At 35.9% G+C, this 72,089-nt stretch overlaps 3 protein-coding genes across 3 annotated transcripts; 2 read left to right on the forward strand and 1 right to left on the reverse strand.

The window, feature by feature from the left end:
* The first annotated feature begins 18,957 nt into the window (after positions 1-18,957).
* Positions 18,958-43,265, forward strand: LOC133285033 (probable LRR receptor-like serine/threonine-protein kinase At1g53420). The gene is made up of 24 exons (XM_061482184.1): positions 18,958-19,057; positions 19,149-19,314; positions 29,180-29,251; positions 29,356-29,424; positions 29,573-29,644; positions 29,734-29,805; positions 29,927-29,998; positions 30,107-30,178; positions 30,287-30,358; positions 30,443-30,514; positions 30,659-30,730; positions 31,054-31,125; positions 38,269-38,334; positions 39,152-39,217; positions 39,309-39,341; positions 39,481-39,524; positions 39,754-40,133; positions 40,581-40,807; positions 40,892-41,010; positions 41,326-41,444; positions 41,550-41,760; positions 41,883-42,120; positions 42,262-42,412; positions 42,742-43,265. Exons 1-24 carry the CDS (start codon positions 18,958-18,960, stop codon positions 43,147-43,149), a joined length of 3,045 nt encoding a protein of 1,014 aa, XP_061338168.1. The 3' UTR covers positions 43,150-43,265.
* An 8,129-nt stretch (positions 43,266-51,394) lies between these two features.
* LOC133285041 (serine/threonine/tyrosine-protein kinase HT1-like) lies at positions 51,395-52,498 on the reverse strand. Its single transcript, XM_061482198.1, has one exon. The coding sequence runs from the start codon at positions 52,496-52,498 to the stop codon at positions 51,395-51,397; it is 1,104 nt and encodes a 367-aa protein (XP_061338182.1).
* Positions 52,499-68,546: 16,048 nt separating this feature from the next.
* LOC133285049 (uncharacterized) lies at positions 68,547-69,128 on the forward strand. The gene has a single exon (XM_061482208.1). It carries the CDS (start codon positions 68,547-68,549, stop codon positions 69,126-69,128), a length of 582 nt encoding a protein of 193 aa, XP_061338192.1.
* Positions 69,129-72,089: the final 2,961 nt, after the last annotated feature.

The following is a 72,089-nucleotide window of genomic DNA, read 5'->3' on the forward strand; positions in this document are numbered from 1 at the left end:
ATAAATTATGTCATTTTAGGAGAGAGATAGACACAGAAAAACAGAAATCATGGGAGAGAGAAAGTGAGTGATTTTTTTTAATTTAAAATTTAAATAAAAAAAATTTTATGTGTCTGTCTCTCTCTTAAAATGACATAACCTTATGTCATTTAAAATGACAAACACTTTTCTCATATATATATATATATATATATATATATATATATATATATATATATATTCCAAAAAATATAGGGGAATATTATATTTATAAATTTTTTGTTTACAAACTACACTATGTCTTACCGGTCATACACTAATTAAAAATGTATGACCGATCATACTTAGTGTAATTTGTAAAAAAAATTTGTAAATGGATCATTCTCAAAAAAATATATAGTGCAATGCTCTCCTAATTATGATAAGTAGACCATGGACACCCATAACTCAATTAACCATGATAGTAACGGTCCAGATATGTATATCATAATCTAGTGAACGGTTGAGATGACTTAGGAATGATAGGACAGATGTGAACACATTTTTATGTATGTGTAAAAGATAAAATGATCTCCTATAACATAAGAAATATTAATTTAGTACACTAAATATATAAACGCACAAATAGGAATGTTAGTAATACATTCTTTTGACATATTCGTAACACACTACTATTTGGTGAGTCTGAGCTTACTTAGTAGAAATCATATAAAATTTGTTTAATAATAATAAATTTTTTTATTAAAAATAGGTGTCAAAGAGTGTGTTGCTACTTGCTAGCATTTTTCTTTTTTTGGTACACTCATAGTTGAAGAAGTTAATTAAGCAACAAACTGCTTTAGGTGTTAAATTTTACAGGAACTGTCTCGTTCCATGAGTTTGCTGAGTCAGTCATGTTATGCTACTATTGAATTAATTTTCTAGAAGTGCATATCGAATTTTAGGAACATGAAATTTTCATTCATTGAAGAAATTCCAACGAGACCTACTAACTCTTCATTAAAACTCTCAAGTAGAATAAATCTTTGCAATTCTTGCTGAACTAGTCTCAAGTACGTATCAAAACTTATAATCATTCCTAATAATGACTCTTTCTCATTGAAAGAATTAATAAAAGCAGCTATGTACTTGTGAGGTTATTTACTTAAATAAGAAGCAAAGTTATCACTTAAATAAGTAGTTATCTATATATATATATATATGGGGAAAAATGTTTCTGCAGTTAATGCAGATAACTTACACTACAAAAAAACTGGTTTTTTCACGTCGGTTTAATAATGGTGGTTCAATAAACCGCCTCGGATTGTTTAATTTTCCTTCCTCGCTCCGATTACAGCTTCGTCTTGTTTTCTACTATCTCTGATCGTTACATTGTCTAACTTCTCATCTTTCCATTTCCATTAAAAGGATTAATGTGAGGATATGTTTTCCTCACATTTCTGCCATTGTCTTCTTTCATCGTTCAATGAAGATCTCCTTTCTCTGTTGCCATTGCCTCTGAGCAATCCATCAAACTTACGCACGCAACACTCTTTATTTGCCCCCTAAAAAAAGCGTCGCCAACGCAAGGTAAATTGATTCATATTTTCTCCCCTTTAGATTAGGTTTTCATTTTTGCTGAGAAATTTTTCTATATCTGTTCGAATTTGAATCTTTCTCCTCTCCCATTGTCAATTTTCCTCACCTATCATACATTGTGTTGGGTACTTTTTTTGTATTCATAACCTATGCAGATAAGCAAGGAGTAGAATACTGAGTTTTATAAATCTAATCAAATTAATACTGAGTTTTATTATTGAAAGAAAGAAATCACATCAATTGGATTTAAGGGTGTTGTCTTTGACAAGGATAATACTATTACAGCACCTTACTCTTTCACACCCTGGCCTCCACTGGAGTCTTCATTGGAATGTTGTAAATTGGAGTTTGGTCCTGATCTTGCTATGTTTAGTAACTCTGCTGGTAATTCTAGCTTGAAGCATTTTGAGATTGTTCTAAATTTTATGGTAGTACTTATTTTTCACACAGTCACACAATGCGTTTTGTGTTGTTTTATTGGTGTTTGTGAATCAGGACTTTATGAGTATGACCATGATGGTTTAAAAGCTAGGATGCTTGAGGGTGCAATTGGAATTAAAGTCATCAGACACAGGGAGTGTTGCCTTTTCTCGTAGAGCTTTAATTCCGTAATGTATATTTTGTCTTGAAAATGCAAGTTATCTTCTGCTCTGTTAAAATGCTGTGAAATATTCTTTAGGGAGAAATGACACTAATATTGTTGTTAATACGTGTATGTATGCTGCAGGGGTGAAGAAGCCAGCTGGTACAGCTGAAGAAATTGAAAAGCATTTTGGTTGTGAATCTTCACAATTAATCATGGTACATGAAAATTTTGTAGTGTTCATTTTCTATTAGCTACTTGTTTTGTAAGTTTGATTCTGGTTTATGTTAAACCATATGCATTTTATGGCAGGTAGGTGATCGGCCCTTCACTGACATTGTTTATGGCAATCGCAATGGGTTTCTAACTACTTTGACAGAGCCATCGAGTCTTGCTGAGGAGCCATTTATTGTTCAGCAGGTTTGTTTTTCATTTTCATTTTCTCTTTTTGGTGAGCTTTGTAATCAGAACAACTTTCAAGTACCAACTTAAAATTTACATATTTGTGTATGTTATTATAACTATAAGATTATTATGCAGATTTAGATGATACTTTGTATCCCCTCAGATCTGGTCTTGCAAAAGCATGTCTCCAAAATATTAATGGTAAGAGATTGTACCATACTTGTGCCATAGTATTCTTAGTAATAATGTCTTTATAACTGCTGCATCTTTTGGTATTAACATGAGTGGTATCATTGATCTTAGACTACATGGTCGAGAAGCTTGGCATAAAACCAAGCAAAATTGATGACTTAGTGGATGACAAAAAAAAAATAAGTTTTTTTAGCATAGGTAGCCTTATCAAACAAAAATAACTAGCGAGGTTTTTTAGCAGCATGTTCTTGGCCTTTGCTATCTTCAACATACGTCACTAACTCTTCGTGCATAATTTGATTGCTTTTATATTGGCTTAGATAAGTTGACTTGACTTTTTATTGATTTTCTTAATTACCTCTTGTCATGATGTAAACTTTTCTTGTACTACTGTTTTCTGGTTTTAATAATATGCTTGTCTTTGATAACAATTTTATTGGGAGGTAAACCTTTTCTACTTAAGTTAAACAATATATTACTAAGATCATTTCCTTGTCGTTATTTTAATGATTACAGGGCACCTACACTGTGAAGATGACACTAAAGAATGAGAACAACGAACCATTAACTTGCATCACCTTTAAATTCAAAATCATTTTTGGATCTTCTGTGTCTGATATCTGAAGTAGTCATCACACTATTGGTATAGATAGGTTGCTACTTTAGCTTTGCATCGGTGGGAACTATCTCTCAGTAGAAGCAAACAAGGAATGGAATCGGTGGGAACTATCTCTCAGTAGAAGCAAACAAGGAATGGAAGAGGCACGTCCATTATTGTCTAATTATATGGATATCATTGGCCTATGACAGCAAATCTTTATTTTATTTATTTATTCTATTGTCCTATTTATTTCTTTCAGCAAGTCAGGTTCTTGCGAGGTTTTATTTATAACATTGGTAGCTTTGAATGAAAAATTAAAACTGTCTTTGATTTGTTTATGATGGTTACAGAGGTGTCAAAGACAGAAGGGAGGGTTGGCCAAACTACGAACATGGTTATTGGAGTTACTGTTACTGATGATTCTACCAATGAATGGCTCACTTTGGACCATAAGGTATTTCATTCATTATTCAACTCATTGATTCCTTTTAAGGGCTCTCTTTTTTTCTGTTTGCATTTCATGGCTTCTAGTTCTTGTGCTTAACATAATGTTATTCTTTTTATCACAATACTGGTATTGTGTGTTATAATGTGTTGCACAGGTGAACTCATACCCAACTGTGAGAGGGTTCACTGCAACCGGAACTGGAGGTGAGGACTTTGTGCAAGCCATGGTTGTTGTCGTGGAATCTGTAACACAACAGCCAATTCCTCAGGTATATATATATTGACACTCTAAAAATCGAAATTGGGCCTATTTATTGGAAAAAATTTGCTGATTGGTGCACTAATTAACTCACCATTTCGGGTAGGGTTGTCAAAATATGACCCGACCCGCGAATACGAAATATATTTATTTTTCTTTTAATGGCGCAGCACAACCAAGAGTCCAAGACTATTCTCTTCCCTTTCCTCCATCTTATCTTGCGATAAAAAAAAAGAACCCATCTTTTTTTGTGCAAAAAGATTCACTCTTTTTTTTTTCTTCTTATTGTTATGGTTCAGATGATAATCGAAGCAATCTATTATCTAAAGAAAGTGGGAGATGGGTCAACAAGCAAAGAAGCAATAATGGAGCGCTTAGAGCGATGGGTTCTCGCCGGAATCACAGCTATGGTGGCAATTAGATCAAAGTAGAGCTCTTCCAGCTTGTTCCAAATGAGATCCCATTTTCCAGCAAAGACCTTATAGAGTGTGAGAGAGAGATAGAGAGCAAGGAGCAGATGAGCTAGACGGCTCACCGGACGCGAGAAGCTCCGGTTGTTGCCTCCGCCGTGTTTTACTTTCCGGCAAACTCTTCATCACCCATTTCCATTTTCTGTGACTGTTAAGAAAACGCATTACCGATGAAGCAGGAACGAATATTCCAGCGTAATATTTTTTTTTTCTTGAAATAAAATCGGCGGCGGTTAAAACAGCCTTTAAATCACCGCCATAGATTCTGCGTCGGTTATTCCGGCGGTGACCCAGAACCGACCTGGAAAAATTTAGTGGCGCCAATTTCGCTGTCGGTTGAACAATTGACGTTGAAGATTGTACAGGCGGTTTAAACAGTCGTTGAGTGCCAAATTAACTGCCGTGGAAATCCAATTTTCCTGTAGTGATTGATGATTTCATGGAATACATATCAACGTAAAAGTGCATCACATGACATGGTTTATCATAAATCTAAGAGAAAATCTCATATAACTGTAACAAATCTGTGTAACGAGCTCATTTTCCCTGGTTCCGGACTTGGTGGTCTTTATCCAAAAATGAGAGGAAAAAAGGAGTGAGATGGAATTTGAAAAGAAGAAAGAGATTTAAATGAAAGATTATTTTTCTTTTTTTGGAAAAGAAGCACCCAAAAAATTATGCACGGGAGTATATTAAAAAAATTCCTGTCTAACTCATCTTCATAATTATTTGAAACAAAAAAATATTATGACTTAAAAACTCAAAAAGTATATAATATTTTTTATTTAAATAATTAAAAAAAATATTAGACTAGTTTAATATTTTTTTAAAATTTTGTTCTAAACTATATAAAATTTGACGATGTCAATGTTGGCAAATTCTAGATGTTAACATATTCATATTTCAACAATCACACGCTTTAACAAACAATGGTTATAATTTATTGGATCACCAAAATGACAATAAAATTTAAAAAATACAAATATAAAAAGATCCAGAAAATAAAAAAGCCATAGGACATAGAATCCAGCAATCCAATAATGCTAGCAGATGAATCCATAGATTAAAAAAACACAAACAGAACTAATCTTGAGCATGTTAGACGTAGAACCTACACCAATAAACCACGACCAGGTGTTAATGGGAAGAATCAAGGAGTAGAAAAACTTGGAGATTGGTGAAATACTTATTGATATGGTAACAACCATCAAAACCAAGATAGCAAAAGTAGCAATGAAAGTTCATGAACTAAATACTGGAAGTGAAACATTCAACACCCTCTTAGATAACACAAATAGAACAACGGATAACAATAAAAAACTTTCCAAGCTTAATGAAAATCCCACATGCCCTTTAAGTAAAAGATTATAATGGATTATTTTTCAGCATCAAAATTTTTCTTTCTCTACGTCAATCTATGGTACAAGTGAGAAAGGTTGCAACTTTGTAAAGTGTTAGAATTTTAAGTATAAAAATCTTCATCGGTTATGGATAAGAAGGGGTTTGGAAGAAAAAGAAAAGAAGGAAGATGAAAGGGTGATGCTTTATACAATTTTTAGTAGGGGTTATGAATTTTAAGTATAAAAATTTTTAGTAGTCTCACATTGGATAACTAACAAAAAGTAAGAGAGTATATAAGCTTCCACCTCACACTTCCAGTCATTATATATATATATATATATATATATATATATATATATATATATATAAGAGAAAAATATTTTTACAGCCACTTTATTTCCGCCACGTCCCCTTTTTAACTAAGTATGACCGGTCATACTTTAAAATTGTATTTTCTCTTTTCGTCACGTTGTATTTTAGTTTTATTGTTATAACTAAGTATGACCGTTGTATTTTAGTTTTATTGTTATAACTAAGTATGACCGGTCATACCGGTCATACTTAGTTAAAAAGGGTAGCCGTAGATAATCTTATCTAAAGTGGCTGTAGAAATACTTTTCTATATATATATATATATATATGCCGTATATCCATTAAATCTAAAAATTTGTTGCAGAAGCCGTTTCTTATGTGCAAGCCACAAACTCAATCAATCACATATAGATAATTCTGTTAAGATTTTCTTTTGATTTATAAAACCAGTCATGTTTCACACATAGTGGAATAAGACAGTTGTTTTGATCGTAGAAAAAAAAATTGAGGATTATGCTGGTTTCTAAAGTTAATGTGACTAATAAACTTTTTAATTTTATTATGTGGTAGCAATATGGCTTCGGAATATGAATGCATGGTTATTTGAGTGACAAGGCATAAGTCTATGGGTAATGTTTTCCTCTTTTTACATGACACAAGTAATTTTCCTACACAAACATAAAAGTGGGCCCATCAATTTTTTTACTTTTCTTTTATTTTAAAAATAGTGGACCCCACAATTGATTGTCTCTATGACATGACCTAAGAATTTTCCTACAACATAATATTAGTTTTCCCTAAGTCTATAGCTTTGGAATTGTTGTCTTGGAAGTCATAAATGGAAGGAACTATACCATTCACAGACAAAAAGAAGAAGCATTCTATCTTCTTGATTGAGTAAGTATTCTCATGCTGACTGCGTGCCAAGTGTCTTTGAGAATAAACCAAATCTCTCTATACAAAAATATAAGGGTGATGCTTTATACAATCAACCTCACTTCTACTCTCGCAAGTTAGGAGCCTTTTGCACCTGAATTTAACGGCGGATCTAAAATTTTTTATTTATGTCTGCACACTTAGAATAAAAGAATAAAGGAAAAAATAAATATATTATAATAGAAAAGAATATAAACAGAAAAAGAAAAGAAAACTTTAACTTAACATAAAAAAAGTAATCAAAAGTCAACGAAACTATTACAATAGAACATTTTGGGTCCTCAATAAAAATTATGAGCCCCGATTTAATCCCTTAGAAAAAAAATCGACTCGTGGTCCCTCAGAATTCGAAAATAGACCCAGATAATCAAAATCGTGGTCCCTCTGAAATTCAAAAAACCCACATTAGGCCCTCAAAATGACTAATATGGGTCTATTATGAAATTTAGAGGAATCACGAGATAACTTGTTTTAAGAGATTAAATTGGTCCCATAATTTTTATTGATGACCCAAAATATATTTTATTCTTTTTTTTTTTCCAAAAAATTTGTGTGTGCACTTGCACACACTTGCAAGTATACAGGTCTGTCGTTGCCTGGATTTACCCTTTTATTGTTTGATTTTGATGGGCCTATGGGCTGAAAGGGAAGGAATGAGTGAATTAGTTAGGAAAATATTTTAGAAGGTTCTTAGTTGATGGGATAATAAGGAGGGGAGTGTGTATGTTGAGGTACGCATATATTGAATGAATTTGGAGTGAGACTTGGGGAAGGATTTCTTGAGATCTGTAGGTATGTTGGTCTTGAAGAGTGAGTTGAGATCTTAGTTACTATCAATACATGTCATTATTATTCCTTTTGTATTTGCTTTATTTGTATTCATTGTTTGATTCAGTTGTAATTCCTTATCACAGTGTGATAAGTTGGAGTCAATAATTAAAAATTGATGGGCCTATGAGTATATAATGATGGACAGTAATGGAAATCACAATAAAGAGAGGACAACTATAATGAATTGAAAGACAATTTTATTATATTCTTAAAGAGTTTTATTAATCTCATGTTAAAGGAGATAAATTATCTCATGTCATAGAGACAAATTTGTGGGTTCCACCATCTGAAAAATAAAAAGAAAAGAAAAGAAAAAGGTGGCACATTTATCGAAGGGTGTATAAAAGAGGAAGTTATCACATGTAGAATAAGAGTAATTTTTCTCATTCTTCAATTAACTCAATGCACCAAATCAACTCACGGGTAATGTGAAATCAAACTTGGCGGATGGCAGTGGATAACACTTACCGTTACACCAATTTTATTTGTTAGCTATAATCCTTATAATTTTATATTTAAGGGTATGTTATATTTACAAATTTTTTATTTATAAATTCTTACAAACTGTATTATGTATTCTAGAAAATGCATTCCTAACCGAGTCTATTCCTGAAAATATATAATTAAATTTGTAAGAATTTATAAACAAATTTTTTATAAATATAACATTTTCCTTATAATTTATTATAAATATTTGATTCAAGGGGTTGAGTACATAATCAATCGATATATTGGGAGCTTAAATATATTTAAAGGAACCCACAATGGGCTAAGCCCAAATGGGTCGGGCCCATCAGAATTGAAATCCCTGCTGGAGCACCTGGGGTCAAAACTTTCAGGTAAGATATTATTTATTCATTTCACAAAGAAAATAAAATAGTTGAGCTAGTGCAGAACACATGGCATTCACCTTCATTTGACTGGGATTCAAACAAAAAAAACGTTGATCAAGGGATTGATGCTAGGATTCTGATGTGATCTTAAGACCTTAGTAATTAATGCATGTATTAAGAAAGGAATCACCAAGGGATTGTGGTTTCTGATTAATGTGTCTATCAGGGTAGTAAGGGATTACATCTTGAGATGATAAGAAAAATGTTGATCAACATCACATAGTAGATAATTCATAATGGAAATTGGTTCATCTATAAATTCATGTTTGAGGGAAAATGACATCTGACTACTTGTTTACATTATAATTTACATTTTATTTATTTATCAAGTTTTAATTCAATTCAGTGTAGTTTCTGGTGACAAGAAATCTATGCAATCTATGAACTTTTGTTTGATTCAACTCAAGTATATATGGTTAGTCAGTGCTTGACACAAATCCTCGTGGGAACGATCTTTACTCATCATTTTATTACTTGTACGACTAGTACACTTGCTAGATCCGCAACAAGTTTTTGGCGCCGTTGCCGGGGATTTGTTCTTCAACATTGACAGACACCATTAATATTTGAGATTGAATCTTTTATTTTTCAGTAATTTAAATTTATGTGTGAATTTTTGTTCTTTCTGGTCCATAGCGCTAAAACGTTCAGACGTGACCGTTTTAGCGCGATGCGACGCACATCAATGTGCACATGTCTCTGGAGACCAGCGCTAAAACGCTTGATTTCAACGTTTTAGCGCTGGTCCACTCATATGATTTACATGTTTCTGGGTAGTTTTCTCTTAGTTTTATTTTGCTGTTAGTTTAGTTTTGTAATTCAGTTTAGTACATTGAGATAATTACTGTTTTGACTGATTCACATTGCGATAGTACTGATGCTATTGGGTTATGTATAATGTGTTTCAGTGATCAATTGCTGTTTTAGATTCCAATTAGTTGCTGGGGACAACAACATTTAAATCTGGGAATTGTGTGTGATTGAATGGCATGCAAATTTCATGGAGATGTCACACAAATTGATGAGCCAAAACAGGGAAACATCTCAATCTCTTTTCTTTTCTAAGTTTTCTGTGTGATTTAGATTTTAGCTGTAATATTGAATTTGGATTTCAGTTGTGATATGGAATTCCATGAGGATTTGACTGATCAAAGTTTTATATGATTGATCAAATTAAGGATACAATCTTATACCTTGCATGTTGAGCTTAAATGAAATGATTGCATGACTCATTCAATGTGTAAGAGTAGAAATATTAGTTTTGATGCATATAGAGAAAGTCAAGCATGCACTCTGAACTGTGAGGAAATTGAGCCTATACAGAAAATTTTGTTCAGAGAGCACTTCACTGCATGAATAGCTCTAGAACTTGCCCTATTTCTTGCTTGAAATGGTTGATAATGTGTAGGGTAGAGGCATTTCCTTCTTGAACCAGAAAGTCAAATGGCCAACCTTTAAGTTCCAATTGCATGAGACACTTGAGCCTAGCCTGTTGTCTATCAAGCCAAGAACCACATTTATTCCAATCCTTCAGATTAAAAGTTTCAGATAAGTGATAAGGGATGGAGTGTCTGTGGGGAGGAAAGTGTTTTTGCAATAAGTGAATGTAAGGTGTTGGAAACATAAGAAAGAAAGAAGGAAAAGAAAGAAAAGGTTGTGAAACACAAAGTGTTTGGAAGAGACAGAGGGAAGTATTAAAGACACAAAGTGTCTGAAAGAAAAAGAAAGAAAAAGAAATTTTTTTGTTAAAGACACAAAGTGTCAGGAAGAAAAGGAGGAATAAAGGTTCAAAGAAAAGAACAAGGAATGAAAAGGAAGAAAGTTGAGGGAATTAGGAAGAAATTGATTAATTACTGTGAATTCCCTCTTATCTGAATCTGATTCATTTGATCTGAACTTACCCTTTCACAGAAATCCTTACCTCTAGTCAAGCCACACACCAAGCCTCATTGCTAATCATACCAAAACCTTTTTTATCTACCTTATGGATCATTGTTACTATGAATAGTGAGAAGATGGGCAAGCCTATGGTAGTTTGAGTGCAGTGAAGAGTGAGTGATAAGTACATCCTTAAACACTAGTGTGCAAGAGTGTTAAAATTCTCATAATTTTTGAGAAGTTCCTAGTGAGGGGGTGTTGTTGTTTGGAAGTCTCTGTATATCATCTTTACTGATCTGTTGAAAAGTCACAAATGATGTTGGGCAAATCATAGGAAATAAGAGATTGCATGGTTATAATTTTGTATCATGAAATGTTGATTTTTTGTTAATTGAAGTCCATCCTCATGAATTTCATCTGTAAAGAATCTCAAGTCCTTCTCTGTTTTAATTCATTGCTGAGGACAACAATGTTCAAATCTGGGAATTGTGATGAACCCTTAGTTCATCAGGTTTTTAAGCATGAATTAATATCAATTTGTGTGATTAAATGGATGGAAAAGAGGTTAATGTCCTGGAAATCTCTCAAATACAAGTTCTGAAGCTTATGTTGAAAATTTACATTGTTTTTGTAGGGAAATGAAGCTCAAGAAGCAAAAGAGAGAAGGAAGAAGATTCTGAAGAATGGGAAAATTCTAAGTGTTGGGCGCTAAAATGCCCAAAACTGAGCATTTTAGCGCCCTGTTGCACAAAAGATGCTGGTGCTGAACATTTAAACGCCCAAAACTGAGTGTTTTAGCGCCCAAGATAGTTAAAAGCAGTTGGGCATCCGTCAAGGTTGAGCGCTAAAACGTCCAGAAATGAGAGTTTTAGCGCCCATGTCAGTTTTCAGTTGTAATTTGTAAATTATAAAAGGACAAGGGGCCTTCACATTCTGACATATTCCAGATATCAGATCCAATCCATCATATCTCATTCTGACTTTTCTCATCACACTAGGAGAAGGGAGATCAGACCAGGTCTTTCATAGATCTGATCTGACTCCTCATTTTCTCTGAATTTCCAAATTCTTAGGATTAGTTCTTGTAATAGTTAGTATTTCCTATGTAATTGCACTTGGCGATTGAAGACTCAACTATCATGTCAATGGAGTTTGATCTTTCTTCTCTTGTTTGTATTTCAATTATGTCTTAGGAGAGTTCTTTGTAGTCTGATTCAATGGAACTCAAGTTTGAATTTATGAATGGTTAATTAGATGTTTTGTTTATCTATTATGTGATTGTATGAAGTTGTCTTGATTAATTCTTCATGTTGAGGAATAGTGTAGAGCATACATGTTTACATTGTTTCTCTATTTTTGACAACTTCATCATCAGTGTTTTAGTAGTCAAGGGATTGATGCTAGGATTCTGGTGTGATCTTAAGACCTTAGTATTTAATGCATGTATTAAGAAAGGAATCACCAAGGGATTGTGGTTTCTGATTAATGTGTCTATCAGGGTAGTAAGGGATTACATCTTGAGATGATAAGAAAAAGGTTGATCAACATCACATAGTAGATAATTCATAATGGAAATTGGTTCATCTATAAATTCATGTTTGAGGAAAAATGACATCTGACTACTTGTTTACATTATAATTTACATTTTATTTATTTATCAAGTTTTAATTCAATTCAGTGTAGTTTCTGGTGACACGAAATCTATGCAATCTATGAACTTTTGTTTGATTCAACTCAAGTATATATGGTTAGTCAGTGCTTGACACAAATCCTCGTGGGAACGATCTTTACTCATCATTTTATTACTTGTACGACTAGTACACTTGCTAGATCCGCAACAGCGAGTCACACGGAGTTTGGCGCAGGTCGCGCGACTTTCTTCTCCTGGCTTCTGTGGTGCGGGTCGCGCCATACTGGCGTGACACTCGCACAAGTTCTCTGGTTTCTTAGATTTCTGGCACTGTAACCGCGCCATGCTGGCGCAGTACTCGCGCGAATTCTTTGTATTTTTACAAACTTTGGCACTGCAATCGCGCGCGCCAGTCAAAATTTTTTTTTGGATAACATAAAACACTGAGCAAAACTCTGAATTGGGTTGCCTCCCAATGAGCGCTTGTTTAACGTCATGAGCCTGACGGTTACCTCTTTCAAGTATTGTTTTCTTTGAGAGATAGAGTCTTGGTGTCTCTTCTGACAGGTCCTCCTTGGTAGAGCTTGAGTCTAGCTCCATTGACTTTGAAGGGTCTATCATCATCCAAGGGAGATATCTCAACTACTCCGTAGGAGAATACTCTCTTTACCACAAACGGACCAGCCCACCTAGACTTGAGCTTGCCAGGAAACAATCTCAGGCGAAAATTGTACAGTAACACTTGTTGGCCTGGCTCAAATTCCTTTGGACTGATCGTTTTATCGTGCCACTTCTTGGTCTTTTCTTTATAAACTCGGGCACTCTCATATGCAGATAATCGAAACTTATCCCGCTCATTTAGTTGTAGCAATCTTTTCTGAAGAGCTTTTGTTGGTTCAAAATTCAAGAACTTGGTAGCCCATAAAGCCTTATGTTCCAACTCCACAGGTAAATGACAAGACTTCCCATACACCAATTGACAAGGAGACATACCTATTGGAGTCTTGAATGCAGTTCTATACGCCCAAAGCGCATCATCAAGCTTTCTTGCCCAATCCTTCAAGGAATTACCAACAGTCTTCTCAAGGATTCTCTTCAACTCTCTATTTGACACTTCAACATGCCCACTAGTCTGAGGGTGGTAAGGTGTAGCCACCCTATGATTCACTCCATACTTCGCAAGCAAACTGTGAAACTGCTTATTGCAAAAGTGTGTCCCCCCATCACTGATAATAGCTCTTGGGACACCAAACCGAGTGAAAATGTTCTTCCTCAGAAAGTTCACCACCACTTTAGCATCATTGGTGGGAAGAGCAACAGCCTCAACCCACTTAGATACATAATCTACAGCCACCAGAATATATTGGTTGGAATAAGATGATGGAAATGGGCCCATAAAATCTATTCCCCACACATCGAAAAGTTCTACCTCCAATATGCTATTCAGAGGCATCTCATCCTTGCGGGAAATATTTCCAGCTCTTTGACACTTGTCACACCTCTCAACATAATCCCTAGCATCTTTAAACAATGTAGGCCAATAATAACCACTCTGCAAAACTTTTTGAGCATTTATATTACCTCCAAAGTGACCTCCGTAATCTGATGCACGACAATGCCATAAGATCTTATGCACTTCAAACTCAGGCACACACTTCCGTATAATTCCATCAGCACATTGGAAATACAAGTAAAGGTCATCCCAATGAAATCTTCTTGCATCCCGCAGAAAATTTTTCTGTTGTTGCCTAGTAAGGTTAGGAGGCAACTCTTTTATCACCTTGTAATTGGCAATATCTGCAAACCAAGGAGGCACAAAAATAGCCATCACCCTCTCATCAGGGAAGATGTCATTTATTTCTTTTTCAGGACCATCTTGCAATTCCTTCTCTTGAATTCTTGACAAATGATCTGCCACTTTGTTTTCTACCCCAGACTTATCTCTGATCTCCAAGTCGAACTCTTGAAACAAGAGCATCCACCTTAGCAAACAAGACTTGGCATCCTGCTTAGTCATCAAATACTTGATAGCAGAATGGTCAGTAAAAACAATTACCTTGGACCCCAACCAATAAGACCTAAATCTGTCCAGTGCATACACCACTGCTAGCATTTCTTTTTCGGTTGTGGCATAATTTACTTGTGCCTCATTTAAAATTTTGCTAGCATAGTATATGACATGTAACAATTTATCCTTACGTTGGCCAAGGACCGCACCAATGGCATAAGTACTAGCATCACACATAAGCTTAAAAGGTAAACTCCAATCAGGAGCTACAAGAATAGGAGTTGTAGTGAGCTTTTCTTTCAACAAATTAAAAGCTTTCAGACATGCATCATCAAAGTTAAATTCAGAATCCTTTACTAAGAGTTGGCTTAATGGTTTGGCTATCTTAGAAAAGTCTTTGATAAATCTTCTATAAAATCCAGCATGTCCTAGAAAACTTCTAACACTAGTCACATTAACAGGATGAGGGAGTTTTTCAATCAACATGAGTTTTGCCTCATCAACCTCAATCCCATTCCCATATATTTTATGGCCTAACACAAGCCCCTCTTGTACCATGAAATGACATTTCTCCCAGTTAAGTACAAGATTAATTTCTTGGCATCTTTTTGAAACATTAGTTAGATTATGAAAGCATAAATCAAAACAAGAGCCAAAAAATGAAAAATCATCCATAAATACGTCAAGATTTTTCTCCACCATGTTAGAAAATATAGAGAGCATGCACATATGAAACGTAGTAGGTGCGTTGCATAGACCAAACGACATCTGTCGATATGCAAATACTCCAAAAGGGCAAGTTAAGGCTGTTTTCTCTTGGTCCTCCAGTGCCATTGAGATTTGATTGTACCCAGAATATCCATCCAGGAAACAGTAATAAGTATGCCCGGCAATCTCTTTAACATCTGATCCATAAAGGGAAGTGGAAAATGGTCATTCCTTGTGGCGGCATTCAACCTTCTGTAATCCACACACATCCTCCAACCAGTGATAGTTCTGGTCGGAATTAGTTCATTTTTTTCATTGTGGACCACAGTACGCCTCCCTTCTTCGGAACCGTTTGCACTGGACATACCCAAGCAGTATCTGAAATCGGGTAAATCATGTCAGCATCAAGAGACCTCCTTAATTGTGGGATTAAGCCTCCTTTGAGATTTCCTCACAGGTTTGATATCAACCTCTATGAGAATTTTGTGAGTACAAAAAGAAGGATTTATACCCTTCAAATCAGAAATGGACCACCCTATGGTAGTCTTGTGTTCCTTCAACACTTCTATCAATCTCATTTCCTGCTCAGAAGAACACCCCTTTATTAATGATAACAGGGTAAGTCTCCTCATCACCCAAGAAGATGTATTTAAGAGTTTCAGGCAGCTCCTTTAACTCTACTTTTGGGACATCATCTTCTTTGTCAGAATCTTTCTTCTCAAGAACCTCAAACACAACACATTTTTCTTCCTCAAAGGGAACAATATCATGCGCTTTAAGTTCTTCCTCAAGCTCTTGACTAGGAGATTTCTCTTCTTTCACCACTTCTTCTAAAACATCAAGTCTGAAACAATCACCTTTGTCAGAAGATTTTCTCATAGGATCAAAGACATTGATGGTAATGGTCTCGTCATTCATTCTTAACTCGAGCTTCCCTTGTTCAACATCAATCATAGCCCGAGCAGTAGCCAAGAAAGGTCTACACAACAAAAGAGACATTTCAGTTTCCTCTTCCATGTCCAACACCACAAAATCTGCTGGAAAAATGAACTTGTCCACTTTCACAAGTACATCTTCAATTATATCATTGGGTTTCCTCAAAGATCTGTCAGCAAGTTGCAAAGAAATCATAATAGGCTTAAGCTCAGAGATTCCCAAAGATTTACACACAGACAAGGGCATCAAATTTATACTCGTCCCAAGATCACACAAAGCTTTGCCAACATTAGTGTTACCAATAGCAATTGGAATATTGAAGCTCCCTGGATCACGAAGCTTAGGAGGAAACTTCTTATGTATTATTGCACTACACTCCTCAGTGAGTGTCGCAGTCTGGCATTAGTGCAACTTGTGTTTTCTTGATAAAAGGTCTTTCATAAACTTGGCATAATTAAGCATATTAGCCAGAGCCTCAGCAAAGGAAATATTAATGTGCAACTTTTTGAAAATATCAAGAAATACTTTTCCCTATATATATATATATATATATATATATATATATATATATATATATATATATATATATATGCCGTATATCCATTAAATCTAAAAATTTGTTGCAGAAGCCGTTTCTTATGTGCAAGCCACAAACTCAATCAATCACATATAGATAATTCTGTTAAGATTTTCTTTTGATTTATAAAACCAGTCATGTTTCACACATAGTGGAATAAGACAGTTGTTTTGATCGTAGAAATTTTTTTTTGAGGATTATGCTGGTTTCTAAAGTTAATGTGACTAATAAACTTTTTAATTTTATTATGTGGTAGCAATATGGCTTCGGAATATGAATGCATGGTTATTTGAGTGACAAGGCATAAGTCTATAGCTTTGGAATTGTTGTCTTGGAAGTCATAAATGGAAGGAACTATACCACTCACAGACAAAAAGAAGAAGCATTCTATCTTCTTGATTGAGTAAGTATTCTCATGCTGATTGCGTGTCAAGTGTCTTTGAGAATAAACCAAATGTCTCTATACAAAAATATAAGGGTGATGCTTTATACAATCAACCTCACTTCTACTCTCGCAAGTTAGGAGCCTTTTGCATCTGAATTTAACGGCGGACCTAGAAAATTTTATTTATGTCTGCACACTTAGAATAAAAGAATAAAGGAAAAAAATAAATATATTACAATAGAAAAGAATATAAACAGAAAAAGAAAAGAAAACTTTAACTTAACATAAAAAAAGTAATCAAAAGTCAACGAAACTATTACAATAGAACATTTTGGGTCCTCAATAAAAATTATGAGCCCCGATTTAATCCCTTAGAAAAAAATCGACTCGTGGTCCCTCAGAATACAAAAATAGACCCAGATAATCAAAATCGTGGTCCATCTGAAATTCAAAAAACCCACATTAGTCCCTCAAAATGACTAATATGGGTCTATTATGAAATTTAGAGGAATCACGAGATAACTTGTTTTAAGAGATTAAATTGGTCACATAATTTTTTATTGATGACCCAAAATATATTTTATTCTTCTTTTTTTCCCAAAAAATTTGTGTGTGCACTTGCACACACTTACAAGTATACAGGTCTGTCGTTGCCTGGATTTACCCTTTTATTGTTTGATTTTGATGGGCCTATGGGCTGAAAGGGAAGGAATGAGAGAATTAGTTAGTTAGTTAGGAAAATATTTTAGAAGGTTCTTAGTTGATGGGATAATAAGGAGGGGAGTGTGTATGCTGAGGTATGCATATATTGAATGAATTTGGAGTGAGACTTGGGGAAGGATTTCTTGAGATCTGTTTGGGGCTTAGGTATGTTGGTCTTGAAGAGTGAGTTGAGATCTTAGTTACTATCAATACATTGTCATTATTATTCCTTTTGTATTTGCTTTATTTGTATTCTTTGTTTAATTCAGTTGTAATTCCTTGTCACAGTGTGATAAGTTGGAGTCAATAATTAAAAATTGATGGGCCTATGAGTATATAATGATGGACAGTAATGGAAATCACAATAAAGAGAGGACAACTATAATGAATTGAAAGACAATTTTATTATATTCTTCAAGAGTTTTATTAATCTCATGTTAAAGGAGATAAATTATCTCATGTCATAGAGACAAATTTGTGGATTCCACCATCTGAAAAATAAAAAGAAAAGAAAAGAAAAAGGCGACACATTTATCGAAGGGTGTATAAGAGAGAAAGTTATCACATGTAGCATAAAAGTAATTTTTCTCATTCTTCAATTCACTCAATGCACCAAATCAACTCACGGGTAATGTGAAATCAAACTTGGCGGATGGCAGTGGATAACACTTACCGTTACACCAATTTTATTTGTTAGCTATAATCCTTATAATTTTATATTTAAGGGTATGTTATATTTACAAATTTTTTATTTATAAATTCTTACAAACTGTATTATGTATTCTAGAAAATGCATTCCTAACCGAGTCTATTTCTGAAAATATATAATTAAATTTGTAAGAGTTTGTAAACAAATTTTTTATAAATATAACATTTTCCATATAATTTATTATAAATATTTGATTCAAGTAGTTGAGTACATAATCAATCTGATATATTGGGAGCTTAAATATATTTAAAGGAACCTACAATGGGCTAAGCCCAAATGGGTCGGGCCCATCAGAATTGAAATCCCTTGCTGGAGCACCTGGGGTCAAAACTTTCAGGTAAGATATTATTAATTCATTTCACAAAGAAAATAAAATAGTTGAGCTGGTGCAGAACACATGGCATTCACCTTCATTTGACTGGGATTCAAACAAAAAAAACGACTTTACTGGTAAAGGGTGGCTTAATTAGTCTCTTATTCTTGGCCTGCTCAAGACTTTGAAGTCTTCCTTGAACCCTTCTTTACTCCTATTTCCTCCTTTAATGTCTCTCTAAATTACCTTGTTCTTCACTCTTCTCCATTCCAATGTCAATCACCATGAACATTATCATTTCCTCTCAGTTTTTCCTCCTTTCACTTCTTTCCATTTGCTTCACATTGCTTGCTTTTGGAGCCTCCAATTTGCCACAGGATGAAGGTATGATATGATACATATATATGATACATGAATAAAAATGTTGCATATGTGATCACATTTCTTATAGCTGTTTATTTTGTGTATATTTTAGTGCAAGCGTTGAAAGATATAGGTAAAACACTTGGTAAGAAGGATTGGGACTTCAACATAGATCCATGCAACTGGAGCATGACAGAAACCATGATATATGGGGAAGAAAATAAGGTCTCTTGCAATTGCTCTATGCTCAATGACAACTTCTGCCATGTTGTTAAAATGTATGTCTCTCTTTCCCTTGGGTGTCTTAAAAATTTTAAATTATGATTTCTTCATACTTGAATTATATCCAAAATGGAACACAACAGTCTAGGCTGTTTTACCTCTTTTTTGGAATTTTTAATGGGTCAATTTTCGTAATTGGTATCGGTAAAAATTTACTTTTTCAGTGGGGGATTTGAGTTCCATGCCCCAGCTTACGCGGAACACTTTTTATTTTATTTTTAAATAAGTGTCATATTGGAAAATAAAATTTTATTGATACCAATCATGAAAATTAACCTATTAAAAACTTCAAAGAGGTCAAATAGCCCCCAACAGTTTATTACGTAAGATTTGTTAGTTCTCGGATTCATATTTGCTACTTGAGTCAACCCTAGTCAATTTTATTCATTTCATATTGCACTTTTTTTTTATTCTCTTCAATTGATATCAAATATTTTTTGAGTTCGCTTTTTCTGCAGGTTACTGTAGATAACTTATCTGCAGTAAGTCCAATACGACGTCGTTTTGGGACGAAAATCATGTTGTTTTTGTAATTTTAATTTATTTCAGAGTTATAATAGTCTTTTTATTTATAATTTTTTAATATTTTAATACCAAAATGACGTCGTTTTGAGAATAAATGCAGATAACTTATTTGCAGTAACTGCAGAAACATTTTTCCCATATTTTTATTATAATATAATATCAAGCGGTTGGTTTGGTGGCGCACAAACATGCTATGTTAATTACTTTGGATTAGAAAATGAGAAATATCTTTATGTATTCTTTAATCTCGACATGGATTATTTGTCTTCAACAAAGTTGAAGAAGTGAAAAACTCTGCTCAATAAAACTAATTCAAAAAATGTGAAAAATAAAAAAAAATGAATTAGAAAAACTAAAAAAAAAACTTTGTTAACATGTTAAAGAATAGCATTTAATATTTTTTAATATTTCAAAATATTTTTTACTTAAATAATTAAAATGAATAATGAATTTTATTTTAATTCTTTAACATATACATAAGGACATACATTAATAAAAACAAAAAACAAAAAATAAGAATAAGAAAACATTATCGAAATCAAACAAATCTAAGTATTATCTGTAGCAACACGACCCAATAAGGCAAGCCCAGTTATAGAAGCAGTACCCAGCGGAACAGGCAGGAGATTTGGGCCCAAAAAGGCCAATAAGAAGCCCATACATATTCTGGATTATCGATTTTAATGGGATAAGAGATCAGTGCAAAAGAGTAGTGGTCCTATAGGAATTTCTACTAATTTCCAATTTCATTAATCTTTTGAATTTCAGTTGTAACGGTGTGTGTTGTAAATATTAGGTCTTTTATTATTATTAGTATTTGTTGTATTGAGCCAAGCCCATTAGGTCAAGAATTAAGTTTTTTAGTCTCTATAAATAGAGACATCTTTGTATCAGATTAATACACAATTCAATAATATTTCAAATACCCTTTTTCTTTCAAGTTGGTATCAGAGCTCTCGATCCTGAGGGCTCTGCTTCCGCACCTACGAAACTTTTTATTCTTTTTTTTTTCGTCTCTCGCTGCCATCAGTTGCCACCGGAAATTTTTTCCGAAGACCTCTTAGACCGAGCAGATCACAATTATCACTGTTCTTCCTCCTTATCTTTATCTCTCGTACAGCAACCAACGGACGTCAAAGGCCAGAACTTGTTCATCACATTTGGGCACTTTTTCGGTGGATTTTTCACTTCGACCAGCCACAGACTCAGCCGCGCTTGCCGGACGCCGCCGCCCTGAAAAACCCAGCACCATCGGAGGTCAAACGCGCCTCCACGCACCGCCAGCTTCACTGGCGCGTGACGGTGGTTCTCGGCCGCGGACCACCATGGTTCTGATCGTCTCTCCAAGCCGATTCTGGATCTGTTCTCTCCACTTTGATCGGACATCGTTTGGTATTTTTTCCGAATTTCTTGGCTTCTTGGAGTTTGTTCTTTCACCAATTTCTTGCCTCCGTCCAGATCTGACGTTGTTTGGTATTTGTTCCGGCCTCTGTGTTACTGTTTCGGCCGCTGTGTTACTGTTCCAGCCAGATATGACGTTGTTTGGTATTTGTTTGTGATTTTTTGGCTTCTTGGTGTTATCCTTTGACCATTTGTGTGCAGTATGGTCTCTTCTCAAAGGAGTTCCTTTACAAAGTTTTCTGATGGTGCATCTTCTAGACCTAAGAGAGATGATCGATGATGTTCTTATTGTAAAAGAACAGGTCATATCAAGGATCTATGCTTTCACCTCCATGGAAAGAAAACTGTCTTAGAAAAGATGGCTAGAATGCGTGGTCAAGCGCATTTTACTTCCTCTGAAATAACTCCTGCACCTAATGAGACCCAACCTGCATTTCGTCCAGATGAATTGAAACGGCTCTGAACCATCCTTGATTATCTGAGTAAGCCATCTGATACTAGTGCTTTGGCTATGACTGGTATGAGCTCCAAAACTCATTCTTTCCTTTCTTCATGTAATGATTTTAAACATTATTGGGTTGTTGATTCTGGTGCTACTGATCATATGGCTTGTTATGCTGACTCCTTTACTTCTTGTCATCCTATCATTGGAACTCATACAATAGCCATAGCTTATGGCTCACATACATCAATTGCGGGTTCTGGTGACATAAACTTACAACAGTCCTTACATCTTAAATATGCTCTTCATGTTCCTAAACTCTCCACGAATCTTCTTTCTATTCATAAAATTACAAAAGATTTGAATTGTACTGCAACCTTCTTCCCTACCCATTGTGTTTTTCAGGATCTCGCCACAGGGAAGACGATTGGTAGTGCTAAAGAGCAAGGTGAGCTATACTATCTGGTGTCACAATCTCCCGCAAATAAAGTAACAGATCACATCTTGATGTCTCATGGTCAATCAACTACTGATTCTTTGATTTGGCTTCATCATAAGTGCTTGGGTCATCCTCCATTTGGTTTACTCAAGTCTTTATTTTCGTCATTGTTTTTGTCTAAGCCTGTTGAGTCTTTTCATTGTGATGTTTGTGAGTTTGCTAAGCATCATCGTGTGTCTTTTCCTTCTAGTAGTACTAAGAGTATTGAGCCTTTTGATCTTATTCATTCTGATGTTTGGGGTCCTTCTAAAGTCCCTCATGCTTCTAGAAATAGATGGTTTGTCTCTTTTATTGATGATTGCACTCGTGTAACTTGGGTTTACTTAATGCGTGAAAAGTCTGAGGTACCACAACTGTTCTTTCAATTTTATAAAATGGTTTAGGCCCAATTTGGTAGAAAAATCAAGAGACTAAGAACAGATAATGGTACTGAATATGTTAATCACAGTTTTTCCCAATTTATACGAAATAATGGTATGATTCATGAACTTATTTGTGTTGACACCCCTCAATAGAATGGGGTTGCTGAAAGAAAAAATCGTCACCTTCTTGAAGTGGTTCGTGCATTAATGTTTCAGACACATGTACCCAAATACTATTGGGGAGATGCTATTCTTACTGCAGCATTCTTGATCAACCGTTTACCCACTCGGGTCCTTGACCATGTAAGTCCTATTCACTCTATAACTTCTTTTTTCCCTTATATTTCAACTATGAGTCTTCCTCCACGAGTGTTTGGGTGTGTCGCTTTTGTTCATGTTCATAAACATCATCGCAGTAAGTTGGACCCTAGGGCTATTAAATGTGTTTTTCTTGGTTATGTTCCTGATAAGAAGGGCTACAAGTGCTATCACCCTGGTAGTAGGAAATTTTTTGTTTCTATGGATGTTACATTTCAGGAATCTGAGTCCTTTTTCCAAGGTCCTCATCTTCAGGGGGAGAATCCTTCACCTCCATTCTTTGAGTCTTCAGTGTCTACTCCTTTAGCTATGTCAGTTGATCCTCCTGTGTCTGATCCTCCTGTGACTGATCCTACTGTGAGTGATCTTCCTGTGACTGACCGTCCTGTGACTGATATATCAAGTACACCAGAGATACGAAAGATTATGACACCTCAGTTGGTATATCAACGAAGGAAACAACCCACATTGCCTTAGCAGCAACCTCAATCGTCTGAACCACTGGTAAGTCCTGAATCTCATATTTCTGATCATGATACTTCTGATGACTTATCCATTACTACTGATTCTGATGATTTACCCATTGCTCTTAGAAAAGGAAAAAGATCTTGTTCCAAGAAATCTTGTTCCTCTTGTACTCAATACCCTATCTCCCATTTTGTTTCCTCTACTAATCTTTCTGTGCAGCACAAAAGCTTTGTTTCAGCACTAGACTCTATTGCAATCTCAAAATCAGTACATGAAGCCTTGAAAGATGGGAATTGGGCTCAAGCCATGCAAGAGGAGATGAATGCATTGGAGAAAAATAAAACATGGGAGGTTATTGATAGACCTAATGGAAAGAAAGCAGTAGGGTGCAGATGGGTTTATGCCCTGAAATATAATCCTGATGGAACTCTTGAGAGATACAAGGCTCGATTAGTTGCCAAAGGTGACTCTCAAACCTATGGCATTGATTATGAAGAAACATTTGCTCCAGTTGCAAAAATGAATACGGTGAGAGTCTTGTTATCCCTTGCTGCCCATTACAATTGGGATATAAATCAATTTGATGTGAAGAATGCTTTCCTCAATGGTGAGTTAGAAGAAGAAGTCTACATGGAAATCCCGCCTGGTTTTGATTCTGTGAAGGGAGAAAATAAAGTTTGTAGATTAAAAAAGGCCTTGTATGGATTAAAGCAGTCTCCTCGTGTCTGGTTTGGAAAGTTTACTAAGGTTATGATGACCTTAGGATACAGACAGAGTCAAGGAGATCACACTCTTTTTTTCAAGCACTCCCAAAATGGGAAGCTTACTGTGCTCCTTGTATATGTCGATGATATTATTATCACAGGTGATGATTTTGTGGAGAGACAGATTCTGCAAACACGGCTTGCCTCTGAGTTTGAAGTCAAAGACCTTGGGAAACTGAGATATTTCCTAGGGATAGAAGTAGCTCATTCGAGCAAAGGAATTTTTATCAGCCAGAGGAAATATGTTCTTGATCTTCTCAAAGAAGTAGGAAAGCTCGGGTGTAAACTGTAACACCCCTTTCTAGAACCGGTTTGTTAACATTGCTTTATGATATTAAGCGCAGTTACAATCACATTGGTTCAATTAAAAAACCCGGATAAATTTCATTTTCTTTTTAAAACTTACTTGCTTTTCCTCATTAACTATGCCGAGTTTAAAATAACCAATTGCGTGACCATAACCTTATTACCTTGCGGAACAATCAGAACTAGACTTAACATCATATTATTATTTGTTCAAGTTCAATACTAAACTCTCTTCGCTTTTTATTAAATTGTACAACTTGTACTTACTTTATAGTTCTCATCTCACACTATACGTATCCACTCTTTGTTTACTTAAGAAATTACTATACTGCCTTTATGGTCTCAATCTTCCCAAAATATTATAGGATTCTTTATTAGCTACGCGTGGGTTCAAACCGCGCTCAAATCGGAGCACCGTAGCTCAAGTTACGCATTTTCCAAGAAAAGGATACAAAATTCCCAGGACCCCCACGCCCATAGCGTGGGCAGCCAGTGGGGTTGACGCTTAGAGCGTGAATCTCACGCCAATAGCGTGGCTGTTCTGCAGCAAACACCCAAAACAGGACAATTTGATCTCCTATGGTATTCTACCCATAACTTGAGTTATACTCATCCAAATTACACAATCTTGGTCTCTATGGAAAGCTAAGAAGATTGTCTACCACTTCCTTAAAGACCCAAGGGTCCAAATCTATCACATAGGATGCGAAAAATGGACCACGAGACAGGGTGTCTATATTTCTACATGGATTTTCAAACCCATGGTCCTCTTTTACCTAATTGACATCATATAATCCTTTCACTACATGAAAACTAAGCTTTCAAGGTACTCATACACTAAGAGAAGCATGCATACCATTTCATCATACATACATCTCCATTAATTACAATATTACATCATGTCTTAATTACAAATCTCATATACATGCCAAAGGACTTAACTACAAAAGGAACATGATCAAAGCTATAAGCCATTTACAACAAAGCATTCATCACTACAATGATCATGCACTAAGTCCCTCAAAATACATATTGTGACATAAAAATATACATATAGCAATTATAAATGGCATGCAACTCAAAATATCCAGCTATCAGGTACAGTCTACTCATGCTTCTTGCCTCGATCAACCCCACCTCTATCAGTACCTGAAATGATGCCCCACAACACGGGGTGAGATATACGAATATATCACAGTAAATCAGAGGTCCTTGGAGATCACCCCACCCTAAGGTTCACCTTCGATGTACACATAATCATAATAGCTTAACACATTCTTATCCACAAGCATCACATGGACTTCCAAGAGAGATCCACTAAGGGTTGTTTCTCTTAGGCTCTTACCACATGGAGATCCACATAGGGTTGTTTTCAAGGGAAGTTCTTTCCTCAATCTATTCCAAGAGAGATCCTCAAAGGGTTGTTTCTCTTAGGCTCTTACCATATGGAGATCCACCTAAGGTTGTTTCCAAGGGAAGTCCTTTCCTCAATCTAGGAACCTCCAAGAGGGATCCACATAGGGCTGTTCCTCTTAGGCTCTAACCACATGGAGATCCACATAGGGCTGTTTCCAAGGGAAGTTCCTACCAATCATCCTCATCATAATACTATCACTCATAACCTCAATCACAATCCTCAACCATTACCCCATTCATTATTGCTACTTCTATAACCATTCCTCAATTACTCTTAAACAATCAAACATCAACCAATAATCATCAATCAATCATAACATGTATCAATGCATGAATCAATGCATGAGCATACAATTATTATCATAATTACATATCACATCTCATAAACCATTTCTCCTCAATGGAGTATGGTGGAACACTCAATGGGATCAACCCCAAGGTCCAAAGGTTTACCTTGTTCTTGAGCTTTCCTCAATTGCACACAACCACTAGGGTTGGTCACACCGACTTGGTTCTCTTGCCTCAATCCTATTAATACAAGGAACACAATCAATTCTATAATCAAACAATATCCTAACATTCAAGAGCATCCTTAATCTCAAGCATGATCTACTCAAATGTCCAACCATACTCAAATGACAATCTAAACTCATTTCTACTGTTTATTTATCATCACTAACAACATTTACAAAGGCACCAAGCCTCCATCAAACTCAAACTCATAAAACCCCAAAAAACACTATTCATCAAAACCTAAATCATGCAAACTCAAGGAATTTGTGTGAAAGAAAGTGGAAAACTCACCACCATGGATCACACAACAAGGCAAGGTTGTTCCTCAAGCTTCCATGGAGGTAGAAGCCAACAAATCCCTCACTTTCTCCTATGGGTCGGATTTTTGGAGGATGATATCCCACTCCATAAAGACTCCCACTCAAAACCAAGCTTGGATTATGAAAGAGGGGAAGATTTGGAGTGGTTTAGGCTTTTGGATCAAAGAAAATAGTTGAGAATAAGAGTGGCTAGGGTTTGGCTTCTCTTCTCTCTTCCTTTCTCTCCTTCTCCTCTCCTTCTCTTCTTTTCTTCTTGTTGCTCGACGGGTGTGGGGGGGGGGGGGGGGGATGAAGTGGGTTCTATTGTTTTAAGTCACTTAACATTAGTTAAGTGGCTTTGAGCGGGTATTGGCTCATCTATTTATTCAACTCCAATCACAACCAAACTTTACCAAAAGGTTTGGAATATTTTTCTAGAGATATTTGCACTTTTATTTTTATATTTTGGGTACTTTTGCCTACACCCATTTATACTCCTTAATTTTCACTGAGTACACTTTTTACCTCAAAAGTGACCCCAACTCACTTAATTAGGCCCTATTCTTAATTTTACTCACTAATACATGCTTAAGTACTAAATTAAAAGTAATTAATTAAATTATTTAAGTTAGGGGTATTATATAGACCCTCTAATACTCCTATTGAGCAGAATCACAAGATAGGCTATGAAGAAGAAAGTCCTCCAGTTGATAAAGGACAATATCAACGACTAGTTGGGAAATTGATATATCTGGCTCATACTAGACTAGACCTAGCTTATGCTGTTAGTGTTGTCAGTCAGTTTATGCACGATCCAAAGGAGAAACACATGCAGGTAGTAGAGAGAATTCTTCAGTATCTTAAAGCTACTCCTGGTAAATGATTGTTATTCCGACGTGATGGCAATCTCTCTTTAGAAGTCTACACTGATGCTGATTATGCTGGATCCGTGACTGACCGTCGATCTACCACTGGTTTTTGCATGTTTCTTTGCGGTAACTTAGTGACATGGAGAAGTAAGAAACAAGATGTGGTTGCCAGGTCAAGTGCAAAAGCTGAATTTCGAGCTATAGCTCAAGGCATTTGTGAGTTACTGTGGCTGAAAATTGTACTTGATGATCTCAAAATAAAATGTGAGGGACCTATGAAGCTGCTATGTGACAATAAGTCCGCTATTTGTATAGCTCATAATCCGGTTCAACATGATCAGACTAAACATATTGAGGTCGACCGCCATTTCATCAAAGAGAAACTTGATAGCGGGTTGATTACCACTCCATACATTCCCACTGGACGTCGATTAGCTGATCTATTGACAAAGGGACTTTCTTCAGACAGATTTCAAGAACTTACTAGCAAGCTGAGAATGATAAATATCTATTCCTCAGCTTGAGGGGGAGTGTTGTAAATATTAGGTCTTTTATTATTATTAGTATTTGTTGTATTGGGCCAAGCCCATTAGGTCAAGAATTAGGTTTTTTAGTCTCTAGAAATAGAGACCTCTTTGTATCAGATTAATACACAATTCAATAATATTTCAAAGACCCTTTTTCTTTCAAGTGTGTGTGTGTGTGTGTTTTTTTGTGTGTGGATATAACGACGCTAATTAGCTCTTTGTGTTGAGTATCCAAACTTCAACTCTTTAAGCTGTTAATGAGATTAATTCTGAGTCGAACTTAATTACAGTTAAATCTCCTCATCTCTCCCCACATATTTACTAGGTGGGTATCGAAATCAGATTCTCTCTCTACTGTACTCAGCACTGAGTTATACCCATTGGGTAAAGTGACGTCTTTTATTATAATAATAAAGACTAATATAATCCGACAATAAATTGGAATGACAAAAACACATTTCTCCTAATCTCACAACAACATTGTTTTTGGTCATAGGAGATAAGTTATTTTCCGTTCGGAGAAAATGTTAAACCCATATTGTAATGTCCCACATCGGTTGGAGAGGGGAACGAAGCATGCCTTATAAGGGTGTGGATACCTCTTCTAGTGTGAGGCCTTTTGTGGGGTGTCCCAAGAAACAAAACCGTGAGCTCGACGGTGCTTGTGCGAGGGGCAAAGCGGACAATATCATGCTACAGGGTTTGGGGCTGTTACATTTGGTATCAGAGCCTGGCCCTGGACCGGTGTGTACAGTGGGGACGCTGTATTCCCAGTGGGGGAGGATGTAATGTCCCACATCGGTTGGAGAGGGGAACGAAGCATGCTTTATAAGGGTGTGGATACCTTTTCTAGTGTGAGGCCTTTTGTAGGGTGTCCCAAGAAACAAAACCGTGAGCTCGACGGTGCTTGTGCGCGGGGCAAAGCGGACAATATCATGCTACAGGGTTTGGAGCTGTTACACATATTATTATTATGTAATGTTTAATTTTTTTTTATATCATTGTTCAACAGTTAAATTATGACACTTTCATTATCTATGCATTATTAAAAGAGACTGGTACAATAAACATAAATTACCCACTAAATAAATGCTTATCTTATTACATTTTTTTCTAATTATTTTCAATTTTTCATGGAAAATAAACTGACAGAGTTCTGAAATCACAAAATCTTCAAGGCACGCTCCCACCAGAACTGATCAGGTTGCCTTACCTCCAAGAAATGTATGTAATATACTCTTCTTTGAATAACAATGGACTTGAGTGTATGTGAATGTTTTAATGTGAATCTATGATTCATTTCATTCATTTTTCTCGCTTTGGCACAGTGACCTTACCCGTAACTACCTTAGTGGTACAATTCCTAGAGAATGGGGCTCCTCAAAACTTCAACAAATGTGTGCTTTCTCTCACTACTCTTCTACTTTGCTCTTATAATATTTCTTCATTATATGTCTTTAGCATATGATTATGTTAAATCATGGTATTGTTTTATGTTGTGTTGTTTATGTTACCTTGTTTAATCTGATTTATGTTTTCTAATAGTTCACTTCTTGGTAACCGATTAACTGGTCCAATCCCAACTGAGCTAGCAAACATAACCAACCTCAAACGTTTGTGAGTGTCTGGTTTTCTCATTGATTGAGAATCTATCTCATTTCAATTTTTATTAGTATATTCATTGCAACTTAATTTCAAATGGATAGGATCCTCGAATTCAATCAATTTTATGGAAATCTTCCTCCAGAACTTGGAAATCTGTCTCACATTGAGCAACTGTAAGCCCTGCATTTTAATTCTTATTATGAGGCACTATACTTTCTACAAAATTTTGTACTATAAGAGTTGTTAAAATATTGGTGACATAATATCAATGTTGATAATTTCTTTTTGCTATAGACATCTAAGCTCCAACAACTTTACTGGAGAATTGCCTGGAACTCTTGCTAGGCTTACTACATTGAAGGAATTGTATGGTTCTTAACTTCTTATTTTGATTTTTCTGTAGTTACTTTGAGTTATATTGTTATTTTGGATTCTGAATAAGTAACTTTGCATGTTTAATCTCACATGAGACAGCCGAATTAGTGACAATCAGTTCTCTGGCAACATACCTGATTTTATTCAAAGATGGACAAGTCTGGAAGAACTGTATGAACAAGTTTTTTATTTATTTATTATTTATTTTTTGATGAGGTGTGATTATATTTCCGTTGTTGATCTTTGCATCTGTTGCAAATGTGTTCTTATTTTTTATAGAGTGATTCAAGGGAGTGGTTTAAGTGGTCCAATTCCTTCTGGGATTTCGTTTCTGCAAAAGTTAATCGACTTGTAAGTATGGACTTTGTATTATAACCAGGGTTTCAAAATTAAATTGCTTTCTAATTGTATTTTTTAATCAAAATATGAATGCAGGAGGATTAGTGACTTGAATGGAACTGATTCTACTTTTCCTAGAGTTGATAATATGAAAGGACTGAAAACATTGTGAGTGAATTGTTTTTAATTATTTTCTTTTTTATTTTATTTTTTCTCTTTGCATGTCAGTACCTCAGGCACTAATTTAAAGAGCAAAAATCTAAATATGATTTTTTTTTTATTGCTGAATTCGCATATTTGATTGTTTAACAGGATATTAAGGAGTTGCAATATTAATGACACACTTCCTCATTATCTTGCAAACTTGACACTTTTGCAAGTCTTGTAAGTGGTGATTCATTCCTTTTCTGTATATTGTTTGATTATATTATTTAAAGATCAGTTAAGATACTTGCAATTTGAAAAGCCTAAACCACCCAATCAGAAAACCGAAAGGGTTGATTAAAGAAGTGATTTCATGAAAAAAACACACAAATCAAATGCTGTTGTTTCGAGTTTTCTGCATGTTGTGCAGTGTCAGATTTAGTAGCATGGCTCCATCCATTTTATAAATGCATCTTGGGGTCATTACATCTAAATAATAAATATTTTGATGTTTATTTTCTTTAGCATTCTTTAACTTATTCTGGATAAAATTTCTCTTTCAGAGACCTTAGCTACAACAAATTAAGTGAAGACTTTCCAAGAAATATTAAAGATTTAACAGGAGCAACCTACATGTAAGAATTTTTTAAACATTTTCCATATTAATTTTACTCAAAAGGGGAGTAAACATTTTTTGGATGTTGAATAGCCTTAGTTAATTTACAAAACTCTGGCTGCTTACCCTGTAGAAGCCACTTTCTATTTATAAATAATCAAATTTATATTAGGCTTCAGATATTATACTCCATTCTGCTCGTTTAATGTCTATAATATCTATAATGGTTTCTGTTGAGATATATAGTCCCACATTGGTTGTATGTGCAACTAATGTAAAGTTTATAAGGCCTTGGGCACTCCCACCATTTGAGCTAGCTTTTGGGGTGGTGTATCCCAAGGTTCTTTACATGGTATTAGAGCCTCGCCGCCCCCCACTTTCTCTTGTGGCGTTTCGTAGCACAGGTACGCTGGGCCTGTTGTATTGTCCACTTTTCAAGCCCAATGGGCTCTCGTGTGAGGGGGCGTGTTGAGATATATAGTCCCACATTAGTTGTATGTGCAACTAATGTGGTCTTTATAAGACCTTGGGCACTCCCACTTTTTGAGCTAGCTTTTGGGGTGGTGTATCCCAAGGTTCTTTACAATACCATATCCCAAGGTTTTTTACATGGTATCAAAGCCTCGCTGCCCCCCACTTTCTCTTGTGGAGTTTCTTAGCACAGGTAGGCTGGGCCTGTTGCATTGTCCACGCTTCAAGCCCAAAGGGCTCTCATGTGAGGGGGCGTGTTGAGATATATAGTCACACATTGGTTGTATGTGCAACTAATGTGAAGTTTATAAGGCCTTGGGCACTCCCACACTTTAAGCTAGCTTTTGGGGTGATGTATCCCAAGATTCTTTACAGTTTCTTTACATAAAAATTTCAAGTTATGTCTTTGGTGTTAGCTGTTTAAACCTGATTAAATCGTTGAAGAGAAAACTCAACTCAGACAGACACATGTACAATTTTCTTCAACCTAGTGTAGCTTAACTAGACCATAGCAAGTTTGTGACTGGTGCACGATGAAACGGGGAAATTTTATGAATCAGGGATGAACCCTTTTTGAAGTTGTTGTAAATATTGGTTATTCTATTATTATTATTTGTTGTATTGGGCCAAACCCATTAGGTCAAATATTAGGATTTTCATTCTCTATAAATAGAGACCCCTTTGTACATTTTATTTACACAATTCAATAATATTTCAAATACCCTTTTCTTTCAAGTTGGTATCAGAGCTCTCGATCTTGAAGGGCTCTGCTTCCGCGCCTACGAAACCTTTTATTCCTTTTTCCGGTCTCTCGCTGCCATCAGCCGCCTCTGGAAAAAATTTTCCGGGGACCTCTTGGACCGAGAGATCACTGTTTCTCTTATTTTTCTTTGTTACTCAGTAGCAAGATCAGATCCTTTTGTTTTTTCCCTCACAATTCATCAACGGTCACTGTTCATCAACGCTCAACAATGCCAACAAGGTTGCATCCTTCTCTTCGCGTTTTGATCGTTTTTCGGCCGCCTTTCAACTCCGACCAACCACAGAAGGGACCGCCACCGCCGGACGACCACCGTGCCAAAATTTCAGCCGGAGAAGACAGCCCACGCGCCACCTTACCTCCAGCGCGTGAAGCCCATGCGCAGCCACTTCCAACGGCGCGTGCAGCCTTATTTTGGCCGCGGACGAGTGCAGTTCTGCTTGTCTCTTCCTGTTCTTTCTGGATCTGTGCTCTTTTCATTGATCGGACTTCGTTTGGTATTTTTTTCCAAATTTTTTGGCTTCTTGGAGCTTTTTCGTTGACTGTTTTTCTGCAGTATAGCCTTTTCTCAAAGGATTTCCTTTACAAAGTTTTATGGTGGTGCATCTTCTAGACCTAAGAGAGATGATCGATGGTGTTCTTATTGTAAAAGAACAGGTCATATCAAGGATTTATGCTTTCGGCTCCATGGAAAACAAAGTGTCTTAGAAAAGATGGCAAGGATGTGTGGTCAAGCGCATTTTACTTCCTCTGAAATAACCCATGCACCTAATGAGACCCAACCTGCATTTCGTCCAGATAAGTATGAGTTGGAACGGCTCCGAACCATCCTTGATTATCTGAGTAAGCCATCTGATACTAGTATTTTGGCTATGACTGGTATGAGCTCCAAAACTCATTCTTTCCTTTCTTCATGTAATGATTTTAAACATTCTTGGGTTGTTGATTCTGGTGCTACTGATCATATGGCTTGTTGTGCTGACTCCTTTACTTCTTATCATCCTACCATTGGAACTCATACAATAGCCATAGCTGATGGCTCACATACATCAGTTGCGGATTCTGGTGACATAAACTTACAGCAGTCCTTACATCTTAAAGATACTCTTCATGTTCCTAAACTCTCCACGAATCTTCTTTCTATTCATAAAATTACAAAAGATTTGAATTGTACTGTAACCTTCTTCCCTACCCATTGTGTTTTTCAGGATCTCGCCACGGGGAAGACGATTGGTAGTGCTAAAGGGCAAGGTGGGTTGTACTATCTGGTGTCACAATCTCCCGTGAATAAAGTAACAGATCACATCTTGATTACTCATGGTCAATCAACTGCTGATTCTTTGATTTGGCCTCATCATAAGTGATTAGGACATCCTCCATTTGGTTTACTCAAGTCTTTATTTCCGTCATTATTTTTGTCTAAGCCTGTTGAGTCTTTTCATTGTGATGTTTGTGAGTTTGCTAAGCATCATCGTGTGTCTTTTCCTTCTAGTAGTACTAACAGTGTTGAACCTTTTGATCTTATTCATTCTGATGTTTGGGGTCCTTCTAAAGTTCCTCATGCTTCTGGAAATAGATGGTTTGTTTCTTTTATTGATGATTGCACTCGTGTAACTTGGGTATACTTAATGCGTGAAAAGTCTGAGGTACCACAACTGTTCTTTCAATTTTATAAAATGGTTGAGACCCAATTTGGTAGAAAAATCAAGAGACTAAGAACAAATAATGGTACTGAATATGTTAATCACAGTTTTTCCCAATTTATACGAAATAACGGTATGATTCATGAACTTACTTGTGTTGACACTCCTCAACAGAATGGGGTTGCTGAAAGAAAAAATCGTCACCTTCTTGAAGTGGCTCGTGCATTAATGTTTCAGACACATGTACCCAAATACTATTGGGGAGATGCTATTCTTACTGCAGCATTCTTGATCAACCGTTTACCCACTCGGGTCCTTGACCATGTAAGTCCTACTCACTCTATAACTTCTTTTTTCCCTTCTATTGCAACTATGAGTCTTCCTCCACGAGTGTTTGGGTGTGTTGCTTTTGTTCATGTTCATAAACATCATCGCAGTAAGTTAGACCCTAGGGCTATTAAATGTGTTTTTCTTGGTTATGTTCCTGATAAGAAGGGATACAAGTGCTATCACCCTGGTAGTAGGAAATTTTTTGTTTCTATGGATGTTACATTTCAGGAATCTGAGTCCTTTTTCCAAGGTCCTCATTTTCAGGGGAAGAATCCTTCACCTCCCTTCTTTGAGTCTTCAGTGTCTATTTCTGTTTCTCCTGTGTCTGAACCTCCTGTGAGTGATCCTCTTGTGTCTGATCCTCTTGTGAGTGATCTTCCTATGAGTGATCCTCCTGTGACTGATACATCAAGTACACCAGAGATACGAAAGATTATGACACCTCAGTTGGTATATCAAAGAAGGAAACAACCCACATTGCCTCAACAGCCACCTCAATCGTCTGAACCACTGGTAAGTCCTGAATCTCATATTTCTGATCATGATGTTAATACTTTTGATGACTTACCCATTACTACTGATTCTGATGATTTACCCATTGCTCTTAGAAAAGGAAAAAGATCTTGTCCCAAGAAATCTTGTACCTCTTGTACTCAATACCCTATCTCCCATTTTGTTTCCTCTGCTAATCTTTCTGTGCAGTACAAAAGCTTTGTTTCAGCACTAGACTCTATTGCAATCCCAAAATCAGTACATGAAGCCTTGAAAGATGGGAATTGGGCTCAAGCCATGCAAGAGGAGATGGATGCATTGGAGAAAAATAAAACATGGGAGGTTATTGATGGACCTAATGGAAAGAAAGCAGTAGGGTGCAGATGGGTTTATGCCCTGAAATATAATTCTGATGGAACTCTTGAGAGATACAAGGCTCGATTAGTTGCCAAAGGTTACTCTCAAACCTATGGCATTGATTATGAAGAAACATTTGCTCCAGTTGCAAAGATGAATACGGTGAGAGTCTTGTTATCCCTTGTTGCCCATTACAATTGGGATATAAATCAATTTGATGTGAAAAATGCTTTCCTCAATGGTGAGTTAGAAGAAGAAGTCTATATGGAAATCCCGCCTGGTTTTGATTCTGTGAAGGGAGAAAATAAAGTTTGTAGATTAAAAAAGGCCTTGTATGGATTGAAGCAGTCACCTCGTGCCTGGTTTGGAAAGTTTACTAAGGTTATGATGACCTTAGGATACAGACAGAGTCAAGGAGATCACACTCTTTTTTTCAAGCACTCCTAAAATGGGGAGCTTACTGTGCTCCTTGTATATGTTGATGATATTATTATCACAGGTGATGATTTTGTGCAGAGACAGATTTTGCAAACACGGCTTGCCTCTGACTGAGTTTGAAGTCAAAGACCTTGGGAAACTGAAATATTTCCTAGGAATAGAAGTAGCTCATTCGAGCAAAGGAATTTTTATCAGCCAGAGGAAATATATTCTTGATCTTCTCAAAGAAGCAGGAAAGCTCGGGTGTAAACCCTCTAATACTCCTATTGAGCAGAATCACAAGATAGGCTATGAAGAAGAAAGTCCTCCAGTTGATAAAGGACAATATCAACGTCTAGTTGGGAAATTGATATATCTGGCTCATACTAGACCAGACCTAGCTTATGCTGTTAGTGTTGTCAATCAGTTTATTCACGATCCAAAGGAGAAACACATGCAGGTAGTAGAGAGAATTCTTCAGTATCTTAAAGCTACTCCTGGTAAATGATTGTTATTCCGACGTGATGGCAATCTCTCTTTAGAAGTCTACACTGATGCTGATTATGCTGGATCTGTGACTGACCGTCGATCTACCACTGGTTATTGCATGTTTCTCTGTGGTAACTTAGTGACATGGAGAAGTAAGAAACAAGATGTGGTTGCCAGGTCAAGTGCAGAAGCTGAATTTCGATCTATGGCTCAAGGCATTTGTGAGTTACTGTGGCTAAAAATTGTACTTGATGATCTCAAAATAAAATGTGAGGGACCTATGAAGCTGCTATGTGACAATAAGTCCGCTATTTGTATAGCTCATAATCCGGTTCAACATGATCGGACTAAACATATTGAGGTCGACCGCCATTTCATCAAAGAGAAACTTGATAGCGGGTTGATTACCACTCCATACATTCCCACTGGGCGTCAATTGGCTGATCTATTAATAATGGGACTTTTTCCAGACAGATTTCAAGAACTTACTAGCAAGCTGAGAATGATAAATATCTATTCCTCAGCTTGAGGGGGAGTGTTATAAATATTGGTTATTTTTATTATTATTATTTGTTGTATTGGGCCAAGCCCATTAGGTCAAAAATTAAGGTTTTCATTCTCTATAAATAGAGACCCCTTTGTACATTTTATTTACACAATTCAATAATATTTCAAATACACTTTTCTTTCAAGTGAAGTATACATGGATATCCATGTCTTACGCTTATATATTTGTAAAGAGACTATTTTTTGAATTCGAAGAACTTTGGGATGCATCACCCAAAAGCTAATGAAAGTGCTCAAGATCTTATAAATCCTACGTTAGTTAGCTATACAATCAATGTGAGATTTCAAGTCCTATACCTTGCAAATGGGATCGTAGCAAGCAACTTTTTTTTTTTGGTAAGCCGTAGCAAGCAACTTTATCATTGCTCTAGGTTCGCCCTCTTGGAAAATTGAAAAATTGATAACTGTTGATGAAAAAAATTAACAGTTAATACAAGCACCTAGATAACAAATCATGGGTATATGAGAATTCACTCCCTTGATTTTCCCTTTAGTGGTACCACTTGCACTCTACACTCTAAATTGCATCCTTCATTTTACAGGATCCAAAATCCATATTGAAAAAGGATTCAAGCACATCATTTTTTAATTTTCTTTTGTTTACAGTACCTTTTTGCATCAAAATCTTATATAAAACTAGTTTCTATGGAATAGTGGCTTAATGCAGAGGAATTGGATCAATTCCCAAGCGAGAATTGAAATAATGAAAAAAGTGACCGAAAAACTATGTGCATAGATAAAAATCCTTGTTATGATCTGACTTGTTTTTTAAAGTTCTGATCTGACATTCGTATGATTTTTTTCAATTGTTTGGTGTGACCATCGTATAGTATAAGCTTATACAACATAATCCTTTAATACATCAAAACGATGTATAACTTAATCGGGCCTAAGGGTGAGGGATAAGGCCTGCTAAGAGATTGATGTATTAATATCATTGACCAATGTAATTCTCAAAAATTAATATATTATTTTAATATTAATCTATTAAAATAAAAATTAATTTTTCAATATGTTAATTTTTAAAATATTGAATATTTTTATTTTTATGAAAATTAATATATATTTTGGACACACTGATCAATAAATTTTTATAAAAATTAATATCATATGACATTTTTGAAGAATTATATAAATTCTTTATTAAAGGATATTTTTATTAAAAATATTTATTTTTATCATATATAGTATTATACAGTGCATTACCAAATACTAGATGATGTTATCTTATACAATATATTCTTTATACAATACTGTGTCAAACGCTGGATATTATTAAAATCCAATCAGATCTTATACAATCAGACCTTATACTATCAGATCTTATACTATGCCCCAATAGTTTTCTCTATCGCGATGCTGTCCCTGCATGGGCAAAAATATAATAAATCTTTGTCAGCTAGCATCTCTCTTTAAATCAAGATATCTATGGAATCAAACTAAATAACTTACTATGTTAATAGAAGGATCAATGGGACAATTCAAATTAATTGAATTCTTTTTCTGGAGAGAAAAAGGAAATCAAGGCTGGGAATCATTACGTATGACTAGTTTATTTATCATATTTGAATTTTTGATGGTTCATCAGTAACTAATATGTTCTATGCTTTGGTTCTTATATATTATTTTACTTTAGATATTTAACAGGAAACTTTCTTTCTGGACCAGTGCCTGAGTTGACAAAGAGCACTGATAGAAATTTGTGAGTTCTATTTCAAACGATATTTATATGCTCCCTTGAATAACTCAGATATTCATTGTGGTAGAATTACTAGATTCACATATTTTTTTCTTCTCCATATCCAGTGAAAAAAGTTTTTTATTTTTTTATTTTGGGAACTGTAAATTTACTTCTTCATACTTGTATCTTATATCTCAAGCATTTAGTCCTTGATCGCCTATAAGTTTCATGGATTAATTTCTGACAAACTTATCATAGCTGATTGGGTACGTGCATAATTTTTGCTGCAATGAAGAGGATGTAAAATACCATGATAATTTAATTAAATTAATCTTTTAGTGGTCAACTAATCATAAAAATAAATGAGGCTTATAAAATATGATAAGATGAATAATTTAGCCCTTGGACCACCAGTTGTATTTTCATGAGTTTCCATGACCTTAAACATCGTCTCTCTCCTATCAGTGATTTGTTTAACAAATATTTCAAAATGGCATTCTTATCATAGTTTATCATTTCTCTTTCCATCATCAAATGTTTGTGGAATGATTTCTGTAACACTATCCCATTTTTAAGAAGAATCAGAATATGTATAGGGAAAAAAAAAATAAAAATAATTTGAATTGTTCGAGTTTTGTAGCTAGCAAAAACTTGCGTACTTATCATTCTGAGAAATCATTTTAGGACTCTGCTAGTCAGGCATTTAAGTTGTAAATTTTCCTTTATAAAACACAGCAATGATGCGTTTCTATTTCAAAATTAATTTTCTTGGCTAAGTCAATGAATTTGTTTTATCTTCAAAGCTTCTGAGTTGACTTATACAATACATATTATGCAGAGATCTTTCATATAACAACTTCACTGTTGAAAACCAAGAACCAGAGACATGTTATGCACAAAATGTGTATGAATACTTACATTCATGTGCTCTTTTTTTTTTTTTGGGTAATGTCATGAAGCTATCTTAGTGTTAACCATCTTTTTCTGTGCCATAGGAACTTGTTTGCAAGCTTTCGAAGGAATAACTCGTAAGTTTTATATTTAAGGAATTAACCTTTATAACATGTAGATATATATACACTTTCCATTTCCTTTCGCTTGTGCAACTTATGTTGTTTTACGTTTTGATTATACTGACCGTGTTCTCTCCCCTCCTTATTCCCTCAGAGGACCAGTTTCTTGCAACAGCAGCACTAGAATCTGTACTAAAAGTAAGTTAATCAAATATGTAATTCATGCAAACTCAGCTATCTTACTCATATTGCCAGGCTAATGTTGTAATACTCCATTACTCCTTTACCAACATGTGCAAAAGGATAAAGAAAAATAATGAGAGAATGGAACAATATAATTAGAATGAATTTCTTTTTCTTGTGTCTGTTTCTTGTTGTACTTAACTTATCTAATAGTTTCTGAATTCTGACCATTTCCTTCTTACAGCCGTTAAATCCCTACATATAAATTGTGGTGGAAAACAGACTACCATTGGAGGTATAACATATGAAGAAGATATTGATCCAGCTGGACCAGCAGTATATAAAGAGAGTAGAGGCAACTGGGCAATTAGCAACACCGGCCACTTCTTGGATAATAATACTTCACCATTTCTTCCCTATACCTCAGAAAATCAAACTAGGCTTTATATGACTGATACTGAACTATATAAGAATGCACGTATTTCCCCCGTATCTTTGACTTACTATGGATTTTGCCTGGAAAATGGGGACTACACAGTAAAGCTCCGCTTTGCTGAGATAATGTTCACTGATGATAACACATATAGTAGCTTAGGGAGGCGTCTATTTGATGTCTACATTCAGGTAAATGGTTCATTAGCAGCTTAGGATCATCATCAACCAATGTTTTCATCCTTGTCATGAACTCTTTTTTTAAATATATATATACAAATTAATAAGGGGACGAACCGGACAATGGTAAAACTGTTCTTTCATGACTGAAAGGTCATGGGTTCGAATCGAGGAAACGGCCTCTTTGTAATTATGCAAGGGTAAGGCTGCGTACAAGGATTTCCTCCACCCCACGCTCGCTAGTCGGGTTTAATGGAGAGTGGTTTTTTTTTTATATATACAAATTAATGTTTGTCATGTATTAATATATAGAACATCACATTATATGTATAGAAATGGCTATAATCAGTACTTTGACTTCATGTGTAGAATGAGTTGCTACTATTTTAAACAGATTTCAGACTTCTTATTTAAATTTGTAAATATCAGACACCATTTAGGTTTGTATTTGAAATATAGGGAAAGCGGGTACTGAAGGATTTCAACATTGCAAATGAAGCACAAGGAGTTGGCAAGGAACTTAAAAAACAATTTCCTGCTCATGTGAGTAGTAATGACTTAGAGATCCGCTTCTATTGGGCTGGCAAAGGGACAACATATATCCCATATAAATCAATAAATGGTCCTCTTATATCAGCTATATCTGTCAAGTATATATCTGTCAACTGTGGTGAGTTGTCTTCTAAGTTTTAATTCTTCTGTTGCTACCTTGATGGTATCATCTGACACTTATGGCTCTTGTGCTATAATCATGCAGACTCTACAGGTAGCATGTCTGCAGGGGCTATTGTTGCAATTGTGGCTGCAGCAGTGGTTGCTGTCATCTTGATTGTTGTTGGCATGCTTTGGTGGAGAGGTTATCTAGGGAAAAAGCATTTACTAGTGAGAGGTGATTACAAAGCAATTACTTAAAAGTTAACATTATTGCCGACCATCTTGCTGAGACATTCGGGACTTATCAAGCATAAAATTTGCTTTTTTATCATGATATTTGTCCATTGATTCTAGTTATTATCTTGCTAATTCATATGACAAAAGTAACAGGCTATGAATGGTGAATTTAATTAAAACATTGGTGACTAAATGTTAACCTTTTTTCTGGGAAATAATGATGTGAAATAATGCCTATTCTTCTAAAAGCTTTCATGAAGTGAATGCTTCTCAGGATAATAGATCTCTCATGTTGGTTTGCTTGTATTAGCAGAGTTGAAGGATTTAGATTTGCAAACTGGTTTATTTACCTTACATCAAATCAAAGCAGCAACAAATAATTTTGATATTTCCAATAAGATTGGAGAAGGAGGCTTTGGTCCTGTTTATAAGGTACCCGAATGATATAACATCTATTGATTTTTGTTTGATCTATTGTAATTTGAATTCTTGTTCTGAAAATTCCTTAAAAAAATGTATATCTTTCCCTACATGCAGGGCATTCTGTCTAATGGCACAGTAATAGCAGTCAAACAGCTTTCACCTAAATCAGAGCAAGGAAAACGTGAGTTCATAAATGAGATAGGCATGATCTCAGCTTTGCAACACCCTTGTCTTGTTAAACTCTATGGCTGTTGTGTTGAGGGAGATCAGTTGTTGTTAGTATATGAGTACATGGAAAACAATAGCCTTGCAAAAGCTTTATTCGGTACATCATTTCCTTATATGCTCAACTTTGGTTAATATTTTTATTTTTTTGAGATATTCCACTCTTAAAAGAATGCTTGGATAAATGATCTTGCTATCTAATTTCTGTTATACTCACAAAAGGCCCAGAAGAATGCCGTTTAAAGTTGAACTGGCCAACAAGGAAGAAGATTTGTGTCGGTATTGCTAGAGGTTTAGCTTTCTTGCATGAAGAATCAAAACTGAAAGTTGTTCACAGAGACTTTAAGGCTGCTAATGTGTTGCTTGACGAAGACTTGAACCCAAAGATATCTGATTTTGGTTTGGCCAAGCTGAATGAGGAGGATAATACTCACATAAGCACCAGAATAGCTGGGACCTAGTGAGTTCCTTTATTATAACTTCTTTTGTCTTAATGTTTTTAAAAGGTATAAATCAAAGGACAATGTACAATGACAAGCCTTATCAATCTGAGTATTTGTCTAATTTGATGTTGCTGCAATGATGTATTTCAATTATGCAGTGGATATATGGCTCCTGAGTATGCCATGCATGGCTATTTGACCGACAAAGCAGATGTCTATAGTTTTGGAATTGTTGTTTTGGAGATTGTAAGTGGAACAAGAAACACTCTTCACCGGTCAAAGGAAGAAGCAGTCTATCTTCTTGATTGGGTAAATTTCATTCATGATGTTCTCCATTGTTTATGTGAATCTGAATATTCATAATACAAAATACACTTATATTCAATTTTCATCTTGTACCACTCTGGAAGAGAAACATTGCATGCATTTCTCCCTTACTGTGATTTTCTGAAAATTTACCAACTTGAAGGCATCTAAATGATATCATTTTCATGTTAGCTTTTTGAAATTATAGTTTCTTTTCCATAAAAAATGTTCAATTGGAAGTGTGTTAAATACTTGTTGCTCAGCTACATCTTGTGGGTTTCAGTTGTAGAAGACTCTAAAATCAAACTGATTTTTGTTTTTCCTTTCAACAGGCACGTCTATTGGAAGAGAAAGGTAATCTAATGGAGCTAGTTGATAAAAGGTTGGTTTCAGATTTCAATGAAGAGGAGGTAATGATGATAGTCAAAGTGGCACTCCTATGCACCAATGCCACTTCAAACCTTAGGCCAACCATGTCTTCAGTGCTAAGCATACTTGAAGGCATAACAGTGGTTCCAGAATTTGTTTCACATCAAAGTGAGGTAATGGATGAGATGAGGTTGGAGGCATTGAGAAATTTTTACAGTAAGATGGAAGAAAATAAAATAAGAGAGGCACAAAGTTTGAGCTTGTCAATTAATGTGCCATGGACTGCTTCATCTTCATCAGCTGCAAACCTCAATGATGTCCACCGTAATTCTTCCTATTGGGAGGGAAAGAAATTAATGAAGTTTGTATAAATTGCACCTATCTGTGTAAGCTTGGCAATGATTTTTTCTAAAAAGTGAGAATTGAGAATTTTTTTTATTTTTATTTTTAAACTGACACTTAAAGGTCAATGTGCCAAAAATACTGTATCGACGTGGCAGAATATTTTTCCTTTAAAAAATGCATTTGAAGTTGGATGTTGGTTACACTTTCAATCTTTCAATACAATTTGATCAAATAATAATAATAATAATAATAATAATAGCATCCTACTTAAGGGACATTTTATAATAACAAAAAATTGAACAGTTAAGAGAATATATTAGAGAAATATTATATAAAAACTATTAATGGACCTTCACTTCTAAATTTAAGATTTTGGTTTGAATTGATTGCTTATCATGATATAAAAATCAAGATAACCACAAGATCATGAGTTCGATTCCTATTGCAACATTTTCGTCTCGAGTCAGTTCAATTAACATACATATGATACTAAACAAAAACAACAGAAGACTTAACTTACGAAAATACGAGCTATTTTTTTCTTTTCTTTAATCCTTTTTCACATGATATATCACATTGCATACTTCTGCTAGTTTAATTCTTATTTGACGGAGACAAAAATCGGACAGAGTGACGTCTGTAAATCGAACAAACGGGGATTTGCAAATCTCACTCTCAAGGTATCCTGATAAACAGTTTATACAATATATGATTTCAGAAGTACCAGATATCCATATAGGACCATATACTCATCCATGGGCGCATGCACAAACTTGGCTCCGTGCCACTATGTCTAACAACATGCATATCCAACAAGTAATCATATAACTGAATACTACATCATAATATCAACATGCTTGAATACATAATTGTACATGCATCAAAGCGAAAAACATGTACAAAACATATACAGACCATATATAAAGTAACAGATCAGACATCATGATCCACCAAAATAAATGGAATACTAATGCAAATCACAATCCTCCAAAATAATGGTAGCAGACTGCTACCCAAAAATTCGGTCCGCGATATACTTTATTCACGGGTCGTATCCCTGCCCCGTGTAAGCTCATCGGCAATCTGTACACCTGAAATGATGTCCCCAAATGGGGTGAGATAACAAATCTCAATAAGTTCCAGGTTTATAGAGAATTCTCCATATCCCTGTACCCACTCCTGCATGAGAGTCAGATACAGAGTATACAAAATATCATATAACAGATATCATAACAGAACAAAGCATATGTACATATCTTATCAGAGGCGTACGTTGTCATTCCCAAGGGGGGACACAAGCGGAACCAGAACATATCAGAGGTGTACACAGTCAGTCCCGAGAGAGGATCCCAAGCAGACATCAGTACACAAACAATCAATGGCCAAAGATCAATACAGAATTCACATTAGAACAAATCATATCATGTTATCAAATAGCTCTATATGAATGCATCTATACAAAGTAGGGATGTGCATGGAGCGGTTCAGTTCGATTTTTTTCAAAAACCAAACCGAACCGGTTTTAAATGGTTTGGTTTTCAAACCGAACCAGTTTTATATTTTAAAAATCGGTTTTCATTTTTCTAAACCGGTTTTCATTTTTCCAAACCGGTTCCAAAACCAGTTTATGGATTATAACCGATTTTGATTGAAAACCGGTTTTGAACTTGTTTTAATTCAAAACCGGTTTTAAATCAAAACTGGTTTTGAATCAAAATTGGTTTTGAATCAAAACCGATTTTGAATCAAAAACCGGTTATCAAATTAAAATCGATTTTATAACAAATTTAAGACTTTGATGAGTTGCGTTTTTTTTATAAAATAAAATAAAATAATTAATAACATAAAACATCAAATATTATATCTAAACATCATTTCATACTTAATAGTAATTGTCTCTTCCATATTTGAAATGGTTTCCATATCAATCATAGACACACTATATTTGATACTACTGGATACCTAGTGATAGTTTTAGCTTTTTTTTAGTTATCTTATATATTTTTAAATCAATATAGATGGATATTACAACAGTTACTTCTATAATGACTAATGCTCACTTATGAAATATTAGCTTTATTCTAATTTAGGATTTTATACTTATCTGTGAATTTTATATATTAACCATGTGTATGAGAAGTTACTGTTTTCATTGTGTAATTTGTGTTTGTATCCAGCCTAAAAAATATTTACTCAAATGATACATCAAAATCATTCTGTAGCTTCTACACTTACCAGAAAAATTCAAGGGGTGAAGAAAAAAGCATTCATATTACTATCAGCTCTAGCAGACAAAACAATTGAAGTTCCATAAACCAAGTTTCCATGCAGCATAAAAAATACAATGAATAGTTTTAGCACAAAAGAATGTAAATGGGTGTATGCATACTTTTTGACCCGAGTAGGATCTGATGCTAGACAAACGGTTGGAAGTTCGATTTTGTTGTCAAACTCAATAGTTATTTAAAATTCAAAAAAAAAAGTGGATATGATTTGGTTATCCAGTGTATCTAATCCATTTGATAAATGGATAACCAAACCATATTTAAAATTAAAAAATGGATATATTTTTTAACCGGTTTTAAAAAAATCAATTTTTTTAATTTGGTTTGGTTTGGTTTTTAATTTGGTTTGGATCAATTGGACATTTTGCACATCCCTAATTACAAATCATCAAATACAATCATACAACCCAATCATAGTTCACTAACCATGGTGGAGCACTAAAGCAGGAAAAGACTCGTTAAACATAGAGCTTACCTCTTGGAGTTTACAATTTGTTTACTTGAAGAACAAACTACTTATCTTGCTTCAAAGGAATCCAAATGCTCACAGTCCCTAGGCACACCTAGAGAAAGAAACCAAAACAAAACTCAATAAAATGCTACAATGCCATGTAATTACAAGACATACACTTTATTGTTTACTTTCATTTCTTCACACTTATGCCAATCCTATGCCAATTCACAAGTCATAACCAGTTTTCTTTTTACTTAACCATATTAGACCATGGGTGGGTGGTTCTTTGATCCACAAAACCCCACATAATTCCACACATTCACCTAGTCTTAGGATAGTCCCATGTAACACCCCCAAATTTTTAACAATTTATAATAACATAAAATTTCTAAAATCATAAATAACTGTGAAATTTAAATTAACCAAATTTGGGAAATGTTACCGCCACACTTGTACTATGGACAAGTGCAAGGCAAAATTTATTACATTAAAATAAAACCAAAGACTAAAGTTTAACTAAAGGAAATATGTCTTATGCATTTATTAAATCTCATAAAATTTCCAAACTTAGGAACTAGCTAGAAATATCTGAGTCGTTATCCTCACTGCCCACAACTAGCCCCATCCTTTGCAACTTGTTTCACTCAAAATCTACTCTCCCGAAGGATCATTGCAGCGAAACACACACAAATAGTCAGCAAAACTGGTAATCCCAATCCAATATACAAAAATTAAAAATTAAAATATAATCATAATAATCAAATCAAGTAATATAATTCAAAATTTCAAATCAAGTATCAACTCGTTATTAATTATATTAAGGGAAAAATGTCTATCATTTAAAAGAATGGTCCTTTTAGATAAATGTAGTGTATCTTTTTAAATTTGAATTATAAATTTTTTCCTCCACTCTCTCTCTCCCATAGTTTATTCCTTTATCTCTCTTAAAAGGATATAAGTGTGTGTCCTTTTAAAGGACACACACTTTTCCCTTATATTAATCTTTATTTAATTCATTGTGTATTTAGTGGGAAGAGAACCATGGTAGATCCGAGAAACTCTGTTGCCAGTCACATATAATCAAAATTGGCCATATCAAAATATCAAATTCTAGTGTGCACACCTCTTCCCAAAGTTGCTACTAGTACCCCTGAAAACCCTGTTGCCATATACCACTTTGGAAAGAACAGAAAACATCATTGTCTCATCATTTAATATCGAAGGCATAAAGCCCAAAAGTTGTGTTCATCACTTTCAGGAGGTACCATCTCAAAAGCTATCTTTCCACTATTATTTATTAATCACACACAATCAATAAAATTCAATCTTGTCAAAATCCTTATAATTGGAAAAATTTTCTCAAATATTTTTCGTAATTTTCACATCAATTTAATCAAGAGTATAATTTCCAAATTCAATTTTTCAAGAATATCATAATTTCCTAATCCATCATAATTTTCAAATCCATTATCCAATAATATCATAATTTTCATATTCAACATCTACTAGAGTAAAACCCAAATTCAATGATCGTAACATAATTTTTCAAATCATAATTCAAATATTCACTAAAGCCAAAATTCAATAATTAATTCAATTAATTTTTTTTAATACAAAAAAATTTAAGTGAGGTTAGACACCGGTATCCCACTAGAGTCAGGTAAGACTCTCCAACCTCTTTGAGGATTTCTGGAAGGGATTACATATCACCCACCAACTAAGTCCTCACATCTTCCAGCGGGGTTTGAACCCACGCCCTTAAGGGATATAGACCAAACCCTTAGCCAACTGTGCCCACCTATGTTGGCAATTCAATTAATTTCTAGAAGTTAAAATAATGGATTATATTTATCTTATGTTGCATAAGATAAACAAGTTTCCTACACACACAAAGTGGAGATGGGTCCCTGTAACACCCTGTTCTAGAACTGGATTGTTATCATTACGTACGACATTATGCGCAGTTACAATCACAAGATTGAATTAAAACACGGATAACCTTTTTTCCTTTTTATTTATAAAAGCTTTTGTTCAAAATCCATTTCCGTAATTAAATCAATCCATGTATTGTGATTATAACTCAACTATATGTGGAATTATCACTGTAGGTCCCACTTTAATTGCTTTTAGAAAATAAATGCATCCATCCTTTATTTATTTAAGAAATTCCTATTCTAATTTTATGGCCTCCAAGTTCTAATATGTTATACGATTTTTCATTAGCTACGCGTGGTTTCAAATCGCGCTCAAATCGGAGCACCGTAGCTCAAGTTACGCATTTTCTAAGAAAAGGGTGCAAAATTCCCAAGACCCCCACGCCCATATCGTGGGCAAACAGAAAGGTTGACGCTGAGAGCGTGAATCTCACGCTCAGAGCGTGGATGTACTGCAGCAAACACCCAAAACAGGACAATTTGACCTCCTATGCTATTCTACTCATAACTTGAGTTTTACTCATCTAATTTACACAATCTTGGTTTCTATGGAAAGCTAAGAAAAATATCTACAACTTCCATGAGGACACAAGGATCCAAATCTATCATATAAGATACGAAAATTGGACAACAAGATGGTATATCTTTACTTTTACTTGAATTTTCAACCTAGAGGTCTTCTTTCACCTAATTGACAATCATATCATTCTTTCAATGCATGAATTCTAGTCTTTCAAGGTACTCATACACTAGGAGAAGCATGCATACCATTTCATCATACATACATCTTCATTAATTACAACAAGTCTTAATTACAATTCATGGGACTTAGCTACAAAATAACTATGCTCAATCCCTTGGCTCTCAGCAACAAAAGAGGTACCAGAAGAGATGAGCATAGGCTAAGTCCATCCAATAAAGCATAATATACATATGACAATTGACTTTCAAATAGAAGTCCTATACATGGTATCTCTACATGTAAGGAATTTCAAAATATCATATGTCAGGTACCATCTACTCACGCTTCTTGCCTCTGTCAACCTCACCTCTAACCGTACCTGAAATGATGCCCCACAACACGGGGTGAGATAAAACTCAATAAACCCAGGGTTCTTGGAGAGCTCCTCCAACCCCAGAGTTCACTTCCTGCATGAAGGGTTAGTATCCACATGGCATGTAATGCATCATATATCCAGAGGCAATAACAGTAATGATTTAATTACAGCATACTCATGCATTCAAATGGCCACAGAATTAAACAATCAAATCATCACACACGCTTCAGTTGCATCTTAGTCCTTTCCACTAAGCATACAACCTAGCCCCTAGTGCTTGTCCACTGGCCCTTTCTCCAATGACACAACAATACTATATGAATGCAAACATACCATAATACTAACATTACCACTCAATCATCCATTCATAAACCATCACTTCCATAAAAGCAATGGTGGAACAACGAGAGGGATTAACCTCCAAGATCCAAAGGTTTACCTCTTAACGCTTTCCCTCCTTTTGCAAGCTTTCTTCTAGCTCACCTATCCAACAATCCTTCTTGGGATCTCAACTTCGTAATTCCTTCCAATCACCAACACACCCAATCCAAATGAGCTACTCAAGCTCCATGGCTTCCACTAATGGTTGGTCACTCAATGTGGTTCCTTTTGCTTCAATCCTATAAACACAAAGGACACCATCAACACAACCAATCCAAGCTATAGCTCAACAATGCAAGAAACTCGATATTTCAAGTATGAATTTTCCAAGATTTTGAACATAGCTTAAATAACAATCTAAACTCATTTCTACCGTTTATTTAACCTTCCTAGCATTTTTCACAACATACACTAAGTCTCAATCTTCCTAGAACATAGCCAATCTACTCACATTATCATAAAACCCTAAAACACTATTCATCAAAACCTAAATCATGCAAAACTCAAGGAATTTGTGTGAAAGAGAGTGGAAAACTCACCACCATGGATCACACAACAAGGCAAGGTTGCTCCTCAAGCTTCCATGGAGGTAGAAGCCAACAAATCTCTCCACTTTCCAAATGGGTCGAAACTTTGGAGAGAGAAATCCCACAACACACCACTCCCCACTAAGAACCAAGCTAGGATTAAGGATGAGGCGAAAGAATCTAAGTGGTTTAGGCTTTTGAATCAAGAAAAAAGGTTAAGAATGGAGGGAGCTAGGGATCTCTTCTCCCTCTCCTCCGCTCCTTCTTTCTTTCTTTCTTCTCTTTTCTTTTCTTGTTGTCGACGGGAATGTGAGGGATTTTGGGTTCTTTTATGGCATGGTCACTTAACTTTGGTTAAGTGGAATAAAGTGGGTATTGGTTCATCTATCTATTCAACTCCATTAATCACCAAACTTTACCCAAGTGTCTGGAATATTTTTCTAGGAGTTTGCCGACACCCATTTATACCCCTTAATTTTCACTGAGTATACTTTTTACCTCAAAAGTGACCCTAATTAATTTAATTAGGCCTTTTACTTATTTTAACTCACTAATACATGCCAATTTACTTAATAACATGTAACTTACTATTTAATTAGGTTAGGGATATTATAGTCCCACATCTATTTTTTCTCTCTCATTTTACATGTGGGTCGGTCTTGTAATTCTATTTCTATAACATGAGACAACTATTTTCCTAATTTTTAACCGAACCGTTTTTTATTTATAGTCAAACTATTCCTCTTAAAAAACCAAACCGTTTTTTAACCGAACCAAACCGTTTTTGAACCGAACCAAACTAATTTTTATTACTTTATTTTTATTTTATTTTTCAGAATGGAACCGACCCGAACCAGTTCCGAACCGAACCGAACCACTTCCGAACCGAACCGAACTGGTTTTGAACTGAACCGAACCGAACCGAACTATTTTGAACCGAACCGTTTAAACCAATTCGGTTCGATTTTTCAAAAAATTCGGTTTTGTTCGACCCATGTACACCCTAGACTATTACTATGCGATAGAAGAAAATAAGATAAGTGAGACACAAGCAGGAAATCAGAATTTATCAATTGATAATGGGCCATGGACTGCTTCATATTCATCAGCTGTAGACCTCTACCCTGTCCACATTGATTCTTCTATTGGGAGGAAAGAAATTGACAGTCTGTATATATTGCACCTATATGTATGTGTGGTGTCCTTTGTTCTCACATGCTCATTTTTTTTTCTCTCTCTCTTAAACCATAATTTCATGAATATCTATGATAATTGTTTGCCTCAAAAGGTTCTTCTTTACAATATATACACACACATGAAAGAGCTCTAAAACTTATCCTTACTTTTTCGCAGAGGTTGTTTGTTATTGGCCTTATTGTGTTTCGTTTTAATTCTTAGAAAGCCATCCATTAGCTTAACCTTGAATTCATGTATACATTCCTTTTTCTCCATTTTACTTTTCATAAATATACCATAATAAATGAGCTGTTAAACAAAGTGAACCCCATCCCCACAATCCAAAATATTGAATAGAAAGAATGAAATTTATTGACATAATGACAAATATCTGAAACAACTCTTCATTTCTAATTACAATTTAAAATGGTAAAATTACAAAAGTTGGGCCACTGTTCAATGCACATGGCCAATCTTTTGAATCCAATGAAGAAAATCTTTCTTAAGATGATGATGATCTTGGCTACAGGGTTTTTGCATCAGATTCAGGGTTCCATCAGTGGCTAATAAAGATTGATCAAACTGCTTCAAAACCTGAACAATCTTGCAGAACTCGGGCCTCTTCTCTGGTTTTGAGGCCCAACATTGTTGAATCAAATTTCTAATAACAGGTGGACATGTTGAAGGAATAACAGGCCTTAAATCCTTATTTTTCACAGCAATAGCAACCTGTATTGGAGTTATATCCTCAAATGGCATTTTGCCACTCACCATTTCCCAAAGAATAAGCCCAAAACTGTAGACATCAACCTTTCTCCCATAACGTTTGCCTTTGATCATCTCTGGTGCCATCCAACGGTAGGTACCACTCAATGAGTTGTCACACTTTGAAGCCTCACATGAAGCCCCAAAATCAGCAATTTTGAGATGTAAGTCCCCATCAACAAGCACATTCTCCGGTTTAAGGTCTCTATGAATGATACCTTGTGCATGTATATACTCCATTCCACGTGCAATATCCAAAGCAAAACCTATTACCTCCTTCACACAAATTGGTTTGGACTCTAACTTGTTCAAATATGCCCTTAAAGAACCATTGTATAGATACTCCGTGAGAATGCAATAAACATCTGTGTCTTTGCATGCTCCTATGAACTTTATAACATTTTGATGGTGGAGATGAGATAAAAACGTGACTTCTCTGATGAACTGTGTCTTTAACTTTGAAGCCAAGTTTCCCATTGCTTCATCCTCAGGTACACTCACAATTTTAACAGCAACAGGTTCCTTATTATATATACCACGATGAAGCTTACTATAAGCACCTTGAGAAAACTTGTGCCCAATGAACAGATTAGACAAGTCAACAACATTATTCCATTGTTGTGCATTTCCCATAGCAGTAAATCTTCCACTACCATGATGAAAACACTTTGACCATGCCCATGATGATGATTCCTTGTGGTTCTTGTACTTGTCCTTCAAATCCTTGTTTGACATCTTCTCCGTAACTCTCTTACGTGAACAATGGTCTCTTCTTAAGATTTCGTTGAGAACCATAACCCTTGATTTAAACCAGAATATATATATAGCTTTCTTTCACCTATAAGCCTTCTAATCTTCCGCTAACTTGGATAAAATGTTCTTCAAGGGTCTAATGTAATCCAACTAGTGTCCTATATCAATTTTACGAGATGAAAAACTAACAACTTTCCCATTTTTAACGGCAGAGAAAAAAATATTTATTATGTTGTTAAGATTTATTATCATCTTGAGTGCTTCTTAATTGAATTTAACTTCTTAACGCGTTATCATTATTCTATTTTGAAATATAGTTACGCAATATTCCTAATTATCTTATAATTATATAATGTAATTACAAATAGTTTGAAATTTTTCTCTCATTATCGTAGTGCAACTAACTAAATGATATATCTACACTTTTAAAAACTTGAAAATTAAATCCATTAGGTTTTAGAATTATCATCTACAGAATTATCATCTACAGAATTATCTATATGTGATTGATTTCTTTTGAAACTTGATAGGTTTTATAAATCAAAAGAAAATCTTAACAAAATTATCTATATGTGATTGACTCAGTTTGTGGCTTGCACATAAGAAACGGCTTCGGCAACAAATTTTTAGATTTAATGGTAGTTATATGGCCTACACGCAAACGGCGTCGTTAAGAAGACGGAGGGAAAAGTGGGTCATAAATTTGGAGAGTTTGCTCTCACCAGAAAACGCAAAACCAGAAAACAATCTAATGCCAAAAATGTTAAACAACTTAAGAAAAAAAAGTGATTTTCTTTTTTCATTTTATTTTTTAATTTATGGATATTTTATTTCTTGCAGTTATTTTAATCAATGTGGTTGTTTCTTCTTAGGCTCTGTAGATTGTTGTTGAAGATTTAACAATTTTTTCAGATAAAGAATATGACTTCTATTCTATTTTAGGTACTTAACTTCAATATTGGGTACAAGGATTTCATGAAATTTGACAATGATTGCTGTTGAATCAAGTGGGTTCTTTGACTATTTGATTCCTGTTATAATTTTAGTTTAACTATCAATTTATGCTTATCAGGACCTGAATTTTATGGTTGTCTTTTCTGTTTATGCTGAGAAGATTTTATGTCTTTAACCCTTTTCACTGCGTGCTTAATTATGTGGCCGGGAACATGTTTCTGGAGTGGTGGTATTCTTTGGAATGGATCTTTTAATTGTATAATGGGTTGTATTCCTCTGAATACAAAATTTAAATATAGGGGAAGATGAGAAGTTTCACTAGTGGATCTTATGAATCATGCATTTGTTTAGTTTGTAGATTTATGTCATTGTTGCTAAGTGTATATCTATGACATAAAACTAGTAGATCTTTATATACATGTAACAGCCCCAAACCCTGTAGCATGATATTGTCCGCTTTGCCCCGCGCACAAGCATCGTCGAGCTCACGGTTTTGTTTCTTGGGACACCCCACAAAAGGCCTCACACTAGAAGAGGTATCCACACCCTTATAAGGCATGCTTCGTTCCCCTCTCCAACCGATGTGGGACATTACATCCTCCCCACTGGGAATACAGCGTCCCCGCTGGCTCTGATACCAAATGTAACAGCCCCAAACCCTGTAGCATGATATTGTCCGCTTTGCCCCGCGCACAAGCACCGTGAGCTCACGGTTTTGTTTCTTGGGACACCCTACAAAATGCCTCACACTAGAAGAGGTATCCACACCCTTATAAGGCATGCTTCGTTCCCCTCTCCAACCGATGTGGGACATTACAATACACTTGCTGCAGGTGGAACCATTGCTGTTTTTATAGCTGTCCTGCGGGATGAAATTTCTGGATAGAGATTGTCATTACTTGATGAAATTAACTGTATGATTAATGTCAATACAGTTCAGTTAGGTTGTTATAATTGACAGGGTTGTTTTTGTTCTTCCTAAATGATGCTTGTCAAACATATTTGTTACTAGTTTACTCTAGCTTATATGATATTTAGCTTTCAAGCACTGATCACTCCCTAATCCCCGCATCTATAGTCTTGCTAGTCTGATTATCTGCCTCACTTATTACTTCAGATTCCAAGAAGTGATGACAAAGTGTTTCAAAACTAGGACTTTTTTTTGGTTTTGGGTGAAATCTATACAAGGACTTTGCATGAGTTTGCTCCTTTTTAAGACTGCATCTGCATCCTAAAATCAATGGGTTAGCTATTGGGTGAAAATGTTACTTCTAACGTGGATAAAAAAGGAAGTGACAGAACAAAAGAAGAGAGCCACGTCATCTCTTCAAATGTTATAACAGATGCCACGTGATTCAGTTAGAAAGTTAGAGTAGTTGAATTAAAGATTATTTTTGTAAATAAGGTGTGTATAAATATAGACATTGTAATTCTTCACAGATTAGAAAATCATTCTTTCATCTCAGAATGAAACCCTTTGCACTCTCTGTTTTTACCTTCATGATTCTGGTATCCACCATTTCCGCTGCAAATTTTTTCTCATCCGTTTCTTTTCTCAATTTTCTTTTCTTTCGGCAAATGGCAGATGTTCCTGATTACTTGACCAATCCAGGTCACCCATTTTTCTTGCATCCAAACGAGAATCCTACTCTCGTTCTTATAAATCCACCTTTGAGTGGAAAGAATTATCATACTTGGGCAAGAGCTACGAGCATGGCATTATTATCCAAGAATAAGCTTGGATTTGTTGATGGAACCATTGCTCCTCCTGCCATTGACGATTCTCTTTATGTTGCTTGGCAAAGATGCAACATTATTGTTCTTGCTTGGATCCACAGATCAATAAACAGTTCAATCGAAAAGTCAATCCTATGGATGAATTGTCAGGCGGGTCCAAGGGAAGCCCGTGGCGGGGGGCCACCACCAATGAGCTAAGGCTACACCAACCGTAACAAGTGAATCTGACACCACATCTCAGCCCAATACCTTAAGGCATTGGGTTCATGGGTTCATCCACTTATATACACTTCACTTAGCCCATTAGCAACCAATGTGGGACTCATCATACTTGAATATCCCAACAATCTCCCCCTCAAGTGTAAAACCCACCATTGGTATGCTCCCCCTCAACCGAGTACCCGAAACGCAAAGTACTCAACTCGCCTCCTAGTCAATCACTAGGCTAGCTCGAGCCCAACCCGGCTCTGATACCAATGTCAGGCGGGTCCAAGGAAAGTCCGTGGCGGGAGGCCACCACCAATGAGCTAAGGCTACACCAACCGTAGCAAGTGGATCCGACACCACATCTAAACCCAAAACCTTAAGGCATTGGGTTCATGTGTCCATCCACTTATATACACTACTTAGCCCATTAGCAACCAATGTGAGACTCATTACACTTGAATATCCCAACATGAATCGTGCTTCAGACATGTGGACATATATGAAAAATCGCTTTAGTCAATCTGATATATTCAGACTTTCTGAAATTCAAGAAGATTTGTACAAACTTCATCAAGGTGAGATGAATGTGACTGATTATTTCACTGAGTTGAAGACTCTCTGGGATGAGCTTGACAACCCTCATCCCTTGCCTCTATGTCGCTGTACTATTCCTTGCAATTGTGGTCTCATTGATTTGGTACGAACTCATAGAGATCAAGATCAAATAGTGCGTTTCTTGAAGGGTTTGAATGAGCAATTTGCACATGTCAGATCTCAGGTAATGATTTTTTATCCACGTTAGCAGTAACATTTTCACCCAATAAGGCAGGTAGATGCTACAGTAATAGTTGTTAGGCTCTTTTGAGATTTAGCTTAGATGCATTGCTTTTGTATTTTTTTTTTTTTTTTTGCATTATATTTGATGAAGGACATTGCATTTGCTGTACCAAACATTGTTAAATTAAGCTCAAGGATGTGAAATTAAGGACAAAATCCTGATGTGAATCATGAGATATTTAGTACTGAAAGCCCCATCTTTTAGCTTTAAAATGCAACTGAAGACATGCAATTTAGACTTTTGTAGCCAAAGTTAAGATACAAATTACAAATTGTATAAGCTGCTAGAACAAAAAAATCATGCAAATTATGTATTATTTATAAAGGTCCATGGATGTCCTGTTACACAACATCATGCAACTCATTTTTACTTATGAACTCCCGGAAATATATAGTTTTAATATTAAAATTATTATTTTTTAACTATGTACTCCTGATAGTACATAGTTAAAAAAATGGTTGCATGAATAAAAATTATCATTTATGCGACATGATTCTTATATTTCCATATTTCTAAATGTCTAGCTTTTCTAATTAGTCGACGAGTCTCACACCAACCCAATAGGATAATTACATGTTCTCATTACCAGAAATGAGGGCATACAATTTTCCCCTTTATTTTTCAGTTCTTATACATTAAATTAACTTATTAGTTATTAACACATAAGGGAATACATTACAAACTACATAAAATAAAACTTCAAGTGCATCATAATAAAAAACACCATTCCTTGTTGTTCCGGCGGCCACTTTTTTGGCTATGATGATGGAAGTTGTTTAAAAAACTTTCAAAAATGAGAATCCAATACCGAGTATATAGTTACCAGTTATAAAGCAAGTTTATAAATTGAGTTCTTCCAGGCAGATATAATACAGCAAATAATTTTCCTTGTTTCGTACTCTTTTTTTTTGGGTTAAACTACTTGTTTCATACGTAAATACTGTTTTCATGCTGTTATCAAAAAAATAAAAATAAAATAAAATACTGTTTTCATGCAAGCTATGGCCGTAAATTTTTTTGTTTTTCCAAGCAAGGAATGTAACTGCCGGCGAGTACCCCTAATATTTCTTCCATAATAAGGTTATACACCTCTCATTACTTCCACTTAATTCATGCTTCTATTAAGTCAAAATAGCAACCTAGCTTAACATGCAGAAAACATTATTATAAAATTGACTAGTATTTTTAACTTGTATATGAAAATCAAATCATTTTAATTAAAATAATTAATTGAGCTAAAAAAAGTAAAAATTAAATGAATATTAAATAAAATAATAATAACTGAAATTAAATCATTTTTTAATATAAATTTAAAAATAATATAATATAAATTAAACAGAAATTATATATTTAAAAGAAATTGTTTTGCTCAAAGTCAAATTTAATTCTATCTTATATGTATATATGTATTATTTTTAACTTGTATATTAAACTGAATCAAATCGAATTTATAATTTTAACTAAATAAATAGAATACTATTATAATTACTCAAATTTGATAAATTCACTTATACCTTAAAATCCAATCCACTTTTATTAAAGGAGTAAACATCCCAGTAATTTTCAATAAACAGATGTTATTATATTTTTTAATGACAAACAAAAAAAAGAACAAATTCAGTTGTTATGTTGTTGTTTTTTCAATAAACAGATGTAATTTTGTTATTTTGATAAATTGAGCTTCTTGTTGCTGGAGTTTTTAGAGTTACAGTAATTCACGTTCCTAGTTTTCAAACCTATGGTTTTGTTGTTCGAGGGTGTCATGAATTTGAAGATTGGTGGCTGTAAGTTGTTGGTATGGGATTTTGTCGTTCTATGGAGGTGAGGTTGGATTGATGGATGCTCTCCTGCCATTTTCATGGCGGTTCTGGGATCAATTTTGGGATTTGGACATCTTGCTTATGATATCAACTATGTTTTTATTTTTGGAGAGAGAATAGAAATTTATGGTTCCTCATAGACTGCGCCAATGATTAGTTCAAGAGAAGTTGGGTTTGACCACACACGTGAGCCTGGTCCAATAGGTGATTAAATGAGGACTGTGACGGGATCTGTTGTTCTACTCCAAGATAATGACACTAGTGCTAGAGAACTTTGTTTGTCTAAGACAGATGAGAGTTTAGTACCTGCAAGGCACTCTGACGCTCAAGTCATTATTTGAATGATGAACTTAATTAAATTGGAAGAAAATGATCATATCTGGGCTTGGAACCTGCCTTTTATAGTAGCGACATGACCTGCTTGTCACCTTGCTATGCCGCTTTAGTTCGACGACATAGCTTTTGGTCGATTATGGTTGCTTTGTCAGTCTATTTCATCTATGGGATGCTTTTGGTGAGCTGCAATACGTAGGCTTAACTAGAATCTCGTACATGTTCCTTAGCCATTAGCTATTAAGGAGGCTTATTAGTCTGAGCTACTGTCAATCTAGTTGTGCATTCGCGAGATTGCATGTACACATGATATACGTGTTTCCTTATTGAGTGAGTCTTTGTCTTTGGGCTTTTCGGGTTATTATTGAATTCGACAATTCATCCCATTTAGTATGAGTCCAAATCAGATACTAATTTAAAGGAATTAAGTTCAATTAAAATACCATAACATAGATAATTGTAGAAGTTTGAATCTGACCAATGAGTTGAGGATTTATCCATCCACAAATCATTCATTTTTTTATTTTTCTTTTATTAATTGTTTATTTATTTATGTAGATGGACCTAATGATTTAGGGATTAAGTAACATTTAATTTTCTACTATCGAGCCAGGGAGATATTTCTCACTTCGCAAACTACCAAACTGGGGCCTTCTATTCTGGTCGATCTACACAGACTCACCCTAATGGGCCGGTTGTCTAGGACCAATAACCATCCATTTACTTTGCACTCCATAGGTGAGTCCAGAGGCCTCACGTTAGGAGATTCCCCTCTCTCTGCACAGCTCACCATCGTACATGCACGATGAAGAGGCAGCACCTCACCCCCTGTTGCAATGAGGTAATGGAAAAATGGTTTTCGCTCATTTTTCTCTGCCTCTCTCATCTTTAGGTAATATTCTCTCACATATATAAACCTTCATTTCCTCTCCCACGAAAGAGGCACATGATATCCCACACTTTTATGAGTTGTTATTTTGCTAATTTCTAAAGCCACTGTAGCCATACACACACACACCCCCCCTCATTTGCAGCCACACCTGCAACTGCACAAGCAATGACTCCTCCAAATCTTTAGTCTATATCACTGGCTTGTTGAGCGGTTCCATATTTAGATACTATACCCCTTGAGGAATACTGTAATAACCCGCACCGTTAATTAAGGAAGTTAATTAATTAAGTATGTGAAATTAGGAAATAATTTCATAATTGACCCTAATAATTATTATGAGGCTTAAATAAATATAGAAAGTGGTTAATAATGCTGAAAGTCGCTTTTCAGACGAAAAGTACAGATACCGGTTCTGCTAGTCAGTATAAATGCGTACCGAAAAAGTATTCCGAAAAATTATAATAAGTGCATGATAATTCCTAGAATAATATATATGACTTGTAAAACGAGTTTCAAGTTAAAATAATGAGAACCGGTGCCAAAAATTGATACTGGCTAGGAAAAGCGCGTACCGGAAAGGTGCTCAGAAAAATAAAATAAAAATATGAAAAATCGTAGAAAAATGAGTAGGTTCAGATTCCAAAGTTTGGGATCAAAATACTAAGCGTAGCTATTAGTGCTAATACTGTGTGATTAACTTTAAACCGGCTATAAATAGCCACTTACACACAACCCTAGGCTGATCCTCAACCATTTGTACGTGGGTTGGTGTGTGCTGGTCAACCTCCATTGTTGCTTGCCTTCTCTTCACCATTTTGAGACCAAGTTGTCACCTTTTACTTGTCTTCCTCCTCTTTAAACCTTGTAAACACTTAGACGTGTGTGTTTGGAGGGTGAAAGCCTTCACCTTTCTGAGTTTGAGGTCTGTCTTGGTGAGACTTAGGGGCTGTGTTGCTAAGTTGTGCGGGTGGAGCCTTTGTGAAGGCATTTTGAGCTTCAATGAGTGATCCTTGAAAGAAAGAAACCATTGTTGTGTGCCATTTTCGTGCATATTCAAAGTCAGAACCTTGGAGGTTGTTGGTGAGCTCCAAGAGCACTCCTTTTCTGAGCTCAAAGTCAGAACCTTTTCTAAAGTTGATGTCTTGGCATGTTTATTGAGTTAAACAAGTAACAAACTGTTGTATGAACCTAAAACAGAATAAAAATGCATGCTTTGACGTTTTAAAGTGTTAAAAATGGTACCTTGGATGGATATCTTCGCGAATGCAGAAGCTGTTGTCTGTCACGAAATATCCGGATATGCGTATCCGGATATTGATATCCGGATATGGGGTCCTTTGATATCCGGATATTGATATCCGGATATGCCCCCGACAGATATCCGGATATTTAGGGTTTCGTGAACAGTGAAGGTACTGTTCATGCAGAACTGAGTTATGGGTTAGTGGACCCTAGATTGCTGGAGTTTAACTTCTGTAATAATTAATGTAAGTCAGAATCAAGGGATTAAGGGCTTGTGGCCTTGTGAGAAACCTTAATACGTAAAACGTAAAAGAGAAGTGTTGTCTTTATGTATAAGCTTATGTGCTATGATTATTGATGATGAATTATGATACAAACATATTGTGATTGTGTTGTTTGTGGGCCTTAAGCGGTGTGTGGACTCTTGGCATTGGATAGTTAGCTTGCAAGGTAAGCTTTCGTGTCCTCGGTTTAGCCATTGTCTGTTCCACCATACTCCATGGGGGCATGGTTTATATGCATGATGTGTTTTCATGTATTGTTTTGCTGAAATGTCATTGAACTGTTAAGTGCAAATGCTATATGATATGTATGTGGTGTTCCGTCTAAACAGGATGCCATGGGGTATTCCTGTGGGCGGGTACAACATGGGCTGGCATTTATGTGGGTAATAGACGTATTTCTGCATTTCTCTGATCAGTAGAATTGTTATAACACACATGACATGAATATCTGTTGCATTGCACTGATTTTGGAACTGATATTGAATTACTGCTTTTAGAACTTATATTGCACATGTAAGTGAGCTTGAGGTGGAAGATCCTTGAGGACCCCTTGTCTTACTGAGATTTCTTGTTTAGAGATATCACCCCCACGTTTGGGGAATGCTTATTTCAAGTCTAGGTAGTGTGGGGACTGATGCCTCTGGTGACAGGAGGCCAGAGCTTAATTGATGATTATTGCTGTTATATTTATGCTGGCATGACTGGATTGGATGCTGTTTATGTTTTCTGTCATTTATGATTATTGAGTTGAGACTTATGTTGGGCTTTATTGCCTTATTTGGGTGAGCATGGGAGTTGCCATGCCACTATATTGTTAGTACTTTTAGCTTGAGTTGTATAAACTGCTAGTTGGTCTGGTCTACGTGTTGTAGTTCCATGACTAGAGACATATATCTGTTCTTTTAATTAATGAGGTATTTCAGTTAGATGTCTTTTGCAATTTACATACAGACATGGTTTTATTTAAATGATTAATTAAGCAAGTTGGTAATGATAATGACGTCATAAATAAAAAGAAAAAGATATTTCGCATTTTTAATTAAGCGTAGCTTAATACGATGATATGATAGCATTGCCGGATATATACGGGGTGTTACAGATACAGACCAAGTTCTACCTCCATAACAATTCAGATAGAAAGGATATTATATGAAGAGATGCAAAAAAAATTGCTAAGAATTTAATGAAGTGTACTTGAATATGCAACCCGAATTTAACATGGTGCATCTTATTGCATTTTGTGTCCTTTGTGAACCCACTAGTTATAGGTATTAAAGATCATCATGACATGCTCCCATTACGAGTCTTTGTTTGTCCATTATAAAAACAGCTACATTAAGTAATCGTAAAGATCGTTAATAAACTAAGAAAAAATATTTTCTTTATCTTTAAAATAAAAGAAAAATGTAAATTAATTAAAATGAAAGAAGAGCTAATTTATTATTAGCAAAATCTAATTTTGGTTAGACTGAAGAACAGAGAAATTCAAATATGACTTATCTCCTAATGCAATTTAAAAGTCAAAGTAAATATGGGTTGGTGGATTTTAATTTTAAAAAAATATCCGAAAATATAATTCTACGTTTTCTTTTCTTTTTTCTTTTTTCTATTTTTTTTATTTATTTTTGAAATAAAGATAATCTCACAAAAACAAAAATGTGTCATCAATCCGAGAGGACAGGGAATGTCCAAGTGGAGGTTGGTAATTGTATCTTGGTTCAGTATGCTCGTGGAAGTCTATGGAAGAGACATCGCAAGGAGTAACAAATCACTGTGCACAATAATGGAGCGCGAAGCCAAGGCGTGGGGAGTGTGCGTGGTTATTGACCCATCGCAAGAAATTTTCTACCAAATGCGACTTAATCTTGCCAAATGCGCATTTAGAGTCCCAGTTGACAAGTTTTTGGGATTTTTGTTAACCTATCGCGGGAGTGAAGCCAATCCAGATAAATGCAAGGCAATACTAGATATGGCCAGCCCAAAGAATATTAAATGAATGCAGCAAACGACAGGCAGAATTACATCCTTGACAAGGTTTCTGCCAACATCAGCTCACAAGTCTTTGCCTATGTTTAGGCTCTTATAAAAGCAAACAACTTTTGAATAGACTCCCAAATGTGAAATGGGCTTTGCCGGAATAAAAAAAATATTGCTAATGCACCTGTATGGGTGAGACCTAAACCTGATGAACCACTCGTCCTTTATCTCGCCATGGACTCTGAGGCAATAAGCTCGGTGCTGATAAAGGAATCAACAAATGGACAACAACCTATTTATTTTGCAAACAAAGCACACCAGGACCTAAACTGCGTTATGAGCAGATTGAAAAGGTAGCCCTTGCACTGATTATAACATCACGCAGGTTGCAACATTATTTTCAGGGGCATAAGATAAAGGTTAGAACCAATCAACCCTTGCGACAAATCCTGCGGAAACCTGATCTCATATGTAGAACAATATAGCTAATGAAGATGAAAATGACTGATGGACTAAGATGATAATGACGATGGCGATGGCAATGACAATGAAAATCAAGAAATCAAAAAATGCCTTTCTGGCTAAGGATGCTAGTTCTTCGGATAATCATGGAGATCATTATTTGGGTGATAATGAAATTCCACAAGAGATGACACCCCTGATTCACAGTCTCCCTCAAGTTTATAAACATGCAGTGGAAAGTTAGTTTATGAAATGTCATGTTTATAGATTTTTTTATATTTATTTTATTTCTGTAACTAATATGAATATGTATATGTGTATGTATTACTATTTCTCCATTTTGGACAGGTATTCCACATTACACACATATATCGTTTGGTATCACCCCAAAAATGAGGGGGTAGTTTTGAGGGGCAGTTGCGGGGTCCATGGCAAATAGGAGACAAATTGTATGTTAAGCCATAATTCAAGTCTAAGAAAGCCGTCAAATGTCATTCAAGCGTTATTGCATGAAAGTCTAACAGGATGTGGTAGTGGTTGAGAGTACGATTGCTAAGTTGGTAATGAAAAGTCACAAGCATGAAGATGGTGGCCTATGGCGGGTTAGGGCAAAGAAATAGAAGAATAGAGACAAGGTGAGTAATCAATGAATAGGGTGGAGATAACAATTGTCTCAACTAGTAGCTTTCCTAGGATCACAGACAACTTGATTATGATATTATTGCTTCACTCATACTAGGTATGTGATTATTGTTAATGTAACATTTATGTTAGTTGAATAGGTCATATATGTGTTGTTGTGTGTTGGTGTATGTCGCGCAATTGCATGATAAGCATGATAAAGGAAGAACCATCAGTTTCGATCACGATGATACAATAGAGGATCACTACATATTACGCTTTCAAAGTATCTTATAAGAAGGCTTATAAAACAAAACAGAAACCCATTGCAACGATCTACGATGATTAGGAAAAACCTTATGCATATTTTCCTCGATGGTGTGATTATATGCTTCATTTCTCTCTGGGTTATGTCTATCATCTCTAAACAAATGATTATGTTATCAATCACTGGGTGGTGCCTAGACATCAAGTTTTTCATCAAAAATTTTGGACGTTCAGACAGTGTTGCGATGCCTTTAATTTCTACAAATCAATCATTCAAATTGATGTCACCCACCTATATGGCAAGTATGAAGGGAAATTGTTGATCGCGACAATACAAGATGGAAATAATAAAGTATTGCCACTGCATTTGCTATTGTTGAAGGTAAGACATTGGAAGCTTGATCATATTTTTTGACTTGTATTTGTTTGCACGTTACCCTAAAAACAAATGTCTTATTTTCGATCTGCAACAAAGCATCCTATCGGTAGTCCAAAATGTCCACTTGGTTGGCAGCCTCTGCAAGTATATCATGTGTATTGCTTTCAACAAATTGCAAGTAATTTTAATAAAAAATTTAGGAACTAGAAATTACAAAAAGATTTTATGGAACTAAGCATACATCGTCTTAATGATAAAGCCCACAACATGACTTGTCATTCCATTATTTGTTTGAAATAACTATAGTTTATATTGCCAGGTTATGCACCTTCTAGGGTTCATTTCAATATTCTGTTGGGGAAATTTCAATAAATTAGTCCAGAGGTGACCACTTGGATTAACAATATCCCCAAAACAAATTGGGCAGTTGATGATGGGACGGAAATCTGTGCCCATCTAAGCCTATTTTGATGGCAAAATACCATCTGTTCCCTCACATGATGAGCAACTTTAGCACTAAAAACACATGTTTTATATCTTTATCACAAAAACACAGTGGGGAACAGAAGGTGACATAATCTTTGGAAAATATATAAAAAGGGGAACGAATTTTGGGCATTAAATACACCTGCTTCACTCACTCAATCTTTCTGACCACTTTTCAGGAAACGTTGAAAAGAAGTTTCCAATTAAGCACAAGTGGGCAACACTCAACCAAGGAGAAAGGTGCACAACAGGGAATAAACGGTTCCTATTGGCCGAAAAGGAAAGCAAGGCATGGGAGGTTCAGAAGGAAAGACAAATCTCAGCAAAAACTGTCTCATCCAGCCACGTGCGCCCCACAAAGCACTGTTCACACCGCGCCTTTCATGCAGTCAAGAAACCAACTCCAAGGGATTTACAAGTTTGCCATTTACTCTTCTACTTATAAATAGGACGTTCCAGCACGAAGACATCCATTGAATTCCTAAAGGATTGAATTTCTTAAGAAGAGATCACTTAGTTTATTTTCGTAGTTTTTATTTGTACAGTTTTAACTTTAATTAAGTGACAACACTTCTTCTTATTTCTGTATCACCCACTTGAGACTCCTCACGAGCAACAACCATCTTCTCCACTTTTCATTTTGTTGTAATCAATTTGTTTTCATTTAAATACAAGTGTTATTTCTCTCCTTTCCACTTGTTATCTCTGAACTGAATCTCGGGTCTATGGGACTTCAGTTTGGAATAATTATGTTTAAACTAGTAACCATGGGCTAAACTATTCGTGGAATGAAAAAACTGCAAAGTTCTTAAAAAGTTATTTTCGAAGCTCTTGTATTACAGCTTTTGTGTTTCTCTGGTTACGTATGCTATCTTCATTATGTATCTTTGGAAATCGAACACATAATGAGAAAGGATCTTCCATAAGGAAGGGATTTCAGACAGCTTAACCAGAGGGGGAAGGCAGTACTGTGGAAACAATATTGCTGGTTGCCTTAGGAATAAAGGGCCACTTCATTCATTTTAAGGTTCTGCACTAAGTACCTGTTAGAGTCAAAGGAGCCATAGGAATATGGAAACTTGTGAGGCATCTAGTCCATAAGCTGAGGAATCAGACGTTGGCAGAAAGGAAACTGGAACAAATACTTAAGTGTTGAGTCCTGAGTAGAGAAAATAATTTTTTATGAACGGAGCAGTGGGTCCGTTCGTTCTGTGATTATTGTTTTTAAACCATCCACCATGTTGTCTCTTGATTATTGTTATTACTTTGTGTATTTTTCTTTATTTAATCTTGTATCTATAAACCTCTCATGAATATTGTTGTTCCTTCCCTAAACAAGAAGGTTGACATACATAACGAAGCGATGAACAGTTTGTTGTCTGATTGAACCTACTGTCCTTGAGGAACATTGTCAAGACAGTAAGGAACGTTTGACCAAACAGGTCAATTACTAACTTTTCTTTTCATTTTCATTCTTTATCAAACAGTATAAGACACTAATTAGAGTTCTATCCTCGTGGGAACGATAATCTGGGCATAATACTCCTATTTATTACTTGATACATGCACTTGCGCACTTGGGTTAAACTAAGAAAACACTTGTGTTCTTTCTTAGTAAACTGAGAAACGTTTTCATCATACTATATTTTCATCCAACAGCCTCTAAGCACCCAACAAGTTTTTGGCGCCGTTGCCGGGGATAGATACACTAAATTTTGTCCATATCATTGTATTAAGTACATACATACTCTGTATATTTCATTTCCATTTTTATTTGTCACATATTCTGCTGATTCATATTATCTGTTTTATGGTTTATGAGTGAAGTGTCTGAAACAGATTCTCCCCACTCCACTGAGATACCTGAGTTCTTCTTTGACACTGAGCTAGAACGCACTTTACATAGAAGGAGAAGAAATCTCAGGGAAAATATTTTTGAAAACATGGCTCATCATAGCAATAACAATGATGACATCCCTCCTGAACAGAACTTTAGAACCCTGGCTGCTCCTTTCAGGAACAGACCAGAAAGGGGAGTAATCCTCCCTCCTGTAGCCCCCAATTTTGAATTGAAACCCATCATGTTCCACATGATAAGGGAAGCTGGAGTCTTTCATGGACTCCCTGCAGAAGATCCTTACACACTCCTCACAAACTTTCAAGATATCTGTGATAATTTCAAAGCTGAGGGTGTGACAGAGGAAAGCATGAGAATGAGGCTGTTTCCTCACTCCCTAGGCTCAAAAGCAAAAACATGGATGAAAACTCTCACCCCTAGATACATACACTCTTGGGAGGAACTTTCTAACAAGTTCATAGAAAAGGTTTCTCCCTATGTCTCGACAAGCTGATGTTAGGGCAGAACTCTCTAACTTTAGAATGTTTCATGGAGAAAATCTTTATGAAGCTTGGGAGAGATACAAGGACATCATCAGAAAACATCCAAACCATGGGGTAGAGAGTTGGGGAGTTTTACAGTCTTTCTATAAAGGCATTGACCATACTTCTCAATCACATTTAGACTTTGTTGCAGGAGGATATTTTTTACAAGTACCCTTGAATCCAGGTACGAAATCATTGAAGGACTGCAGAAAGATCTCTCCAGTGGCCACTAGACAGGGTGAATCCAGTAAGGAAGCCAGACATGCTTGAATTAAACAAACAAACTGCCATGGAGTCCCAACTGGCCACACTGATGAATGAGGTGAAGAACCTGAAAGCTGATCAAGAACAACCAAGGATAGAAGTCTTACAACTCACATCAACTGAGAGTGAACCATGCTCAGCCTGTGGTGACCTTCGTGATTCAACAGACTGTCTATCTACTGCCTTGGTGTGTTATGTAGAAAACTTCGGGAACAGAAACTTCACCCAGGCCAGAGGCAACCAGACTGCAGGGAGCAACAACAATCAAAACCCTGGAGGAACCATAATGAAGGATCAGAACCATAATCCACAATGGAGACCACCCATGAACCAAAGACCATACAACAATCAGCTGCAGCCATATCAACAAGGCAGAAGCAGTGGGAACGAAGCTTATGAACCACAGAGAAGAACCAATTATGCTCTATTCCAAAGAGATGACCAACGCATCAACACCCAGGAAAGCTATGTCAAAGAATATGTCACCAGGAATGATGCTGTGGTCAGAAACATTGAGTCCCACCTGGGACAGATAGCTACTAGCCTTAACACCAGGACACCAGGACATCTGCCAAGGGATACTAACGTCCCCTCCAAATCTCAACCTGAACAGATCCAGGCAGTCACATTAAGAAGTGGGAAAACCACTACACAAGCTGCAACAGCTCCCAAGAACTCAACCCTAGACACCAGGGGGAACACGACAAACCACCACAACAGGCAGCTGTCGAGCAAAACCTAGAACTTGAGGCAGAAGTTGAAGTTGACGAAAATCCAGTGGATAGTAGCAAAACAAGCAGTCCACTACAAACCGAGCAAGTCCCAGTCAAAATTTTGTTCCCCCAAAGAACAAGGAAGCAACAAGATGATAAGCAGTTTGGAAAGTTTATGGACATTCTAAAATAACTCCACATCAACATACCCCTGGTAGACGCGCTGGAACAGATGCCCAAGTATGTCAAATTCATGAAGGACATTCTCTCCAAAAAGAGAGGAATAACCGAATATGAAACTGTGAAGATGACACAAGAAAGCTGCCAATACTTGGGCAAACTCCCACCTAAGCTACGGGATCCAGGAAGTTTCACCATACCTTGTACAATAGGGAACACGTACCAAAGTAAAGCCTTGTGTGACTTAGGGGCACGCATCAACCTTATGCCCTCCTCAGTTTTTAAACAATTGGCCACAGGACCAGCAAAACCAACCACTGTAACCTTACAGATGGCAGATAGATCCATTGTCAAACCAGAAGGAAAGGTGGAAAATCTACTAGTCAAGGTAGATAAATTTATCTTTCCTGCTGACTTCATCATTTTGGACTATGAAGCAGATATAGACGTTCCCATCATCCTGGGACGACCGTTCCTAGCAACCGAAGGAGCGGTCATCAATGTACAAAAAGAGGAACTTACCATGCGAGTACATGATGATGAAGTTAAATTCAATGTCATCAAAGCAATGAAATTTTATGATGAGGATGAAGATCTGGAAGAATGCTCTGCAATCACATTATCAGATAACTAGATTAATATAAATCTAGAAGCCGAAGAAATGGAAGAGGGTTTGCAGAAAGAGGAGTAGAATTACTATCTGCAAGAAAGGAAACCTGAACCTCTACAAAGATCTGAAAAGGAAAAATAAGTCAAAAAACCATCTTCAGAACAACCTCCTGACTTGGAACTTAAGCCTCTTCCCCAACACTTGAAGTATGCGTATCTGGGAAGCAATGACACCCTGCATGTCATCATCTCCTCACTACTCACCAACGAACAAGAAGAACTGCTGATTAGCAAGCTGAAGAAATATCAAGGAGCTATTGGATGGACCATAGCCGACCTTAAAGGTATCAATCCTTCTTTCTGTATGCATAAAATATTATTGACTGACCCTAACAACTTTTCAGTAGAACACCAAAGGAGATTGAATCCAATCATGAAAGAAGTGGTTAGGAAAGAAGTAATCAAATGGTTAGATGCAGGGATCATATACCCCATCTCTGATAGCAGTTGGGTAAGTCCTGTTCAGTGTGTTCCCAAAAAGAGGGGCATAACTGTAGAATTAAATGAGAAAAATTAACTGATCCCCATCAGGAAAGTTACGGGATGGAGAATTTGCCAGAACTACAGAAAGCTCAATAATGCTACCAGAAAAGACCATTTCCCACTGCCCTTTACAGATCAGATGCTAGACCACCTGGCAGGTAAAGAATACTTTTGTTTTCTTGAAGGATATTCTGGATATAACCAAATTGCTTTAGCACCAGAGGATCAACACAAAACCACCTTCACTTGCCCCTACAGAACGTTTGCTTTCAGAAGAATGCCTTTTGGATTGTGCAATGCACCAGCAACGTTCCAAAGGTGTATGTTCTCTATTTTTTCTGATTTGATAGGTGAAGGAGTGGAAGTTTTCATGGACGATTTCTCAATTTTGGGAACGTTATATGATCACTGTCTGGTCAACTTAGAAGAAGTTCTTCAAAGATGTATCTCTTCTAATCTGGTTCTTAACTGGGAGAAATGCCATTTCATGGTAAAAGAAGGAACTGTCTTAGTACATAAAATCTCCAGGAACGGGTTAGAAGTGGACCAAGCCAAAGTAGAAGCCATAGCAAAGATGCCACCTCCGGTAAGTGTTAAAACACTGAGGTCATTTCTTGGGCATGCAGGTTTTTACAGACGATTCATCAAAGACTTCTCTAAAATAGCTAGACCTCTGTGCCATTTGCTGGAAAAAGATGTGAAGTTTGAATTTAGCCCCGACTGTTTGAAGGCTTTCGAAGGTTTGAAAAGTCAATTAGTTACTACGCCTGTTATCCAACCTTCGGACAGGAATCTACCCTTTGAATTAATGTGTGATGCAAGTGACCAAGCTATAGGGGTGGTTTTAGGTCAGAGGAAGGATAAGCTCTTTCGGAGCATATACTATGCTAGCAAAACTCTGAATGAAGCTCAAGTGAACTACACAGTCACTGAAAAAGAACTATTAGTTGTAGTATATGCTTGTGAAAAGTTCAGGCCGTACATTCTGGGATCAAAAGTCATTATCCACACTGACAATGCAGCTCTTAGATATCTATTTGCCAAGAAAGAAGCAAAACCACGGTTGATAAGATGGATCTTACTGCTGCAAGAATTCAATCTGTAGATCAAAGAAAGAAGGCGATGCGAAAATCAAATTGCTGATCACCTGTCCAGATTGGAACACATGGAAGTGGGGCTACCTATCAAGGAAACGTTCCCTGACGAACAATTATTTCTCATCAATGACAAAGACGTTGACGTGCCTTGGTTTGCTGATATAGCCAACTTCCTTGCAGCAAGATTGGAACCATATGAAGCAAGCTGGACGCAGAAAAAGAAATTTTATCATGATTGCAGGAGCTATCTCTGGGATGAACCTTTATTATTCAAAAGATGTGTGGGCCAAATGATAAGGAGGTGTGTCCCAGAAGAAGAGCAACCTCAAATCCTTTTTCAATGTCATTCATCCCCCTATGGAGGCCATCTAGGCGGAATCAGAACTGCGTCCAAGATACTTCAATCGGGTTTTTATTGGCCATCCCTTTTTAAACATGCTCTTCAATATGCTAAACAATGTGATAAATGTCAAAGGGAGGGTAATTTAACTAAACAGAATGAAATGCCCTTTAATCCCATATTAGAAGTTGAATTGTTTGATGTGTGGGGCATTGATTTCATGGGGCTTTTCCCCCCTTCTTGTGGGAATAAATTTATATTGATGGATGTTGATTATGTAAGTAAGTGGGTGGAAGCTATTTCCTTACCCACTAATGATGCCAAGGTGGTTATAAAATTCTTAAAGAAAAACATCTTGACAAGATATGGAACCCCCCGCTGTATCATCAGTGATGGTGGGAAACATTTCATTAATCGCCAGTTTGAGAGACTGTTGGAGAAATATTGGGTCAAACACAAAGTGGCATCCCCATATCATCCGCAGACCAGTGGACTTATTAAAGTCTCTAACTGTGAGGTTAAGAGAATTCTAGAGAAGGTTGTTAATCCTTCTTGGAAAGACTGGTCTCTCAAATTAGATGAGGCATTGTGGGCTTACAGAACAACCTACCGAACACCTTTAGGATGTTCCCCTTACAGATTGATATTTGGCAAAGCATGCCACCTCCCTCTAGAGTTAGAACACAAAGCATATTGGGCAGTTTATGCGCTCAACATGGATGAAAAAGCAGCAAGAGAGAAGAGAACACTACAGCTTGAGGAATTGGAAGAATTCAGAGGAAACACGTATGAAAATCACAAGTTGTACAAAGAAAAGACGAAAAAGTGGCACGGCAAAAGAATTAGGAGCAGAGAGCTCAAGGTTGGTCAGCAAGTGTTACTATTCAACTCCAGGCTCCGATTGTTCCCAGGAAAGCTCAAATCAAGATGGACTGGGCCATATCAAATCGTAAAAGATGCAGGAAATGGAGCTTTCGAAATTCAAGGAACGGAGCATGACCGCTCT

This window comes from Gastrolobium bilobum, unplaced genomic scaffold (assembly GCF_033153095.1).
Source record: "Gastrolobium bilobum isolate Gb01-03AN ecotype WA unplaced genomic scaffold, APGP_CSIRO_Gbil_v1 utg15010, whole genome shotgun sequence".
NCBI lineage: Eukaryota > Viridiplantae > Streptophyta > Magnoliopsida > Fabales > Fabaceae > Gastrolobium > Gastrolobium bilobum.

Excerpts from the sequence above, each read along its gene's own strand:
- LOC133285033 (XM_061482184.1), top strand. The coding sequence starts at position 18,958 with ATGAACATTATCATTTCCTCTCAGTTTTTCCTCCTTTCACTTCTTTCC. Across the intron at positions 29,425-29,572 it reads TCCTCAAAACTTCAACAAAT|TTCACTTCTTGGTAACCGAT; the intron begins GTGTGCTTTCTC and ends GTTTTCTAATAG. Across the intron at positions 39,342-39,480 it reads AGCTTTCGAAGGAATAACTC|AGGACCAGTTTCTTGCAACA; the intron begins GTAAGTTTTATA and ends TTATTCCCTCAG.
- LOC133285041 (XM_061482198.1), bottom strand. The coding sequence starts at position 52,498 with ATGGTTCTCAACGAAATCTTAAGAAGAGACCATTGTTCACGTAAGAGA.
- LOC133285049 (XM_061482208.1), top strand. The coding sequence starts at position 68,547 with ATGCCCAAGTATGTCAAATTCATGAAGGACATTCTCTCCAAAAAGAGA.